General features: G+C 39.1%; 2 protein-coding genes across 4 annotated transcripts; one reads left to right on the forward strand and one right to left on the reverse strand.

The window, feature by feature from the left end:
- Positions 1-9749: 9749 nt before the first annotated feature.
- On the reverse strand, positions 9750-14699 carry TIMM21 (translocase of inner mitochondrial membrane 21). The gene is made up of 6 exons (XM_031589028.2): positions 14266-14699; positions 13236-13298; positions 13040-13137; positions 11725-11798; positions 10490-10595; positions 9750-10395 (listed from the first exon to the last, which is right to left on the reverse strand). The coding sequence occupies exons 1-6, from the start codon at positions 14525-14527 to the stop codon at positions 10303-10305; spliced, it is 696 nt and encodes a 231-aa protein (XP_031444888.1). The 5' UTR covers positions 14528-14699; the 3' UTR covers positions 9750-10302.
- A 459-nt stretch (positions 14700-15158) lies between these two features.
- Positions 15159-39414, forward strand: FBXO15 (F-box protein 15). 3 transcript variants are annotated; one of them, XM_090137314.1, is made up of 11 exons: positions 15159-17440; positions 19192-19305; positions 21209-21313; positions 23067-23207; positions 23871-24113; positions 24380-24589; positions 24742-24871; positions 28628-28710; positions 29880-30025; positions 35385-35509; positions 38301-39414. In XM_090137314.1, the coding sequence occupies exons 1-11, from the start codon at positions 17310-17312 to the stop codon at positions 38568-38570; spliced, it is 1698 nt and encodes a 565-aa protein (XP_089993440.1). In that variant the 5' UTR covers positions 15159-17309; the 3' UTR covers positions 38571-39414. The 3 variants fall into 3 exon arrangements, with proteins under 3 accessions (XP_089993440.1, XP_031444887.2, XP_089993441.1); XM_090137315.1 differs by having other exon boundaries at positions 17399-17582; XM_031589027.2 differs by lacking the exon at positions 23067-23207.
- Positions 39415-72089: the final 32675 nt, after the last annotated feature.

A 72089-nucleotide genomic window follows, 5' to 3' on the forward strand; every position in this document is an offset into this window, starting at 1 on the left:
TTCATGACTAAGTGACAGGTCCTGAGTCCATGACAGCACATATCCACACCTTTCAGTAGGGCTGTCGTACCTGAAGAGCTACAGGGAGTATTAATGGGACAGTGTCTAAAAATTGCTGAGGACAGGTAGCTCCATCTCCTTATTAAACATGGCTGGTACTTAGAGCAGGTCAGGATAAAACCACCTCTTTTGGGGAATCCTGCATATTTTTTGCCAAACGATATGGCAGTGCAAAGCTGTCATTCTTTGAAGCCCAGGAAGGTGGTGCTAAACTACAAATGATGGCAAAAGCTGAGGGAGTGTACACTCTATGGATAGAGAGAGTTACTGATGTTGATTACGGTTCCTTGAAATCTGGAGAGATTGTAGAGGGCATGTTGTGGTGGGCCAAAAGAAAAGTGAATGGGTTTAGAAATAGGAAATAAATATTATTTATCTTCTAATAGAGTACTCAGTTCAATATTAGGAGATCTCAATCCTTTCCACCACATCTGTTATTTTTCTTCCAAGAACAGGATCAACCTCACAATTCAGATCTGATCTCAACTTCGTGGCTTTTTTTTCATGAACTTTAAGACTATTATAAAATCCCTTTAAGAAGCTTAATGTGCATGGACGTGGAATCGTGTAAAACTTTCAAGTTGGGGCTAAAATATTCTTTGAAAACATAAGTGTTCATATTTCCTTACTCCAGCTTTTAAGCAAACATTAAATGAGAGCCAGGTGTGATGTAGCTGGACCTGCCATTTACAGTGAATAGATTGTCATTGGTTTTTGCCGTCCTTTTTGCTTGTGAACTACAGATGGGCAGATTGTTACTTTATTGTTCCCACATACTTGTTCACGCTTACACTGCTCTCTGCCCACATGCTTGAGTTTGAGGATAGCTCCCCTGCTGTTTGCTGCAAGGTGTCATTCAGTTCAGGTGCACAGACTGCAGGGAGCACCTGTGTAATCCTGGGGCCAAACAAGCTGTAGATAAAAGTCTTGAGATGCATGTTCAGGACACGCACCTGCAAATTTCTTTTTGCAAATGCTCCACAACATTCACTAAATTTAGACAAGGGAACAAAATTCCCCACAGTCTACCTATTAAAGCACTTGTGTTGAAGGCTAATATGCTCACGTACAAGTAGATCATGTTTGTAAGCTGAAGGTTTGTAAGGAGCTCCTGCTTACCAACTCCATGCTGTCCCTGAGTGGAGGTGAGAAGCTGGGATAGTAGAAGAAAACTTTCTGAACTGTTAGATTATAAAGGGACAAAAAGAAAACCCTGTGGTTCTGTGTGATGGTTAGACCTAACACGATTCAGTACCACATTTTGAAAATCACAGTTTTATCATTTGCAGCAGATGGCAATTCCACAACTTTCAATTGTAATTATTTTTGCCAGTCACTATATTCTGGAGTGATGTGTGTGCTCCTATTCACGGTTTGCAATTCTAGGCTTCTTCTTCTCATCAGCAGAAAGCTGCACCCACCCCAGAGAATGTGTCCCTATATGCATAAAGAAATCCCTACTTCCCTAGAGCAGTGGGTTTAGTTTTGTTATGCATAAAACTCTTTGGATTGTTCTGTATTTTAATCTGAGTGTAAAAGTTTCTGCTTCTTGCCACAGTCTTTTCCAGTTCCAAAGAGGATGTCATTAAAACTGGAGATTAACGGTAGTGCAGGAGCATGGTGTATCCAGCAAAAAACAAGACTGGGCCACTGAACACTTCAGCCCTTCATCATCAGAACTAACACTATCTGTTTTCTGTGAAATTTCCCATATAATCATGCATTTAGTGATGTATGATAAAAGAAAATAGTTTGATACCATGATTATTTTTTTTACCATGTCAGGACACATATTACTTAATTATTCTATTACTTATCACTTTAATTGCCAGAAGCAATGAGATTTTCTTTCTGGAAAAATGCTCTTGAGTATCTGACTTGAAATGTGTCTAATAAGGATGCTGAAAAGTTTCTGAAAACAGCCCTCCAGGCTTCTGAGGAGGCTGTTTTGCATACCTGTTCAGGCTTCATAGAGCCTGAATTCAATAACTCAATGACTCTTGCTGAACTCATTTGGGGCAGGTGATTATTGTAGCAAAGAAAAAGACAAAATTACTCATTTCAGGCCCACAGAATTGATGACTTACAGAATTTAGCTTAGAATCAGTGTTTCCTGAGTCCCAGCCCTGTGCTCATTACTGATTTTTGGGACGCAGAAAATATCTGTGTCATTACTGACAAGTCCTTATTTCTATTGAGTAAGTTATTTTAGTGTGAAGTGCAGTTCTCATGTAAGTCTGTATACCGCAACACTGATTTATAGACAGTTCCTAAAATATGTGTGCTATTTCTTGTCTTTAAAATCCCAGTGAGAGCTGCAAAGAGTCACACAGTGCTTGGCTGCAAAAAGTGTGACCTAAGGAACCTGAACAGTGCACAGAGATCTGAAGGAGCAGCCTGGAGCCAGCCTCCAGCAAACTAACTCTTATTCCCAGAAAAGAAATGAATGACCCTTGAGTTAGAGACAGGAAAGCTTCACCAGGGCTCCAAATCTGAATAAAGCATGGGTTTCAGAAGCCATCTGTATGGGAACTTTGAATCACAGCCTGAACCACTGATTTATCACCTGAGGTAAGAACTGAGTCAGCCCTGGGAGCACAGGTTAAGGCAATTCAGCTGTGTAACCAGAAGGGGTGGAGACTGGCTGCACCTTGCCTAGACCCCATTTAGGGGCTGATTGCAACTAGGAAAGGTTCTTTTTCTAGAGATTCCTCCTTTTGTAGTTTTCTACTGTGAGCCTAGGATGTGGGTGAGTGTTTTGTTTTTGATTGTGTCTTTCCACTGTGATAATCCTTCTAACTATAAACCTGTAAAATACCATCCTAACTATACTACTCTTCTAATTGTACCTTTGTTAATTGTATACCATGTGATGTCTGCCATTTTGAAGGTGGTGACTGTCATGGGTGTTATGCCAATAGGCATAGCAGCAAAGCCATTTATAATTCATCACAATGATCTCAGCGTGAATATATGTGCTGGTTTCTCCTGAAATCTACCCACAGTGTAGCGATGAAACTGTAAGACTGGGCATACAGTAGAGGTATTTAATGCTGACACAGGAAGATTGCTCACTGGTGATAGCACTGCCAGACAGCATTCAAAGATGTACTCTGCAGAGTGCATATTTGTTTTATTGACATTGTGGCAGCTTCATTTTCAAGAGTTTAGATTTTTCTTTTGAAACTGGGAACTTAGTAAACACAAGGCCATTCCTTTATGAAAATTTGCAATGTCATATTACTCACATGGGTGACAAGGCGTGATGGCTAGCCTGTACATAAACTAGGCTGACTCTTTGTGACCTGGTTTAGAACTAGTACTTTCCAGATGGAAAAAAAAAAAAAAAAACCCGCAAAACACAAATTTGAATTCTTCATGTTGGTATTTCATCCTGAAGGCTGGCAAATGCAGCAGTATTCTTCCAGTCTTTATCATTATGATTCAGGATGGAGTGAGGGATTATCAGTAAGAAACTGCAGTCATAATTTACTTAATGCAGGAGAAAATATTAGCATTGACTGGCTCTGATCTTATGAATCAAATAATGGTGGTGTTTATTTGACTTTTTTAATTCTTCTTCAAGCATTTGTCACTGAGGCTCATCTAGAATTTTTCTAGATGTCATTGGTTTGAGATTTGGATGGGGTACTGCACATAAGACTTCAGAGCACCTTTTCCATCATGTTGATTCATTTAAGAGTTGGAGAAAGCCACAAGAGAAAAGTTGCCAGCTTTGTAAAGCTTGGAAATGGAAATTCTATTTCTTCTTCAGCTTTCATTTTGCAAAGTAAAATATAGGTAGAGGAAAGAAACATAGACATGGAAGTTAGGCATAATATTGCAAAGAAAAAGAGGATTATATGGAATATATGTAAAAACTGGCAGGACTTTTCAAGAAGTGTTTAAATAGAACTTCTGTAAGAAGAACTTGGAAGAATACAAAAAATTACTGACGTAGAACATTCTTCATGAATGTTTTCAGGGAAAAATAGTTGTGGCTTATTGGCATTTATGCTCAAGGTGGTTGATAGAGGGCTACTTTCTGGTTCAAGTCCTGAGATGCCTCAGGTATTTTTCTCTGCCACTTTCATCATTTTCAGTGTAACGCAGCTAAATATAGTAACTTTGTAGATGCACAACTTGCTAAATATCAGGCCAAAGGGTGACAAGTCACATTCTGACAGTCTGTGCTTCTTCAGTGGGGGTTTGGGTTGGTATTATTAGGTGTAGTGAAATGGACAGCCTCAGACAACATACAAAAGAGCAATTCTCTTCCAGATCCAATATGCCTGTTGTAACACTAATGAAGCAAATCAGATCTCAAGGAATATAGCCTTGTATTGAGTATGTGTGTAAAACAGCCATAATAAGACATTGTTGTGACATTGTTTTTTTATTACTATGTTTTTAGAGTAAAAATGAACTAGGATTGAAATTGCAAAACAATCCTGTTACTATATAAAGTGAAATTGCACTTGGATAAATGAAGGTTAATAGAGTTAATTACGGTGAGTAATACAAGAAGGCAATTCATGCTAGAGAACCTAATTATGATTCAGATAAAGAAGAATTGTAATTAAATGGAGGCTGGATGAACATGATAACTCTGCAAAGGTTTCCCTGCGCAGTACCAGGAGTTTTTAAGATGTGGTGGCAGAGGCATGTGTGCTTTGGAGCAGGAGGAGGCATCAAACTGGTCAGATGTTACTGAACTACTGCTGGGAAGGGATAGATAATGATCTGCACTGCCACATGCATGGCTGGCCTGCAGCAACACCATCTTCAGCAGAGCAACAGCCAGGTCTCCAAGGTGTTTGGGTTTTAAATCCTGTTAAATTTCAGCCAAATATTTGTGTGTGTAGCTGGAAAGTAATTTGGGTTATGTCTCGAGCTTACAAAAGTGAAAACAAGCCCTCATTTGGTAGGGCAGGGTTGCTGTGCAAGGTACACTAGTACATTATTTTCAGCACTGATGCACAGCATTTTTCTATCCCAACTAAAATTCTGGTTTCCTTTCTATGAACTTATTTTTACTGAAGCCTAATTTAACAGTGGCCAGGTAGTCATTTTTTTCTTAAAGTTTTAACAAAATTAATTTCCTGAAAGTATATTTCTTTTTGTCACAATTCAGCATGTACACAAATGTGAAGCCTAGACTCAGAGGCCATGCAGATAATAGCGTAACTTTACTCTTACCATGAAGGATGTTGGTTGCCCACATTATATACAGAAAGATGAGAGATGAAATGTTAAGACCAAGTTGTACACCTGCCTCAAATAAGTTTTGCATAATATGACATACAATTTCTGGAAAAAAACACCATATAACTTGTGAGTGACATTTCCATTTTCTAAAGTAAAACAAGGTTTTGAGCATATCTATTTTTACTTACTCTGCAACAATCAAAACTTAGTGACATTTTCCGGAAATTAAATATTATTGTTTTGGCTCTGACTTCCTGGCAGTGACTTTTTTTTTCCACAATAACATGACAGTTTTGCATCAGAAAATGACTGGCATACGTTATAATTTTGTGCTTCCCTAGAGAAGAAGAGGAAGGAGCTTTAAAAAAGAAACACTGAAATATTTATTACTTGTGTAGGTGCAACTCATCATGTCTGGAACAAAAAAGTAAGACTGAACCTCCCAGTCAATGCACTCCATTTAGCCAAGCCAAGAAATAACTAGTTCCTAGAAGACTTCTATTTTAACGAGAACCTAACTAATTTTTGCAGCTAAACTAAATTATAAATTTTTAATTACCTTAATACCCTTGAAATCTCACGGAGCTTAAATAATCTCCCAGTGGTGACATGTAGCTAGCTGGAAGGAAAATATCTTAAGCTATAAAGTTCCTTTTCCTTCCCTGAAGAGATTTTACTGTAGAAAGGGTTCTCAAAAGCATTTCTTCAATGAGATTGGAAACTTTTATCTACATGTTTGTCCTTTGTCTGACTTAAAAATGATAATCTATCTACAGACTATGTAAAGATGGATTTCTTCTGTTATTTCTTTTATATTGCTTTAATTTTCTCAGACCTTACACAAAGCAGAAGCGATTTTCTTTAGATGTGCCTTGCCACTACAGAAATATAAGTGTATCTGCATCTCTGCACCATTATCTGCATTGTTAACATGTGATAGTGCAGAGTGAAGTATGTTTTGCAAACTCAGGTGGTACCACCTGCTACACAGTTCATTCTGGGACACAACCAACTTCACTGACTACAAATAAGCAAATGCCAGAGGCTGATTACAGGTAAGGTCTTTATCTTCTCAGCTAGAGAGATGATTCTGAGGATGGCATCCAGGAGGAAATCTGTCAAGTATAGGTTCACAAGTGCTATTATAGGTCTGTGAATAACTATCAGACTTAAGCATGGTAGGGTGTGAAATGCAACCTCAACTTCAGTTGCATGTGACTGAAGGTACCTTGAGGGGGCTGTCTTTGAAGAAAAACATTGCCCTGCTTCTCTAGTGTTCTGCTATTTACAAAGCAGAATAATAAACAAAGATGCTTTATATATTCCTCCTCTGCAGTTTCTGTCCTATGAGAGGTGTTTTGCTAGTTACTAAATATATGGAGGGTGCCAGCATGGCTGTGTATCCTGCAGCTTTGAATAAATGTGCTCAGCCACCTGCTTTCCTGTAACTCCCCAGGAGAAGGATGAGTTGTGGAAAATGACAACAGTTCCATCTAAATACAGGAGAGAAAACATTTTCTTAAGTGGTACTGGGGCCATCCTAAACAAACATTGGCTTGAAAATAATGACCTGACTTGATTGTTCAATTTCTTGAAATGCAGTGCATGAAGTAGGGTTTTGCATGCTGCATTTAAATGAAGGTCAGCTGCATAGTAAATCTCTCTACCTCCACCTGTGTCTTTTAAACACTATTTGTGTCTCATCTTTTGTCATTCTTTTTAATGTTCTGTCTCCATTTTTCTCATATGGATTTGGAATGGTTGCCAAAGTGCCAAACAGCAGCATTATTTGACTTTGCAAAGATTTCTTCTGAAATCTGTAACTGCAGCATTTATTCCCAGCCAGGAAGTATAATATTGGTATTTGACACAAATGCTGAAGTATGACAAGTGTATGCAGTCCTTTACAAACAACCTTCTTAACTTCTATTCTGATGCCTCACAGTGACCAGACAAACAGGGATCTCATTCTCAGACAGTTCTTTCACACAACCCTTGAAATACACTGTTTTTTTTTTGTGTATGTTAGGAATTCCTTGCTATTGGGGGAAAAAAAAAAACAACAAACCTACAGAAATCTGTCTGCAAATAAGTTTGGAGTGTGTTTTCACTGGCTGCAGTGAAATGTGGACATTAGCCCCAATGGCTAATTTTTGCTGCTTTACCTAAGCCTGATATTTCACGTATCTCCACTGCTGGAAAAACATTGCTATGTCAAGTCAGCATCTTTTCTTTCCCAGAAAGCTTCTAGTCCTGACAGTTTGTTTATTCAGTGCAAACAAGGCTCTAAAACAAGACAAAAGTAAACCTAACAGCTGGCCTATCCTCAGTGTTTTTAATTTTAGTACCTTTCTTTTGAGGCAGGCCTGATTTGATTTTTTTTTTTTTCCTCATGGACTGGATTTAACACATTGTTTTTACCATAGTATTTACTCTAAAAAGTTTTTTATATTTCCTCAGAAATGTAAAAAGAAACTGTTGTTAAGAAAACAAGCTATAGTCAGATTAATAAGAGAGCAAAACTGGAACTCGGATACAAGAAAATCTAGCTTGTCAATTCCGTTGTTGATAAGGAATTTTACAGTGGCTTTCAGACAGCTTGAGAAGGAAGAAACTCATATAGGAGTGGCAAAAATATCATCAAGTTTTCTAGTCCAATCTGTATATTTTTTTGACTGTCTTGTTTCATAAAAAGTGAAGAATTATTACATTTTTATTGAGGTATAATACAGGCTTAAGGTTACTGAGCTTAGTATTGGATTATAAAATTACACAGCTTTCAGTGTTTCAGGTATGTTCTAACTTGCTGTCTGGCACCATTGACAAAGCTCTTGCACAGGTAGTTTTCAGTACCTGTATACAAATGCCGTATATCACATACACAGGCTTATAGCAACTGGATGTAAACATGGCAGTCAGTACTGCAACAGCTTGCAATGCAGCAGTGAGAGCCTCTGATTTTCTTCTTTTTCTGTATTGGGTTAGAAATCAGGTTGGTGTGAAAAGTTTTGGTAGAGTGCAATGCTGAGAATTGGGAAGAATGAGAAACACCAGGTGGTTTTATTAACTATTGCTTTCATGAAAATGAGAGTTGCTTTCATTATTTAGATACCTTTCCAAATTGACATTAATGTTACCTGTAAGTGTAGGTGAGAATAAAGTTTGTTAGAGCTACTTAAAAAGTATCACAATGATTTCTCATTCTTAGAGTTGGGAGCCATGCTGACTTCAATAGCTTTTGACTGTGAGTAAAGTTGTGAACTTGTTAGTCTTGTTAAATATCCATTAACAGATAAAAGAAATCAGAGAAGTTTATTACTCTGCTGAAACTGACAGGTATGGAGTCATTTTGGCCAGTCTCAACTAATGCTTTAAGTTTTGTAAAAATGCCTTTGGCCTGAATGATAGAAGTCAGTTATATTCTATACAATGTAGCAATTCCAAAATACCTTGCACTTTACTGCAGACTGACATTGGTAGCTGCTTTGCTATATGTGCTGTTCTGCTTTACTCATCTCAGTTTTGCTTAATAAAGAACAGAACTATCCAGATATAAAGTGTTATGTGTTTGGACTGTGCAGACAAGTTTATTGGGACGAACAGGAGGGCATCTGACGAACAGGAGGGCAGTAAAGCATTACATACATTTGTGGTATTGCATAAGTAAACACTGTATGAAGTTTAGAACACTCCAAACCTACCATTAAAAGAACCAGTTATAAGGGCTGATAACTGAACATCAACATATTTACTGACAAATAACTAGTGAACTGAAAAGCTCAGGGCATATTATAAAAATGCATTAGTTGGTGTTCAAAAGTGATTAATTGTAGGAAGGTAAGGCTTGGATGTTTTTGGATGGCTTTTGGATGGTGCTACTTGACAGACACAACTGGGTCTGATCATTACGAAGACAGGCTGAAGGAGCTGGGCTTATTCAGCCTGGAGAAGGTTGCCGTGTGAAGTCATTACAGTCTTCCAGTACTGAAGGGAGCCTACAAACAGGAGGGGAGACAACTCTTTACAAGGGTAAATAATGGCAGGATGCGGGGAAATGGTTTTAAATTGAGGGAGGTTGGATATCGGGGGAAAGTTCTTTACTGTGAGAGTGGTGAGGTGCTGGAAGAGGCTGTGGATGCCCTGTCCCTGGAGGTGTTCAAGGCCAGGTTGGATGGGGCCATTGGCAACCTGGTCTACTATTAGATATGGAGGTTGGGGTAGGGGAGTTGGAGCTTGATGATTCTTGAGGTCCATTCCAACCCAAGCCATTCTATGATTAATACAGAAGATTATGCTTGGTAACTGCCATGTGGCACTAATGAAGAAACACAAGTGATAAATTCAGTCATGATCTGTGTTTTTCATTTGGGATAAAACTACATGAATCAAACGTAGATTACTGATGTTAACGGAAAAGCTGTTGGCAGTGCTGAACAGCTACATCACTGCCATTATTACATAGTGGAGCAGAGTGGCAGATCTTGAAAGGATAGTGTTTATTTAGAAGATACCAACACTGAAGTCTTTGTTCAGTCATTTGCCATGGATGTAGGTTTCCACAATTCATATTCTTAGATGCATTTGAGCTAGATCTCCTTTGCATCACTAACACGCATTCTTATTTAACTAGTTACCTATAAAGGCATCCAGAATGAAAACAGTGAGTTTCTCTACACTTAAAATATCACTTTCTTTATTGTAGAGCTAGTAGAAAATCCAAGCGAAGGAAGACAAGAAACTCCCCACTTAGCCCTCAGTTATTGGGTGTATTAAACAGCATTATACAGTTTACTAAGAGACATTTCCCTAAGAAATGGCTGTACTGTTTTTCATTGGTTTCTCCTCAAATGCTGGATCTGTTGTTATGAACTTTAATGGAGGCCCTGAGAGGTTACTTCCCGTAACAAAACCCCAAGCTGCATAGATAGAAAGCCCCAAAGATATAATTGAGAACACAAAACAATTCATGTGTAGACTGGCTACACCAGTATCATTAAATACTCAGTAAGATGAGGCAGCAACTTTGATCATTGGCTATCTGTTGTCTTCTATGACAATGGTTCTTCTAGGATAGGAATCAACATCCACCAGTATGTAACGGACATCAAATCTTCCTTTCTCGGGATTCTGTAATGAGGAAAAAATTTCAAGCAGTTTTTCTCTTTTTGATAGTTTAAATCTAAGATTAGCCTTGTCAGCTGTATCAAGCAATTGTGCATACCTCTTTGACTTCCACATGGACTGTTCCCTGCTTTCCTGGTTCAGAGCCTTCAATATAGAACTTCAAACGCATATGTTTCAGTCCATCCTTTACATATTCAATGTGACTAAAAATAGCAAAACAAATAAAAAAAACACAACCCACCCAGCAAGGATAGGTATTTAGACTTGAAATTTAATCTTCCTATTTAGAGGAGCTGCTTCATTACTTTGTGAGAAAGTGCATTCCAATGCAGCCCTTATGCTATCATGGGTTCTTTCTTGATTTGTCTTCCCAAGCTTTACTGTGGGCAATAAAGAATAGTGGAAAGTCAGAAAAGAAAACTACTTAGCAGTTGATAGTTAACAGATGAGGTTCTTAAATGTTTTCACTGCAGTCCTCCCCTCAAAATTCTACAGCAATAAAACAGCTGAAGATTCTCTAATTTCTTTGTATTTGTTTTAAAGAACCCTCAGATTCAGAATCTGACATGTAGGAAACAAACACTCAGATCACCAAGACTATCACGGTTGGGTTTTTTTAAGATACTTTCAGTTTTCCAAGCCAAAGCATGTCATGAATGCCTTGTCAACTTCAGGTTAGTTTAAACCACACCAAGATAGCTTCCTATGTGCTTCACATTTTTTTGCCAAAAAATGTTCTATATAAGTTGTTAAATACACAGCAAAGATGTGGCCTCAAGTATCAGAAAGTGATATAAATAGTGGTCACTTAGTGATGCGTGTCAGTTCAGGACAATGGTTTCCACAGTGACTACAGCCTCTGCACAGCAAGATGCAGCCTAGCTTCAAACTGCGTAAGTTAGATTCCTAAAATTCTCTCTTGTGCAGAAATGTTATCTCATAAGAATGAAAACTCCACTTTTTCAAAGAACAACCTCACTCTATTTGAGAACTTCAGCCTGTAGGCTTCGGTCTCACCTCTGCTCCCCAGATGCGTGCCTGTGCCTCTACACTACACTCTTCAGCTCATCCTGCTTTTTTTGCAGGGAGCTACTCCATGTTTACCACACTGACCACTGCTTATTCTGAGGAACAAGAATTGGTATTTCATATTCTACGTGCACTGCATTTAGGGGTGTGTCCAACACAAGACATACAGCAAAAAAACTCAAAGCAAAAACAAGGAATGTGTCACACAGTTCAGTAGCCTAGCTGTAGCTTTCTATGATGTGATCCAGAATGTCTTTTCTGTGCAAAAACTATGATCTGTATGGAGCAAACATCAAATGGTACCTGACAAACTGTCGTCTTCCTCTTCGTGTTGCCTCTCCATAACCTTTAATGGGTTCACCAAAAACACCAATTACCTACAAGAGAGAAGAGGTCTGAGTTGTCAGAAGCTATCACATTCAAATGCATACTCTAGCATCAGCTCACATCTCTTCTGTGAATACATCTTTCAACAAAATGCCCCTTGTGAGCCTGATGAATGCAAGGGTTTATGAAAGAAAACAGTGCATGGATAAATTACTCTATTTCAATGATTTCTTTACAATTGCTTATAAAATGTCTACAGTAAATCCTAGCAATACGTCCTATTTGTATCATCTATTGACATTTAGACATTTCATTCTCTTTTTTTACTGTGTATTTTATACTTTTCTGACATTTTGTGTGAAAAGGAGAAAAAAGCATGAAATATTTGCTCATGTCTCTTCCAAGAGAATTTTTTACTGTTTTAATCTTAAAATGCAAATGAACTCCCCTTCATCTTATTTAAAAATCACTACTGCTTAAGAAATGCAAGCTTTTTTTTTTTTTTTTTTTTTTCCCAGATCTATAAAACCAGGCCAAATTATCCTAGCTTTAAACATAATGTTGATTAGAAAGGAAGGGTGGTTTTATAAGCACTGGAGAGAAGTTTAATTCTGCAAACTTGTTCTACAGTAGTCTTTTATTTTTCCTAGTAACAGCTTGTAACTTTAACTTTAGGTTAATCCCAATTGCATATGTGGCAACTTCTTTGAAAGCTATTCTGACTTGTTTGAGGCATATTTTGGAATCTAGTTTTGGACTGTTGTTTATTTTTTTTTATATTTACCCATCTTATGTAATTGATCAGATGCATATTCCCGTTCTCCTTTCCTCTTAACCACAGCAACATTAGCCTTGTTTCAAATGAAGAGTTTAAATTTGTGGTTATTAATGCAGTGCTTCATACAACAACAGAATCCTACTGAAGCGTCACAGTAGAATAATCATGTTGAGGGAAAAAGTCATCAATCCAAACCTATAAATTGTAAGTGGAACCAGGTGCCTCCCTGATCAGCAAATCCGCAAATACCTCTGTAAGTACATGCTCTGACATGGCAGACACTGCAATTGCCTCTGTTGTTGTGCTGCTGTACACTCCCTTGACTTTTGGCAGGTTTAATTCATTCAGGCTTGGTGCATGTATTAACTTCATTTAGGGCAGGTCTACATTTGGAGCTGACCCAACTCTTGTTGGCGTTTACTAAGCACCAAGGCGATGTTCCTGCAGGTTTGCTTGTGAGATTCCTGGTGCACGTTTGTGATTTGGAGAGAGGCAGTGAGTTCTAAAACCCACCTCAGGATGAGATCTGCATTTCTCTAAGGCATCTCCATAGATCTTACTTGGACTGGAAGAAGAGAATAGCTCTTTAAAAATCACATAGAACAAACCACCTGTAACAGAATCAAATACAAATGGAGTAAGAACTAATCTAACTAGATGGAATTTATGAAAAGCATTTTCTGATAAGGAATAAAATTTTTAAAATAACCTGTAACACCAATTCCAACAAGCACCACAATCAAGTAGGTAAAGTCTCTTCCAGCTTCTTTCACTGAAACAGACAAAAAACAACATGGGAGTTAGCAGGATGGAAAGTAGAAGTGCGAATACTTTTATTACATAAAGACCCTTCTGTTAGTCTACAGTTCAAATAACACATTGGCAGAAATAAACATTCCAACCATGACTTCCATCATGCCTCAGCACTAAAAGGTCATGGAATGGCCCTGTTCTCCAGGGCATATTTGTATCTCTAGATTCAACTTTCTTTTTCTTTTTTTTCCTGAATAATAAAAAGGAGGGTATTAGACCGAAGTGTATATTTCATTTATTGAGATCATGACCTGCAACTTATGATGTAATTTGATCTAATATACAAGAGTTAGTATATACTGAAAAAAAAAGTCAAGAGAGTGAGGAGGAGACTGCTGATGTGACAAAGTATGCCTTTTAGCAAAGTGCAAATTACTGAGGGAACATGAGAAAACATTTTTCTTGCAATGTTCCTATCAGTTGAGGATATTTTCCACAATTATTTTTCTAATTTAGAATTTCAGAGGCTGCATAGTAACAACTTCCTGCTGAAATGAATGCAAAGAACCAAAATGATAGCCGCCTAGAAAGACATAAGGGTCAGACAGAGCATGCTGCCAATTTACTGAAAGTAAACTCGGTTTAACAGGACCAAAACGGGCTTCATGTGATGGGTTTTCTGCTTAAAAAGGGACATGAGAGGTTACTAAAGTGATGCCTCGTGTAGATGTGACCTAAGCAGTAAAATCGGCCAGCTGTTTGGAAGAAGCCACAACGTTCCTGTTGTGCTTGTGCAATGCATGCACTGAGAAGTATGACAGTGTGAAAGAAAGACCTGCTGGTGTTCTTAAAGTTGCGGTTTAACCAGTTTCCAAGTGTTGGGTGCATAGCGGGGCTCTAGAACTTCAACCGCGGCAGGGATGTCCTCCGTGTCAGGCTCTTTAAACACACTGGCGCGGCACTCCGCCAGCGATCACAGGCCTTACCTCTCTCAACAGTGGACAGAAGCGTTTCTTCTTTCTGATCTGTCCGCACCGACACATGCTTGCCGTCCCCGCCGGGTTTCCCGGCGCTCAGCCCCCCCGCCCGCGTGGAGATGGCGGCTCCCGGCCGGAACCCAGCGGGACTCACAGCCCGCTCGCCGCCGCGGGGCTGCGGCCGCCACCTGACGGACGGCCCCGCCAGCAGCCACCGCCCCAGCGGGGCCCGCAGCCGCCCGCAGCCCCGCACGAGGGAGGCAGGGAGCATGCTGAGCGGGGGTGCTCCGCGGCTGCTGCCTCCGCACCCCTTCTCCCGGGGCTCTGCTCCCCGTTGGGACGCACGCAGAGGCGGAGGAGGGAAGCGCTCCCGCCTCTCAGGAGCTCCCGCTGCCCTTCGTTCGCCGATAGTTGCACCCCGCCATCATTGTTGCGGAAATCTCTCGCCGCGTGAGGGGAGAGTCTTCACGGCCCCTGGGAGCTGTAGTTCAACCAACCTCCCTCCTACGCCCGCCACAGGAGACGGCTGCCGGAAAGGAACTACAGCGCCCGCCATGCCCAGCGCCCTGCCCACCCCGGGGCGGAGCCCGCCGCTCCGCTGCCGTAGTCTGCAGCCTGTTGGCAGCATGCTGCTTGTGTGCCCGGCTTGCTGCGCTCTCTCTTCCCTATTAGCGCCAGCGAGACAGAGAGCAGAGGGTCTTGCGTGTGTGGGAGTGATGTATTTGGTATTTCAGCCAGTAAACAGAATTACAGAATGGTTTGAGTCGGAAGGGCTCTCAAAGCCCACCCAGCCCCACCCCTCCAATGTGCAGGGCTGCTCCGCACCACTCAGCTGCCCAGGGCCCCATCCAGCCTGGCTTGAGTGCCTCCAGAGATGGAGCACCACAGCTTCTCTGGGCAGCTGTGCCAGCTCCTCACCACACTGAGTAGAGTTTCTTCCTCACATCTAAGTCTCCACTCTCTTACTGTAAAGCTATTCCCCCTAATCCTGTTACTATTAACCCTTGTAAAAAGTCAGTACTCTTTCTGCCTTTAATCTCCTTTCAAGTATTGGAAAGCCACAACGAGGTCTCCCCAGAGCCTCCTCTTCTCCAAGCTAAACAAGCTGAACTCCCTCAGCCTTTCTTCATAGGAGATGCTCCAGCACTCTGATTGCAGCCCTCCTCTGGACCTGCTCCAACAGCTCTGCACCCTTCCTGTGCTGGAAGCTCCACGCCTGGACTCAGTACTCCAGATGGGGCCTCATGATGGCAGAGCAGAGGGGGATGATTCCCACCCCCTTCCTGCTGCCAACCCTCTTTTGATGCAGCCCAGGATATAGTTGGTGTTCCAGGCTGCAAGCGCACACTGCTGGCACACACATGTCCAGCTTTCAGTCCACAAGGACCCCCAAGTCTCCACAGGACTGCTCTTATTGAGTTCTTCTCCCCATCTGTACACATATCTGGGATCGCCAAATTCCAGAGTATCTAGAAAAATCTCTTCTCCTGCTTCCTAGGGAATGTATTGTTGATATGGGGCATGAGAATAATTTCTTGTGCAAATAGAAGTTACTCAAGCTGTTCTATAAGATTGAGTTGAAACAGTGAAAGGAAGGGATGACATTCAGAGGGACCTCAACAGACTTGAAAGGTGGGCTTGGGTGAACCTTATGAGGTTCAAGACAGCAAAGGGCAAGGTTTTGCACTTGGGCTGGAGGAATCCCAGACATTTATACAGACTGGAAGAAGCAGTCCTTTAGAGCAGCCCTGCAGAGAAGGACCTGGGGGTCCTGATGGATGAAAAACTTAACATGAGCCAGCAGTGTGCTCTTGCATCTCAGAAAGGAAATGTTATCCTGGGCTCCATCAAAAGAGGGGTGGCCAGCAGAGACAGGGAGGTGATTGTCCCTCTCTACTCTGCCCTTGTGAGGCCCCATCTGGAATACTGCATCCAAGTGTGGAGCCCCCAGTACAAGAAAGACAGCGAGCTGTTGGAGAGGGTCCAGAGGAGGGCCACAAAGATGATCAGGGAGCTGGAGCACCTCCCCTACGAAGACAGGCTGAGGGAGCTGGGCTTGTTCAGCCTGGAGAAAAGAAGGCTGCGGGGTGACCTCACTCAGCTTTCCAGTACCTAAAGGGAGCCTACAAACAGAAGGGGAGTCTATTCTTTGAAGGGGTAGATAACAGCAGGACGAGGGGAAATGGTTTTAAGTTGAGGGAGGGAAGATTTAGGTTGGATGCCAGGGGAAGTTCTTTACTGTGAGAGTGGTGAGGTACTGGAACAGGCTGCCCAGAGAGGCTGTGGATGCCCCGTCCCTGGAAGTGTTCAAGGCCAGATTGGATGGGGCCCTGGGCAGCCTGGTCTAGTATTAAATAGGGAGGTTGGTGGCCCTGCCTGTAGCAGGGGGTTGGAGATTCATGGTCCTTGAGGTCCCTTCCAAACCATTCTGTGGCTCTGTGAGTTCAAATATCTGTTCTTTCTGGAGGAGAGGAGGCTCAGAGGAGGCCTTATTGCTCTCTGCGACTCTGGGAAAGGAGGCTGTAGTAAGGTGCAGGTTGGCTTCACACATAATAGTGATAAGAGGACATGACTTCAAGTTGTGCCAGGGGAGGTTCAGGTTGCATGTTAGGAAGAAATCCTCATAAGGAATGGTGCTGCAGTGGCAAAGGCTGCCCAGGGGGGTGGTGGATGCCCCATTTCTGGAGGTGTTCAGAACCACGTGGATGTGGCACTGAAGGACGTGGTCAGTTGGGATGGGCTGACGCTTGGACTAGATGGTCTTAGAGTATTTTCCTATCTTAATGATTCCGTGATTCTGTGACTTCAGATCCCATTTTCCCTGTTCGGTGAAGCATCTGTAAGAGGCACTGCAACACTGAGAGCCCGGCGTTCCTTCAGACCTCGGTTTGGGCGCTCAGATCGCCGAGGCCGACACGGCGCGGTGCCCCGAGCCTACGAGCTCTCGTTGCCATTCAAAACCAAGTCTGTACGAGGTGCAGCCGCTAGCGGCTCCGCCCTACCCCGCCTCGGGGCGCGGCGCTCCCCACCCCGCACCGCGCCGACCCGCTGCCATGGCGGCAGCTCGCGGCTCGGCCCCGCTGCAGTACGGCCGCGAAGCGGCTCCTGCTCCAGCCGGGCTTGGGCGGCTGTGTTCCTTTACCCCGGTTGCTGCCTCTCGGTCCGGCCGGGCCGCCGGGCTCAGGTAATGGCCTCCCTGCTCGGTCTGAGGAGTGTCCGCCGAGGGTTCTGTTCCCCCAGAGCTGCCCCTGGCACTTCTCGAAGCGTCTACGGCGGCGTGGGCCGTTGTCCTTTCCGTTGTTCTCCTTGGAAACGCGGTCTGTGAGGTGCTTAGGGGACCTCGTGGCAAATGTGTGTGTTGGAGCTGGTGTAGTAGATGGGAGGATTTCTCTGTGGAGTTTGTGCTGTAGCCTACAGCACCAAGTTCAGAAGCGGGGTTGAGAAGGCACATGTGGCAGGAGGGCTGGAGATTCATTATCCTTGAGGTCCCTTCCAATCCTGGCCATTCTGTGATTTCTACTAACGCTGTTGTGTAGTCTGGAGTTTAATAGCTGGTTTATTCCTCCCCTTTTTAACCTATGGGAATGGGATAATGCCCGCCCTTCAAGAAACCTTTGGGGTCGATAGCTGAAGAGCAAAGCAGAAGTCAGAGTATTGCTGACATTGGTATTTATCTACACCTATACTGCTACATTTGGAGAAGTAGACAGGTGTTGTCACTACTCTCAGCTTCCTCTATGTTTTCTGAAGTAGGTTTGTTCCCTGGCCAGCTGCAAAACAATAAAGGGCAGTGTTCCCATTGCAAGTACTACAGGGTACACAAGTGAAAATACTGATATAAAACTGAGTTCTACAAATTGAAACCTAACGGAACAGCAGTTGAGGTTGTTGTGCCTCTAGGGTAGAGCATCTCCATTGGTAGAGAGGGAATTCAGCTGCTGTTGAACAGAATTTGGCTCTAAATCCTTTTAATGGCTCTTGAATAGTGCAGTTTGTTACAAACTGATTCACAGTGGTACTTAATCTCATTTTCTAAATGTACTTGATAATAATAATGCACATCCGTGAAACATTTACTTGACCTTCAGGGTGTATCTGACATCTGGTTACTTTTTTTGTTGCTATTAATGTTGCTAATCTATTAGAGTTTGTCATCCAAACTGAAATATGTATGTTTTTGTGTAATATTTCTAACAGTTCCATCCAAAAATATGCAACTAACTTGAAGATATTTTGATTGTGACTTATGAAGTTCAGTCTTCCAGAAAACTAGGAAAAATGTGTTGCCAATTTGTTTGTAAGGTTTTGTGTTAGATGTATGCAAAATTGCTTTTTTTCTTCTTTCCAAATTATTTTGTATTACTGAACAATAAAAACACTGATACCTTCTATTGAACTATCGCCTGCACTGTTGCTTGTATTTTAGCAGGGGAAAACCTGAAATGAGAGTGTAGCTTTGTCTCAAATATGATTCTGTTTTACAGTCAAGGGAACTCTTTTTAAGCCTTGACAACTTTTGGGAAAATCTCTAAGTATTGTTCTATTCGATATTTTTTAATAATTTAGTAAAGCTGTATGGTTCAAAAATATCTGTAGAATTATGCTGCAAACCAGAAGATTAACACAGCGAGTTTGACTTAGTGTAGGGGTCTGTCTGGAGCTTGATTCTGGTGCCAACAGTGATGTGGCTGTCTAATAGATCTCTACTGAATCAAATTGCATTTGATGGCATGTTCCTATCCGACTACTGTGAGAGATTAATCAGAGGAGAGAGACCTGTGAGTTTAAATCTGCCATCTTCCTGATGTCAGGCATTTTAACTTGGTGATAATTGTTCAGATTATTTGATAATAATGAGTTACCATATGATGTATTCCATCTTGCCTCCGCTGAGATGTTTGCATAATGATGTGACTAAGAGCTTTTACTTTATAGGAATATGTCACAGAGCTTTGCTGCTGGATCTAAGAAATATTCTGAAACTGTAAATGCTGACAGCCTGTGTTGGGCACCTTCCATAAATTCAAAACCTAGTGTGTGCATTGAGAAGTAAGTATATCTTCAGTTTAAGAGAGGAAGAGTGCTTGCAGGCTATAAACCAACTTAAATTTATTAAGTTCATGTATTGGACATGTCAGATGTTCAGAATTGAAAAGATTTGCTTTCCTGACCTTCATTGTGATCCTGTGCTAACATTCTGATATTTTCAGGCATAGTTCTACTTCACATCCCTTTCTAAGTTCCCATGAAGTATGTAGGTCTTCCAAATGATATCAAGCCACGTTCTCCAAGTCATGCAAAGCCTTCAGTAAATCCTTTGTAAATCAGGGGATGTGATGATCCTTAAAAATAAAACAGTGTTACTGTGTTACATAAAGAAAAGCCACCTGGAATAAAACTTCTGATGTTGTTTTTGATACTTACTAGTTTTTGTAGGGAGCCAAAATGGTGGAGTGAGGGGAAGGAAAATAGCTGCTGCAGTTGTGCTCAAAGTAAATATTTCTCTCCTTACTCGACATTGAAAGAGCACTTGTAAATTATTTTGTTTTTGAAAGTCTTTTAAGTTTCTCCAGAAACACCTAACAATATTTTTCATAAAGGATTGTTTCTTTGTTCCTTTGTTTCATATATTTTGCAGCCTTCTGTATTAGTCTTTTCTTCTGTTTTTCATTGTAAAACCAGTTCAATCCCTTGAATGCCTTGTGTTATTAGTTTGATATGAAAGGTGAGGAAAAAAGCTTCCTTCAAAGGAAAAATAATGTGGGTGTAGAAACTACTATTCAGAATTCTAGGTCAGACATATTATGTTAAATAATTTGTAACTTTTCAAGAGATCATTTTTAAGTTTTCTCTGGAATTAGCTGTTTTGAGTTGACACAGTTTGAATCCCTTCACTTAAATAACCATGCAAGTTTTGGCATGCTTGCTTCTCTTTTAGTACAACTAAATTTTTTAGTTTTAATACATGCTGTGGAGTACTGGCATTATTATACTTATATGCTTGAAATCTGCATATGTATGGAATCAAGCGTTATAAATCAGCAGGTTTTAAATGATACAACTGGGAAAAAAAAAAAAGAGACATGGCTGTGGTGTTTATTTCACAGGACTTTTTTTTTTTTTTTTTTTTTTTTTTTTTTTTGTGATTTTGATATTATCATACTGCCATGCTCTAAAAAGTTAGAGTATAAAATACTTTTTAAAATTTATTTAATAAACTCTGTGCTGTTACCAGGTACTACTGTAAGAGTTCAGGGTTTCTGTCTGTTAAAATGAAAAATCATAGTATCTTATCTCCAGGCTGTGTTCACTTGTACTTAGGCTGCAAAAAAACCAGTGCATGTGGAATTTTGCAGCTGGCACCTGCAGGTCAGCAAGCTGCCTGATGGACAATCAATGTTTTTATGGTTTTGCACAACTCTTATTTTGAAGTTCACATCTTTCTGTTGGCATAAATTAGAGTTGTGTGAGGCTTCAGAGCACACATGATTTGAATATTTTGATGAGATATAGCATGATTGTTCACCGTTGGACTGGGACATTTCTGTGCAGGTACATCCTAGCAGCACAGTTGGGGTGGGTGGGTATACACAGTTCTGGTGAATGTTCATGGGTTAAATTGTAAAATCATGATACTAGAAGTGAGAGACTGAATGAGGTAGTTTTGTGTCAAGCTGGGTTTAACTTAAATGAAAATGCAAACCCAAAACTTCATGTAATGTCTTACACCACTTTATTAGGTTGTTAGAAACTGTTGTAAGCAAATATGATAGATCAAAGATAAATTAGAACCCAAACTCTGCAAATTAATTCTTGAATTGAGGCTTGGTCTTGGGACTCAAGCTGGAGTTTTGTTCCCCTTTTACTCCAGTTTAGTATTAAAGTTCTTTGCTATTTTCATTTCTGGTACTTGCAGACAAATCTAACTGGGTTTGTTTCTTCTGTTTTCCAGCATGCCATCAGAAATGCTGATAAAGGTATTTTCCTATTTGGATGCTGTATCCCTGCTGCATGTGGCTTGTGTGAACAAGCGCTTCTATCAGCTGGCCAGTGATAAGTAAGGAAAGTGTGCTAGTCTTACTTGTACATCAGCTGAGTTTACCTGAGTTACTAGTCTTTCTAATCTAGTTTCACTGATGCCAAAGCACTGGTGAATATTACCTACTGGCAATTACTGTGCTGAAAGTGTATTGCATAGCTCACAGTACAATGTATTGCATGGAATTTTAGCTGTGCATGCCCTATTAACTTTAGTGGGAATTATCAGGCAAAACGTAAATATGATGCTTTGAAATGTTGTTGTTAGCATTTTTTTTTTTGTAAAATTTGCATTTATTTCTGTTTGTATTCATAAGCACCTGCACTGGGTCATTAGCTCAGGCAGTCTTTAGTGGTGTGTAGACAGTAGCTTTGTGGAATCAAGCTTTTATAACTTCTTTAGCTCTTTTTTTGGTCTGTTTGCAGAGAATTTGACTTAGTCAAGTGATTGACTGGTGGCTTTTATCTGTTACTGTCTATCCAATTCTGGTGACTTTTAAATGGAAGGCCAGACATAAATATTGGCAACTGTCTTGTTATTGTTCATACTGAGCTAATTTCAACATGACTTTATGAAAGGATCAAGAGCTTTCATTTGTACAGGTAACTAGCATACCTAGGAATCATTTTTTCCCCAGGATTCTGCTGCATTGGTATTATTTAAATGAGAAAATCACTTCCTGTACAGTAAGTTGCTGCAACTAGTAGTCATCTGTATTTCACTTATTTGCCAAAATTTGATCAGTTCACCTTTAGAACTTAAGAATTTCAAGGGAAGGTCATAATCCAGATTTACTTTTTTTGAGGCTGTCAGCACATGCATACATGTAAAAATTGTATAGTTAACACAAGTTATGTATCTTAATGTGCTTTTTCAACTTCAGAGTAGTAAAACATGATTAAACTGGTGTTTGTCTGCTTCCATCTCAGCATTTCCATTTTCTAATCTCAGCAGTGATTGCTATGGACAAAAATATGATTTGAGGATAAGTTGCTTTTCTTTATTGAGGAGACCATCTGGTTCAGTAAGACTGGGTCACTTCTTTCTGTTGGATTTCTATGGGCCTTCCTGAGTCTCTGAATCTTTTGGTGCATTAAGAGAAATTTCAACTGTGACAAAACTAGTCTTTTCTCAGGCAGAGTATCTTCTTGAGAACTGCTTTGCTGTCCTTATTGTTAAGCAGGTTCAATGGCTCTTGATGCAGCTGAGCTATCAGTCTTTCAGTATGGTGCATCTGTGATGCCCAGTGCTGTGTTTTGTCTTTGGGCTCTTCACATAATGTCTTTGGTATTGAAGTCTTCAGTATAACTGTTGAAGGCAGGGTAATGTTTCTGTCCCCTCATTCTGCCCTACCCCCAAGTCCAGCATGTAGTAGTTGTCCTTCCTTTCTGTCATGCGATATTTCTTCACTGGTAGAAGGTAACTGTATAGCATGATCTAAGATGATAGAACACCAGAAGATCTTTTAGATTTGCTTAGACCATTTTGGCGGTGTGGTCAAATGATGAATGTCAGTTCATGTCTGATTCTGGCACTCAAGTTAGCATGAATAGATTGAGTTGGTTTATTGTGATAGTGTCTGATAAGAGATCTTGAGGTAAATAATATACTTAACACCATGAGGCAAAAGCCACATGTAATCTGCTGTCAGAGGCAAATTCATGCTTCCTTGTTGGATGTCTTTATGATTTGTGAGGCTGATGGGTGGGTAGTTCCTGGGGTCATCCTTTTTGCCCTTCTTAAGAATGGTTATAATGTTGCCTTTTTTCAGTTGCAAGAGACTTCATCTAACTGCCATGGCTTTTTCAAGTATCCTTGAGAGTGTCTTGCTTACTACATCAGCGGATTCCCTCTGGTCTCTGGGATTCGTGTCCTTGGGAGCCATAGACATGTGGATGTTAAAGTTCCTCAGGTGATCACGAACCTGATCTTTGTTCACAGCAGGAGAGATGTTGCTTCCCAATCTCCTCCTTCTAAATCTTTCATTTGAGGACTGTGTGATAAGCAGTTATCAGAGAAGATCAAGGCAAAAAAATTGATTACCTCAGCCTTTTCCTTGTCTTGTTTTTGGTTTCAGAACTGAAATCTTTGTGGTTGTTTCTTGTGTTTCTTGTGTTTCAGCAGGAAGTTCTAAGTAGATCTCACTTAGTATGTATACATGTATACTCTAGAAGGAAAAATATATCCAAAGAGTCTGTATCCTCTGAGATGGTCTCATAAGCTCATGAGGCATGGTGACTGACATCTACCATCTTTTAGCATTCAGCTTTACTCTTGATATGAGCTATTCAGAGATCATAATATGGAAAACTGTAAAAACTGTGCCTTTGCAATGATTGGTATATGGGAGGCTACACATTCTGGTCCTCTTTAAACTTAGATTTAGATTAAGCCTGATTTGTTGATGCTCTGAGACTTCATATTTTCTGCCAACATTATGCTCAGCGATAACTGAGATCTGCCTGTGTAAGATGGACTTTCTATTGTATTGCTGAGGTGGTTTGATGGTTATGCTTATAATTAAGTAACTTGAAATTTGTGTGATTTTCCTCTGTGTTCTATTCTTTTTTTCCAGTGGAATCTGGCTGAAAATGTATTTCAGTTGTTTTCCAGCAAAACGGAGAATTTGGAAAAATGAGTTTTTACAGATGGAAACTGTTCCTTCGAGCTGTGCTGTTGTAGAGGATAGAAAGCCTGGATACTGGAAGAAAGAATACATCTTGAAACAAATAGCTGCTGTCAAAACTAGAGTAATGCAACTTGTTAAACCTGTAGATCCATGTACAGGTCTTCCATGTAAAAACCAAAAAGCTATAAAGTAAGCAATGCCTTGTCACAAAAGACGTTTACTCAGGAAAAATGTACAGAATGTTAATGGCTTTGGAAAGCTGAGGAAATGTAAAAACAGATCTATAAAATGCATACTGTGTTGTGAAGGTACAGTTATAGCCTATGAATGATCTAAATGAATAGCAATTAATTCAAATTTAGAAATATTGTAAGCATAGTTATTTTGAGAACCTTTGTGATTGGTTTGTTTGTTTTTCTAAACACTCCCATTCTCTCTCAATCCCCAAATAACAGAGCCTCTGGCTTGAGTTGGATAATTGTTCTAAAGGACAAAAATGGAAAGGAACATGTAATGGAGAAGGCACACCTATCATTTAAGCACACGTCTGTTAGTATATTTTGGCATGGTACAGGTTGGCCATGCTTAGACGTTCTGTCAACCCTAAAATTATTTGGAGTTATACCACTGCTTCCTGACCAAAGCACAGCTCCCAGCAAGAATGGGTGAGTTTTAACATATGATTTTTGACATTTTTATTGTTATTACTTGTTGATAACGATGCTGTAGAAGCTATCTGAATTTGTTTCTTTCCTAGAAAGCCTATCTGTATTACGTCTATAATCTTGTTACTATATTCTGTGTGTTCTTCTCACAGTCCTCGTCGACGTTCCCTAATTGCTGAGTATTCTCTTTCTCACTTGACTGAAAGCAGTGTAGCAGTTGGGTCTGATAACCTTGTCCAACTCTTCAGTTTGAATCCAGGACTTGTTGTAGGACTGTGGAAAGTAAGGAAACATTTTGTCTTTTAGTTTTATTGCATCTTTTCTGTTTGTTTGTTTATTTATTTACTTTGGATTTTAAAACTCTTGTCTAAACTAAAAGCGGGAAAATACAGGTAGAAATAGTTATTTGATAATTTACTGTATTCTATAGAGCTGTCACAAGTGTATCTGTACTTTCTAAAGAAAAATGCCTCTAAGTTAAGAACTGTTTTATATCAATGTATTAGATACTGTAAAAACATTATTTCTGTGTTCAGTTGTATTTATTTTGCAGTCATTGTATGTCAAATTTTGATTACTCAAAGACATTTTAAATAGCAGAGTTTGAGGGTGACAGTGCTTCTCAGCTCCTACACTCCCTGCTTGACCCGTTCCTTTCATTTAAAGCAATACATTCCTACAAAGCACTTTGGAAGCCAATTGCTTCCTTTGGTCTACATCACCAAGTAATTGTATCCTATTCTTAGCAGTAGGAAGGCTGTAAGTAGGGCCCTTGTGGGGATGCTCTGTGATATTCAGTGTCTAACTGAAATATCTACATTAAGGGGTTAGTCTTTGTGAGCTGTACATAGAGATGAACATCTTTTAGAGAGCAGGTTAAAACTTCTAAAGCAGATATCTGCTTAGAAGGAATATGCATCTTTGCACTGGATAGATATGCTGGGACCCAGGTGTCTTCCTGAAGTGGTTTAAAGCAAGATTCTGTGGAAGTCTGGCTCAAACATTCTGCTCTTGAGTTGAGTTCAGGGGTGGCAACCATTCCTTGTTCCCCCTGCCATAGTGTATGGGAACTGCTGAGTCACGGCCTGAACCTCTGATTGATCACCTGAGGTGAGCAATGAGTCAGCCCTGGGAGCACAGGTGAAAGCAATTCACCTGTGCTGCAGGAAGGGGTGGAGCCTGGCTCCACCTCTCCTAGACCCATTTAAGAGCTGACTACCAGTGAGGAAGGATCTTTCTCTCTCTTTGGAAGATCCACTCCACTGGAGTTTCCTGAGCGAGCCCACGACACAGGTAAGCATCCTATTTATTCTCTTTGTCTCGCTGTGCCTAACTCTCTTGCTTATTTCATTATTATAAAATCTTAATATTATTTGATTATATAATATTCCTTTTGTATAATTTTCATTGGTTACACACATGGCAATAAGGTAGATTTAATTATATTATTTAGCATTGGCAAGGAGCTTTGCTCAGGGAGGCTATGAACAGTAATTCAGAACTATTTTTATTTTCAGCTGGGAACTCTTGCTATCTCAAATACATGCAATTACCAGAGGAACTGTTTAAAACCACATAAAGAATACTTGCTTCACCATTACTTAAAGGAGTCAGTTTCCTAGAAATCTTGGGACTGGCTGACCTCTGCAAGCCTGATTCTGACTTTCTCAATCTTTGAAAAGCTCAGATAACTAAACAACAATTTCCTTTGATATTCAGATGTTATTTAGTAGATTGGTGTCCATGTGTTGTTGTCCCTATGGTTTTGTTGATATGTTACCTCTTCCTGTGCTTGAAAGAACTTCAGCACCTGGAAATGATTTAATATAAGTTCCACAAATTTGTTAACAATTGATTGTCGCATTCTAGTACATTTTTCCTGCTTAATCTTCTGAACAGCTGCTCTTGCTTGCTATATGGGCAGAGTAACCATAGATAGATAGTTGTAGATGAATGTAATAGTCATAGATGACTGACATCTTGGTTTTTCAACATATTTTCAACATAGCTTGGCAACAGAACAGAAGTGGTTGATGTTAGCTGTCTTGACTACCATAAACAGGTTCTGTGGGCTTTATGGTATTTGGAAAGAGGAAGATGGGGAGATGCCATGACTAATGAATGTATCTCATTATATCACAGAATGGCCAGGGTTGGAAGGGACTTCAAGGATCATGAATCTCCAACCCCCCTGTCACATGCAGGGCCACCAACCTCCTCATTTATGCTAGACCAGGCTGCCCAGGGCCCCCTCCAATCTGGCCTTGAACACCTCCAGGGACGGAGCATCCACAACCTCTCTGGGCAGCCTGTTCCAGTACCTCACCACTCTCTCTGTAAATAATTTTCCCCTGATGTCCAACCTAAATCTTCCCACCCTCCACCTAAAACCGTTTCCCCTCGTCCTGCTGTTATCTACCCCTTCAAAGAATAGACTCCCCTTCTGTTTGTAGGCTCCCTTTAGGTACTGGAAAGCTGAGTGAGGTCACCCCGCAGCCTTCTTTTCTCCAGGCTGAACAAGCCCAGCTCCCTCAGCCTGTCTTTGTAGGGGAGGTGCTCCAGCGCCCTGATCATCTTTGTGGCCCTCCTCTGGACCCTCTCCAACAGCTCTCTGTCTTTTTTGTACTGGGGGCTCCACACTTGGATGCAGTACTCCAGATGGGGCCTCACAAGGGCAGAGTAGAGAGGGACAATTACCTCCCTGTCCCTGCTGGCCACCCCTCTTTTGATGGGGCCCAGGATACCATTTGCCTTCTGAGCTGCAAGGGCACACTGCTGGCTCATATTAAGTTTTTCCATCTATCAAGACCCCCAGGTCCTTCTCCACAGGGCTGCTCTAAAGGACTGCTCCTTCCAGTCTGTAGGGATGCCTGGGATTCCTCTGGCCAACTGCAAAGCTCTGCACTTTGCTGTGTTGAACCTCATTAGGTTCACCTGGGCCCACCTTTCTAGCCTCTCAAGGTCCCTTTGAATGGCATCCCTTCCTTCAACTGTGTTGACTGCACCACTCAGCTTGGTGTCATCAGCAAACTTGCTGAGGGTGCACTCAATTCCATCATCAATGTCATTGGTAAAGATGTTAAATAGCACTGGTCCCAAGGCAGACCCTTGGGGGGCGCCGCTCGTTCCCAGCCTCCTCCTGGACATAGAGCCATTGATCACCACCCTCTGTCTGTGGCCTTTCAACCACTTTCTTACCCATCGAATTATATCTTTTATTGTTTTAATTTTACTCTACGAAAGTATGAGTGTAACTAAAAATTTTTTTGATTGGGGGTGTAATTTTCTATTTGGTGGCCCAGAGACATGAAAACAATGGTTGACTGCTTTTTGGGAGTATAATAGAATACTGACAGTTTTTTACCACTGATGTGTATGCAAATATAGGACTTAAAAATGCATTTTTCTTAACAAAGCAAGAGGTAGGATCTTTTGTATTCTCTAGTTCTGCAAATAAAATATATACCTTTGCCTCTGTTTAGTTCTCAACACAAACTTTAATTTTTCTTTGAGCTATTCAGGCCTATAGAATGTATGTCTTACCATTTTTCTAATCTGATTAAGACATCTAGGGTTTTACTTTGAAATTCAGTTTTTCTGTTGAATAGCTCTGTATTCCTCACTGATGTTTACCCTCTTTGCAAATAGTTCCTTATGGATGTAAAGCTTGATGCTTAGGTATTCAGTAGCTGAGAGTAAGGTCTGTTTAATTCTTCTTAGGAATCCTGTTGAAGTGGTAAGTAGGTGCTAGAAAGGTAAGATTCACAAATTGTGGGTGCTAAGTTTTGCCTTGGCATAGCCAGTTTCCTTGCTTTTCCCCATTAAACAGGAGTGCAGTGATCTTTTACATACATTCCATACTCTTATGAAAAGAGTAGCAGTAATAGGAGTGTTTGTCCATGTTAAATGGTGCCATTATTACAATAACAGGCAGGGTAATAAGCAGCAGCATTTATCAGTGAATTTCAATGCTCTGGAAGACCTTATAAAAAAGAGTATTTCCAGATGAAAATGCACCTACTTTAATTATCTTTGCAGGGAAGTAATGAAATTGCTTTTGTTACGGTGAGTCTTCATTATCATCAACTTCTTGAGAGAAGTGCTTTGGGTTCTGCAACAGTGTAAGTTTTGTTTTTTTTTTTTTTTCCCCTTCTTTGTGGGCAATAAAGATAACCTTATGAGTAAAACTTAGTTTTCCAATTAGAATTGGTTGCTGATAAGAGTTTGTATTTAAGCAGTAATTGACCATTCTTGTTCACTAGAAACAAGTTAGGGTAACTATATACAAAGATGCAGAAGTATTTTTATACTGAAATGTTGCCATTGTTATGCTGTTAAGGAGATAATTCAATCATATAAGCAGTTGCTATTTTGAGAAAGTTAGAAATATTCTCTTCCTCCAAATACTTTCTTTTCACGTGCAGGCCTTTCATTTCCTTCTCTCAGAAGGAAACCTAAAAAGACGACATTTTAGGGCGTGGGAAAATAATTTTAAGTTGTGTAAGAGGAGAGGGAAAAAAATCCTAGTGTATTGGTAAGGTGCCTTTCAGTCTGGTTGCAAAGCTGACTGAATTTCCCATCAAGTGTTTTCTTCCTGTGTATAAAGTGCATAATATCTATAAACATTTTGAAAAGGTGGGAACATTTTTAGCTGTAGGAGATTATTTTAGAAATTTGTTTTTCCCCTTCTCCCACCTGCTCACCTTGTTATTCAGACACAGTTGTATATGCTAGTGGTAGTCTTGCATGCCTGCTATAACTTGGTATGACTTTTTTTTCATTTAAGGTAAGACTTAATATGATCTCACTGAACAGCAAACAGACATTATGTAGGATTTGCTCTGGAATTTGGGCTCTACTTATAACTTGTGTGCAATAGTTTAGTAGTTACAGACAATAACTGATATTCTAGAGAAGTCTATCTCACTGGCTTTTAGATTTGTAATTAAAATGATGCAGTTTTCATCTTACGTGAACAAGTCTGTACTTAGGAGTGTTACAGATGTATCTTTTCAGGTTGACTCTTGTATTTTCTGCCTTTGGCTGGACTGGACAGTTTACTAATAAACTGTTAGAGAAACATGATGAACTAGAGATGTTTGACTTTCAAAAGTATCAGCAAAAAAAAAGTGAATATGTATCTTCAGAATTTTTTTTTCTCATAAATTCTCCAAAATTATCCTCTCAGTGTAGGCTATATATTGTATCTCTTTGTATTAAGTTCTTCCCTGTTGCTTAACTCATTTGCTTTTCTTTTTTTTTCTTTTCTTTTTTTTTTTTTTAACTTAAGTCAGTACGTTCTTCCACCTGATAAACCTGTGCTGGATGATATTGACCCGGAATATGGACTGCATGACTACGACTTACATCTTGATATGCACAGTGAAAAGCATACTTACATGTGTGGAACATTCAGGAGTCTCTTCTGCAGAAAAGGTTGAGTTCACAGAACAATAATGTCTGTTTATAAAATTATCTCTACTGTTATGCTTTCCCTCTTATATTCAGTTTACCTTTGGTGAGGGAAGAAACTGATATTAGTTTTCAGAGCAAACTATAATTTTTTGTTGCATTATTTCTTTATATTTGCATGGTGTTTCCTAAGATTTTGTAAGCTTGCTCTGTGTGAAGTCTGTCTGCTATTACATTAACATAATGTTGGGCCTGAGCTGTACATTCTGTAGATGATCAGGATGCTTTCATTTGGTTTAGTGCAATGGCACAGCTTTTTGCTCAGATTGCCTATTCTTATAATATAAGGGACAGCGAGGTTCTTCTCAGACAATCTGGAGTCATTCTTCTGTAGAATTCTTCTCAAGCAGACTGTAAGTACATGGAAGGATGCATATGTAAATGTTTTTATAAGATATACTTCCGACTTAAAGATTTACAGCTTTTATATAGGTCAGCTTAAGGTTGCCCATTCTGCCATTCTTTCTTTTTGTGTGTGTATGTGTATATTAAAAAATTTCCTTGATTATTTTTAATTATCTTGTGTTTTTCAATTTTTTTTTTCTTTTAATAGAGTTGTTTATGTACAACCCAACTTAATAATTCACTAAGGTTTTGCAAAACCACGTGGATAATCTTTCTTTTGGCTTGGCTTTAACACTGCCCTGCCTACAGCTACACAACTGTTTGACAGCAGCAGGAGTCTCTGGGAACAAGTGGCTCTCTTAAGAATCCTCCTGCAGTGACTATTGCATTCCTGTGTAAGCTTTACCAGCAAAGATCTCTTCTGCTGGCATCTTTCATTCACAGTATAAGTTAATATGGTGACAGAGCCTCTTTCTGTTTATTTTTTCATCCTGCATATTATTCAATTACAACAATGCCAACAGATTCTGTGAAGCTGGCCAGAGATGTGTTTTTCTTGGAGACAGTTACTACTAAGTATTTATATATATGCATGTTTGTAGGTAAATACTGTAACTTGTTAAAGCTAAGCTTTAACAATATAATATGCCCACTGAACTCTCCAATGACAAATGCATGAACAGTGAAACTACAGAAAATATAAGTACTATCTCGTTTATTGCATAAAATTCTGTTTTTCTGCCATCTTTTTTTTTAATGGAAGATCCTGTCTAATGTCATCCTTTCTCTAGCCCACAAAGCAAATGTATTGGTCTAAAATGCAGAAGATAATTACTTAGTCAAAGTTGAAATCGTTTTTCATAAATCTCAGATCTTAAAGAATAAAACACCATGAATTAATTATTACTTCTTACTGTTTTTCTAATAAGAGTACCAACAAGCCTTCTGTTGATTTCTGAAAATTCTGTGTTTAAAGAAGACAGCAGAGGGCACTGTTATCAGGCTTGATACGGTGTTGGAAAAACTCACATTTAGACTGCAGGCTTTTGTGTAGCATGCAATGTTGAAGTCCTTTGAATTTGAAGCATTTGAAACGTACGCATTCTCAGATTTCCTAAAAGGTCCAAGCTTGAAATAAAGAAACATGAGGAAGGTTAAACTTCAGTGAATTTCTATCCATGTAGCAATAGAAATCTCTACTGTTATTACTGATGCTGTTATTACAGGAGCCCACTTTATACCTTTACAAGAAAATAATTTGGTGGGTTTTTTGTGTTTTTTTTAATGAATTGGCTGGAGAATGTGGGTGGTGGTTTTTCTAAATTTTTGTTTGCTTGTTTCTGAAGTAAATACCATTTTTTATTGTCTAAAATGAAAATTTGAGGCTCCTTGCTGTCCAGCTGCAAAAGATAAAGCAATATGTGGCACATCTACTTAATTGGTATCGCTGTTTTGCTGCTTAGAAGTTATAAGAAGCTATAAAGAAAGGAGCTGACGTTCTGATGCCATCTAACTTTGATAGTTAGAGGATGTTTTATGATCACCAGTATTTTCTTGTCTGTTTTGACTTTGTGTCCTTTAAATGCATGAAGAAGTCACTCCATTCTGCTCTCAGAGGATATCAGCCAGCTGAAGCTGTGGTTCTGCAGGCAAATAAGCTCATCTGTTATCTTCCATGTAGTTGTACAGTAATTCCTTTTGGAAAATGCTTGGTTTCCTCCTTAGTTTCTGTTTGAAAATAATGTAGTGAGGCAGTTTATGGCGCTCTGCTGTAACATAGACAACAGTGATTTGTTGTCTGTCTTTTTGCTCTTCCTGGTTAAGGTGGTGCTTCAGAAAGTGTAGGTTAGGCCAAGTCTGTATTTCATGCTTTGAACTTTGTTTTTAGGTTCTGTTTAACAACAGTCATTTCTATTTCCATGGAGTGATTCTGAAGCATGGAGGATTCCAACATAGTAAGAAGTCTTGTGTCTTAAAATTCTCTACCCATCCAGACTTATCTTAAAATTATGAATATGATGTGCTAAAGGCAGTTTTCACAACCTGAAGCACAGAACATTTTTCAGATGTTATACTGCAGTTTTACTTAGTTACTTTTTTTACATTGTGAAGCTGTAGACACTGCTGGATTACCAGAGTATGTCCATTTGTTATTCCACAGAATAACTGTTTTATTTGTTCTAATTGCTTTATTTATCTGCTTTTCATTAGTATCCAATAATGCTGTGTTCATTCTTGCTTCTGTGTTCAATTCTTTCTGTAAAATTCATAGCATTAAATTAAAAAAGTTATATCACACTTCATTGAACCATGTGGATGGACTAAGTGTGACTTCAGTTGTTTTTTTTTAAATTCATACTTGTGCTGCAGTAGCTAGCTTTTTCAGCACCCTGTTTTGGCTGTTGTTTAGCATTTTATTTTGTTTCTTTATGTTTAAACAGAATCGCTAATACGTTACTGTTGACAGATACTGTAGGAGGAATATGCTAAAAGATTTCAAATTGAATGTATTAGAAAACTTTCCTTGTTTTCAGAAACCTGTGACAAACTTTTACATCTGACTCATCCAAAAATCATGAATAGTGCATCTAGCTTTTAAATAAATAGTCTTAAAATGTATTTACCTAGCTCTTCAACTCTTCAAGGATAACTTTGTAGCCATGTGGTAGCCTAAGCTTCAGGTCTGTAGTTTATTAATGCTCGTTGTCACTTGATGTGTTGTGCCTAGAAAATGTAATGAGGTGATTTTTTTGTGTGTTTAGAGTGCTTGTAAGATATGTTTGTAAGATATTGCATTGTGTGTTTGGAATTTTTTCACTTGACCTTGAGGATTGATTTGCGAATTTAAGTTATTTCAGCACTGTAAGGCATGTTGTGGCCACCAGAATTGGTGAAGCACAGCTTTGTCTATGAAAACAACAATTAAGTCATCACTTATAATTAAGACCTGGTTAACAAATTCACTTGGCCACGTAGGCACTCATAACTCCTTGAGTTATTTCTTTCTTTCCCTGAGGTTTGACTACATGATATATGTTCTCTATATTGGCATTCCCTTTATTTGGAAATACTTATGCCTTTTAACTTGTACTGACTAAAAGACTGCTCAGCTGCTATACCTGTCTTGCATAAGCTGAACTATGATTATTATGAGGGGGGACAATGAAACAAATGATAGATGAGTTTTAAGCGAGCCCTGTCTAACTTGTCTTCTCCATGTTCCCCTGGATATGTTTAATATTCCTTGCTCTGCCTTTTGTTTCCTTTCTTATCTGACTGGGTTGAGGAAGGCTTGGCTACTTGATAACTTCTACTAGTACATTTTCTTTCTTATGGCTATGAGCATTGGGATGGAACGTTTATACCTTAAAAAAAAAAAAAAAAGTTATATAATTGAATGAAATGACCCATCTGTGTCAGTCTTTAGATTCCTGTTCTGTGCTGCCTCTTTCCATCTTGGTTTGTAGTTGAGAGTTACTGAGTTACACCCTACCCAATAGGCCTATCTAGCAATGCAGTATTTCTGTTATTAATGTTGTGCAATAGTGATATCCTGGGCTTCATTAATTTATTAGTGGTGTATTTTTTTCAGTCTGCCTTTATTCCATTAAAGTTTTCATTTGTTTTGAATAAATGAGAATGACTGCTTCTGTTCAAATCTGAATTGTGGATAACTGAATAGCCTTTGAAAAAATGCTTGTTGACTGATGTTATTTTACATTTCCTTTATAAAAGCTCATCTTTAAGTGCAGGCTCTTAATGTTCACTCTGTAGAGCCTGAATATTTATCTTAAATGAAATCTTGTCATTGGACTTGATTTACTGAAGTTGGGAACTGAATCACCTGGGTGGGTACAAGGTATACTTAGCGCATTTTTTTGTGTGTGTGTGTTGAACTGGAACCTGGAAGGGAATTCTGCTTGTTTTTCCTCTTTGAGTTCTCTAATGGGACTTCACTACAAGGATAATGGAGTGATGCATTTTGCCTGGAGACATGCCCTAGCTAAATGGTCAGGCCCACAGGATGGTAGTCCATGGCACAAAGTCTAGCTGGGAGTCAGTAGTGGAGCAACACAGTGATCAGTATGGATTCCAGTCTTATTTAATATCTTTTAAAATGATCTAGCAGTGGATCAGAGTGTTTACTTAGAAGCTTGCTAATGACAGAAAACTAGGGTAGAGTGACAGATCTTTCTCTGGTCGATGTGCTGCCATCCAGAAGAACCTCAGCAGGCTGGAGAAGTGGGCTGACGGAAACTTCATGAAGTTCAAGAAATGTGAAGCTCTGCACGTGATTCCAGCATCAGTACTTACTGGATGCCACCAAGCAGCTTTACAGAAAATAACCTGAGGGTCCTCGTGGGCACCAAGCTGAACATAAGGCAGCAATATGCCCTTGTTGCTAAGAAGGCTAATGGTATCCTAGGTTGTATTAATCAAAGCATTGCCAGCAGGTGGAGGGAGGTGACCCTTTCCCTCTTCTCTGCTCTAATGAGGCCACACATGGAGTGCTGTGTTTGGTAGCCATGTTTTCCTGCTTTTCTTTTTCAGAGAAATAATAATAGTAAATAAAAATGAAGGGAAGATATTTAATCATTTATTCATGTATTACGTGTTGACCCTGACTTCTGGGGGCAGGCAATGATGGAGGCACTTGCTGCATGTGACTGAAATATTAAACATGAAGTGTATTCCTTGCATCTTACATAACTCCTTTAGGTAGCCATGAGATTTGTATACTCAATATTTTTTTAGCTGCTGTTTCTACTTTGGATCATGGCATCAAAGCTCTGAATTGTGACTTCAATTCTCTGTGATGTGCTGGGTAGTTAGCTGGTGGTGTATGTCTGAGTTGCTTTATAGGTGAGCAGGTGGCAACTAAAGACACAGACGAAAGTAGAGAAGAAAAAATATTTACAGTGTATTTGATTTTGTTCTATTTGTGGATGTATAATGTTATGTATGTTAATATTTTCAGGTGACATTGAAAATGGATATTTGAAGCTCACAGTTGTAAGCTTAAAGGATAACACAAAGCACATACCTCTTATTGGGACAGTTGGCTTATCCTGGGAAACAGCTGCCTTTAAAGGCATTGTAAAGGTCAGTCAGAAATACTTTTCATTTCTGGAAATGTTCATCTCTAAATAGAATTATGTATATACGTTCTAAATACTATATTATTAAAATATTTCTGGTTTAGAGAATAGAATGCATGATAGACCCATTATGCATGTTTGCTGACAACTGCAATGCTTTTGACAATGAAGATGCTGTGTCTGACTAGCACTGCTTGGAAGCATTGGACCAACAAGGCACTGCAGATGTGCAAGTGCCTTTCTTTTTCCTTGTAAGCAATAGATCTTGAACCTCGGGGAAATACTGGGCAGTTATGTTGTAGCATGTATGTGCAATGAAAGTTAGAAACTTCTTGAAGAATACTGGTGCCAGTGGACACCATCAGAAAATATAGCCTGCATTCAGTCAGGATTTTAGCTCTTGAGTCATGCAAATGGGATCAGCTGGATTAAAAAACTGTATTATAGAGGACTTCTCATTTGTTTTCTCATAGAAAATTCCTAAAAGAATGGTTTTGGAGAAAGATCAAGAGTAGTTCTGTAGACTTTGCAGTAGTGCAGGCACACATTTCTAAATGTACTGCTTTCAAATTTCAGAAATTCCTGCAAGTCCTACTATAAAATAATTTTGTTCAACATTTCATTTCAGTTTTGACATTTGCTTTGAAAGGAGTAAAACAATAAAACTGCTTTTCTCCTAATCCTGCATAAAGGTGGAATGAAGCACTGTTTGATAGCATAGTGGTTCGTTCATAGCATTAGCATAAACCACTATTTATGTCAAGCAGTTTTTCTGTGCAATGAAGAATATAAACTTCATTTTAAAACATAGTAACCAATGTGTATTTGTTGAGAAGATTAACTAGAATTGAGTTTGAATTAGAGTTTCCATCCAATCTTTTCTTTCTATTTATTTGTAGCAGTTTTTTTCCTTGTTTACATGGTGACTGTGATTTTCAGTTGCATATTTTTCCCTCAGTTTGTACCAAACTGTTTTGAATTAGGTGTTTTCAAAAGAACAACAAATCCATCTCCTCTTGATGTTGATAAGAGTATTGTATGTTATAGTAGAAGGAATTTTAGCTGAGGAAATATTTCTAAAGACAATTCTGTCCTTTGTATTTACGGCATAAGTTATTCTGAATATTTGCTTTTAGGAAAAAATAAATATCAGTCTTTTTTAAATGTCTCATTTTATGCTAGAGCTGGCTCATGTTGACACATAGCTATGGGTAGAATTCAATTAAGCTTTTAACATAAATCTCTAAAATTCTTAAAACAAGTGAAGGCCAAATAAAACCAGCGACCAGAGCAGAGTATGATACTAGTTTGAATTTATTTGAAGTTCATCTGATATTCTAAGAAAGAAAGCTTTCTTTGACACTCTGAATATTTGTTTTGAAAACAAGTTATTGAATTACTTCAGAATGCATGGAGAAAGAAGAGCTACCAGTGCTCAGGGTCACCCTGCTTTACTTTTCACATTTGGCCTTTGAAATGTAAAGCGTCAGATTAGAAAATAGTAATTCTTAGAATTGCAGAACCATTCAGCTGCGAAAGACCTTTGAGATTATCAAGTCCAAGGACCAACCTGACCTACCATTCCTGTCTCTAAGCCATGTCCTCAGAGGGTACTGTATCTTCTGAGCCTCCTCTTTAGCTCAGTAGCAATTGTAAACACGGAGCCACTGTAAAATATCCACCAGATTTTAGGCAGGTAAGAGCAAAAACTTGGACCTCTAACATTGACTTGAATGCTGCTGATACCATTTCATTAGGAAAGTGGGACTTTTACAGTACGTATTTTTCCCTAGGATTCTCTTAAGACTACTGTGTGTCAAGTATATTTATACCTAATTAAGTTATTAAATGATCATCAAATTTAGTTTGAATTGTATATTTCTCATCATAGTCTATATTAACAAGCTTATGGAAGCTTTGTATGTCATTTAAGGTTTTGCCATCTGCTCTGTGTTGTTTGTTTGAAGTACAATAACACTGAAGAAATTGTTAAAGCAACAGAAACACAGTTATATAGTACTGAGAAATAAAGCATTCCAAATTGTTTCTTGACATGGAATGTGCGATGCTATGTTGGTTATGCTTTTGGAACAAATGATGCTTCTGGAAGTAATGCATATATACAACGTAATTAAGACAGGCTGATTCACTTAATGATTCAGAGCTGCTGAGAATAGGTAACAACTGATATGCACATACATAAAACCTTCACTTTGCAAGTGCCCCAGATTTGGCATCCTGATTTTAGCCTTAGAAAGTGATATAATTGTGTAGTGTTCTAAGGAAATACTTTCAAGAAATTTTTAACAGGAAGAATTATTTCCTTTATAGCTGGCAAATAGAATAATTGTGTGTGTTAGCTGCCTGAAGGGTTGTTTCATTGTGTGTTTTTGCAAGGATTGCTGCATTCATGGAAGTTGAACACTTTAGTTTAAACTTAGGTTTATTTCTCACATAGAAAGGACTATCTTTTTTTTTGAACCTCAGATTTTAAAGGCTTAAAAGTCTTCAAGAAATAACATCTGATTTAGGGTGGCAGTGCTATCTCTTGTTTTGCAAGAGTTTTTTTTTTTTGATGCTTGTATGATGCAAACTTGATTTCTGTAAGAAATCTCTAAGAACGTACCTTGGTTTGTAGTAGTCAATGAAAGATTATCAGTTATATTTTGAATTTTTTTCCTTCATTCCAAAACTTGCTGTCTCTTGAAACCTTAGTATTCCTCCCTAAAATCAGGGATAGAACTGTTTACTGTGCCTTGGTGTAGGAAAGTAATCTCTTCTGTTTTTGTTTGTAGGACTGTTACATGATGGATGTTACTGTCTTGGATGAAACTCAAAAACCCTTCTGGTGTTTCAGTGCCCCAGTTTGCATGGAACTCTCTTCCAAAGTGTCCAACCTCTATGATTATATGGGTCATATCTATATCACAGACTATGCAGATTCAGAAGGTAAAGTCTGTGTTGAGTTGGTGTGGTTGGAAGAAACTAAAGAGTATTTCATAGTCAGTCTCGTTCTTTACATAAGCACGGAAAAGGTTAATAATTGGTATGGAACAAAGTACTGATATAATTATATTGTTGCTTTCATTGCTTTAAAATAATAATGAAATACATAGGGTTCACTTTATTATGTTTAAAATTTAATGTGAATGGAAAATATTATTTGCAAGTTTTGCACTTTTGGCTTTCCACTAACAAGTAAAATTGCATACATTTGTTAACTGACATTGGATAAATTGAAGAGGGATATTGATAAAAATTGTGGTTTTTTTTTTTCCTGTTAAACATCACATTGTTAGCCTGTTGCTGGTACTGTACACCTTGAAAATATTTTTAGGAATCATTTTTTTTATAGACACCTTTGAGTATAGTTAATAAATTACTTCTTGTGAGAGCCATACTGTGAAGAAGCTCTACCTTATTTAAGATGCACTGGATTTGAGAGCATTCACCGTTATGCCTCTGTGGTAGTTTCACACTGATAGGTAGTTAAGCTCCACTGTACCACTCTCTCACTCCCTCTTTTCTCCCCTGTTCTGTTGAAGAACCTCATGGGTTAAGGACAGAGAGATCACTCACCACTTACTATAATGGGCAGAAAGGACACTGAATAGGGAGATGAGTGTAATTTATTGTCCACTGCTAGCAGCCTAAAGCAGCAAGAGCTAAAAGCAAACTGAAAACACCTTCCCCCTCCACACCAGCTCCTTCTACCTCCACCCCTCATGCTACACAGGACAGTAGAGAAGAGGGGCTGTGGTTGGTCTGTAGTGCTTTCTCTGCCACTTATCTGTGGTCACCCTCTACATCTGCTCCAAGTGTGGTCCATCCCACAGGATGCTATCCTTCCTGAACTGATCCTGCATGAGCTTCCCCCAGGCTGCAGCTCTCCAAGCACTGCTTCACATGGGTCTCTGTTGGCATGGCAGCAGTTTCACAGCCCTCCTGTCCCATCGTGGGCGCTCTTCTCCATGGGCTGCAGTTCTGGCCTGGTGCTGTTTCAATAGAGGGTTCTCCATGGGCCTTACTTCCTTCAGGCCTCGTCCACTGCTACACTGTGGGCTCCTCCATGGGCTACCTGTGGAGATCTACTTTGTGTAGTAGTGCCCATGGGCTGCAAGAGGACAGCCTGTTCTACTGTGGGTTTCTCCTGGGCTGCAGGGAGCTTCAGCTATGCACCTGGAACCACAGAATCATGGAACGTCTTGAGTTGGAAGGGACTCACAAAAGGATTGAGTCCAATTCCTAGCTCCACACAGCACCACCCAGAGTTCAAACCCTGTGCCTGAGAGCAATGTTCAAACTCTCCTTGAACACCAGCATGCTTGATGCTGTGTCCACTGCTCTGGGCAGCCCATTCCGTGCCCACCATACTCTGGTGCAGACCTTTTCCCTCACCCCCAGCTGCCCTCCCCTGGCACAGCTCCATGCTGTTCCCTCGGGCCCTGTCACTGTCACACAGAGCAGAGCTCAGCGCTGCCCCTCTGCTCCCTATGAGGAGCTGCAGCTGCCATCAGGCCTGCCCTCAGCTCTTCTGCTCTGCGCTGAACCAACATGGGGACATCAGCTTCTCCTCATACATCTTGTCCTCCAGACCCTTCTCCATCTTCATAATCCTTCTCTGAATGCTCTCTGTGACTCCATGATTTTTGGTATTAGTGGAGGGTTTCAATCAACATTTATATTATAACCCAAAATGAAGAATCCTGTTCTTTTTTGTTTAATTGTTTAATTTTGGGTCTGCTCTTGTAACCTTCTACTCTCTGAACTGAGATTAGTACAAAATACTAAACTTTGAACTGGATGTCCCAGAGGTGGTCTAAGCCAAAAGGGATTAACCCCCTGTTTTACTACGAAAAAGGAATACTTGCAGTTTTACCTCTGATAGTACATAAAGAATGAATTCTGGTAAATCATTAATGCTCTGTTTTTCACGTGCTCTATTCTGATGATGAACTAGAATTGCTTTCAACAAAGGTAAAAAGAAAGATGGTGAGTAAAACTTATGCAAGAACACATAAAATTGCAAAAGCAAAAAAGAGCTTTGTTGCACAGCACCTTCTCCACTCCTTCTGCACTGACCTTGGTGGTTGCAGGGATGTCTCTCTTGCATTTTCTCTCACTCCCTCTCTCCTCCTGGCTGGTCTTATCAGCAGTTTTCCCTTCTTTTCATCTGTTCTCCCAGAGCACACCCAGCATTAACCAGGTCAGTTCTGGCAGAGATGGGGCCCTGTTAGAGCAGGCTGGGGCTGCCTTTGATCTGACATAGGGCCACAGCTGGCTTCTGCTCACCGAGACAGCCTTGCTACCAAAACCTTGATACCTATGCCTAATACAGCCTACTAGTAAAATAGCATGTGTGCTGTTTCCTTCCCATTCATTAGAACGTTACTGGTAAATAACAAGTTTTGGCAGATTTTGTTAAATGCAAAAATGTTTTTCAGAAAATAGTTTATATAAATGTAACAAAAGATGGCAGAAAGATTGAATGCCCCACTCAAGTGCAACGTTTTTATCCTATAGAAGAATTATTCGAACAGGAGAAGTGGTGAGCATCAGTTGAAATTGGGTCATCCAAATATACAGCTGCTGGTCACACTGAATGAAATGTGACACTTTTGTCTAATGCTTCAGGATTTGTTGCAGCTACTTTTAATGATTTTGTTGATGATTTATACTGAGGACAGGATTTAGCTGTTTTAGTGTCATTTATCCAAATTTGAAGACCATTTCCGTGAAAGTATAAGTACTCATAAGTGAGAGTAAAAAAGTTAGAAGATTTGTGTGTGTTTCAGAGAACAACCCCTTCACATTTAAAAAAAAAAAAAAAAGAAAAAAAGGCAACCACTATCAACTCCTTAATGTGTGTGTTTAACTACTCCGCAACAGACAAAACTATAATATCTTTAAGAGGGTGATTTACCTGGTAGGGAAGCATAAAAATAGTGCTTGTGTTTATTTTATTGCACATGTAATAGTGCTCGTTTAAGTTAATGAGCTTAAATTGCATTGGAAGGGAATCAGTATGAAAGAGTGATTTAATGAAAGGGTTTTTATGAGATTACTTCAAGAGTGGAGGAGTTTTCTCCCTAATAGAACTACATCACAATGTTATTCCTACTGTTTGTCATTGCTTTTGTCGGATATCTGCTGTGTTCTGAAATGCTTCTCTGGTCTTGATTTTTTTTTATTTTTATTTTTGAAAGAGTTACTTGTAATGGAAAATGTTTTTAGTGAACAATTCATTAATACTCCTGGGCACTTTATATGATTTTCCACTAATATAAGCTGCAACTATGTTGGTTTATATCATCTGAAGAATTGCCCTTAATTATAACACTGCCATTCTGGAACTGTTGCTCTTTACTGTGGTCATTTTCCTCTAGCGGGGAACTAATAGCAGCTATATGTTTCCAAAGTATTTATGGAGAGGGGGAGTTATTACAGTATTTTTCTTCAAACTGGCCTTACAGTTGTTTTGCTTTTTCTTTCCATCTTCTTGCTATTAGAAAAAACAGCTCTGCTTTCATAGTGCATGCCTGTTCCTCATTTGGTTTTGTATGCATGGTTTAGCACATAAAACAACTGTATGGTGGATAGTCTCTAGATATGTATTTTTTCCTGCCTGGCCTGTCTTCCTCTGTTTAGCAGAAAGGTTTTGATTTGCATTCATATAATCACAGAATGGTTTGGGCAGGAAGGGACACCAAAGCCCACCCAGCCCCACCCCATGCCATGGGCAGGGCTGCCCCCCATCAGCTTGGTTGCCCAGGGCCCCATCCAACCTGGGCTTGAGCGCGTCCAGAGATGGGGCACCACAGCTTCTCTGGGAAGCTGTGCCAGCGCCTCTCTGCCCTCATAATGAAGAATTTCATCCTTATATCTAATCTAAATCTATTCTTTTTTAGTTTAAAACCATTGTGCTTTATCCTGTCACTATATTCTTTGATGGAATGTTCCTCTCCAGCTTTTCTGTAGACTCCTTTTTAGTACTGGAAGGCTGCAATGACGTCTCCTCCAGAATCTTCCCTTTTCCAGATTGAACAACCCCAACTCTCAGCCTGTCTTCATAGGAGAGGTGCTCCAGCCCTCTGATCACCACTCTGGCCTTCCTGTGGACCCACTCCAACTGGTACACATCCTCCTTTGGAGGCCATAGAGCTGAACACCGTGCTCCAGATGGAGTCTCATGAGAATTCATCCATTAGCTATTTATGGTATGGTCTTGATTTCATTGAAACTCTTTCTTTTGTCTTCATATGGTTGCTTTTTGAGACAGTGGCTGTTTCTTTGCATTCCATTACATGCCTATCTGATGCTAGTGATTGAATACTTAACACATACACAAAAATAATAATAAAGAGAGGAGGAAAAGTAGAGTAGAGTTCAGCATGAGCTGAACTGGATGAATATTGGCTCAGATTAGGGATTTAGACAAGTAATGAAGTTACCATATCTTAGTGAGTTACAATCAAGCAAGTTATTCAGTAATTCGCCTTGTATGAGCGTAGCAGGTAGTCCAGCACATACAAACAATTGGAGTGAGATTTAGGCAAAAAATATTTAATCTTCTGCCTGTCTGACATGTTAGTACTGCTCAGAGATGTGGAATGACTGAATCTGAGCTCAAATATGCCTGTATTAGAAACTGCACAGGTAAATGTTTCTACAAATTACAATGAGAACAGCATGTTTTAATCTCTTCCTGTATGTGATGGATTGGAAAGACATTACTATGAAAAGTTAAATTCCATGGTCTCCTGCCTTTTTCATCCACCGTGAATCAAAATGGGGTGTGATCGCAGCAAGGATAACTAGTGAGTTGTATGTGGAGAGGATAGTTTTATGATACTGTCAGTGCATCACTTGCTCTGTTCTTACTGTCAAACTTTATTTAAATGCAGGGGAGTCTTTTGCATGCTGTGTCTCTTTTGAATGTCTGTGAAAAAGGAGCACCATCACTCTGTATTAATGCTACTTAAGTGTAGAAGTGTTATAATCTAGAAAACTGGAAGGCTTTTAGACACTCTGGAGAAAACCAAAATGGGAAAGTTATTCTTTTTGTCTATTGCTTAAAAGTATGTTCTCTGTATCAGTCATCTGGAGCTTTTGAAGGTCTTATGAATCAGATATTGATCATACGTATTAGTGGGTGAGATTACTTTTTTCTACATACAGGTCACTTATAATACAAGTTAATAATTTTTCCTATCCTGTGTTAGTCATGCACAAAGATAGATTCAGCTGTCTTGGTGAGATCTTACAAACAAACAAAGAACAAACAAACAAACAAAAAAACAAGATGGAGAAGAATGTTCTGTAGGTGTGTAGTGTTCTGTTTAGTCACTGAAATACCATAAGTTAGTTAAGTCCTCAGAAATTACGGAGTATTAACTATTGAACAGAAACCCCATTACCACCTAACCCTTGAAGCTCTGAAGCAAACACCTTATCAGAGGTGTCGGTATCATCAATATTTCTTCCTAACTAAGATAAAACAAATAATAAATAAAGCTCTTCAGAAAAATCTAGGAACAATGACTGAATTTGCTGTGCTGTCTCATGATTATTCATGGTGTTTTTTTTGTTGTTTATGATCTCTTTATAACATCTTGAATTATTGCTTCCCTTATTTTAGTTTCTTTTAAAATAAGATGTTTGTATATACCTAGTGAAAATATTTAATGAAACCTTAAAGGAAAGATGGTAACATACTCTAAAACTAAGTTATTCTTTTCAAAGTTTGCTATTGGTATGATGCAGTAAGTGAAAGGATGCTATAATGAAGAAGAATAACGATGGCAGTTATGCCACATATCCACCATGTTTCATTCTAGTTTTCTTCAAGTATATAAGGATCCTAAAATTTCAGGTTTAGTACCATTGTACTGTAGTTTTGTAAGAGTGGTGTGCTCACGTGTGAGGCAAAGTGGAACTTCATATTCTGTAACACTGATTTTGTGCATTCCTGAAAAGAGATTTTCATGAATAAGAAGAGCAATAATACCATTACTTAAAATTTTTTTATTTCAAACTTTTAATCTGTTTTCACATGCTGTTGGACATGTAGTGAACACTGAATTGAAAATACATTATCTTTAGTAAGGTGTAGAAGTGAATGACATACCTTTTTTAATCTCAGTGTATCGGTTTGAAGTCATGTATACATTAAAAAAAAAAAAAAAAGGTGGAACCGATGTGCTTACACGGACATATTGTTAAGATGCTGGATATGATCAATGTTTTCTTTTTGGACCAGCACATTTACTTATGAATTTTACCTCCTGTGGATCTTAAACAGGTGATATTCCAGTGTTAACAATCCATTTTCTCTTTCATCTCTCTCCACGTTATCTAGAATAAACCAATTATACACATTATACACACAGTCCTAAGCCCAGTAAACGATTTGAAATGCTTTGCAGTATAAAGATTCATCTGATGTGAAATGGTTGGTTCAGTCAGTTGGAAATAATGCATGTTACTAGTGTGACACTGCTGAGGATGACGCTTGAGATTAAGATTGTATAAGAAAATGTAACAAGATAAGGGAAAGGATAGGGAATGATGTAGCAGTAGTTAGTTTCCCACAAATAAATTAATGTAAGCTGAAGGTAGCTGTTTTGGACTTCATTTTTCACTAACTTTTGTATCTCTAGGAATTTGTCACTGCAGGGACTTTGGCCCAGTTTACTTGGTATTCCTAAAGGACCAAAGCTTAAGAAGTTGGACTCCGGTTTTATGCAGTTGGAACTTCTGCATAGGAATTGGAGAGTTGGTTAACTTTTCTTCATAAATGCTATGTGAAAAAGTTTGCACTGTTCTATACAGCCCACTCCAATAAAAGTCAGCCTGCAAACATTGGATTCCTTCTCAAAATCACAAATGCAAAAATGTATTGATTCTTGCTGAGTACAGTTGTACCTTACCTAACTCTTATTAGCCAGCAAACAAAATGTGGAGACAAGGAAACTCAGCAGTGCCACAAAGTTGTTTGTTCTCGAGACACGGATGTTTGTTTTCTGGCATCACCCCACAGTGATTAGGTAAGTATTATGTACTTATATAATGTGATCTCTCATTTACCAGGTTCAATGTGCTACATTGAAATTATTAGTATGGACAAAATTGTATATGAATTTTAATTTACTGCCACAGAGCACTCTAAAACTTCTGTGCCTTGTACCTGCAGTAATTTTGGAGTAAAAGTAATATTTTGGTGAAAAGAGGAAATCACCTACAATTATAAAGTCAAAAGAGACCTATTTGCAAGTCACACCAAAGATTAGGTTACATAGTACATTAATGCAAGTATTTACTAATATTGGAGTTGGTGCGATAGCTCAGCTCTTCATGCTTTCCTATTAATTCAGTAGTAAGAGTTTCTGGTGTAGATGTCTTTTATAATCTTGTATCTTTGCTGAAATGAGTTATCTTGCAGTGAAACTGCCCAGGATTATATTCAATAAGAGAAAGAAAAAATTGTTTCCTGATTTGTGTTGATAGCTTTTTTTCCTTGACTATTAAAAATCTGGTTTAAGCAAATAACCTCAGTTTACAACTGATAACTTGGGTATTGGCATAGAAGCAGTCTTGATTCTTGCTCTTTTTAATTTTCCATGTATATTCTCAGGCATTAGCAGGCTGTACCAAATTTGTCTACTTAATCTGCCTGAAAATAGTGCATACCATTTGGCATTTGTAGCAGCAACTTGTTCTCTGAAATTCAGTAATTTCTCCTCTTTCATAGACAGGAATAATGGTTATCAATTTACTCCTTTTGTCCTTCATTAATGATTTTTGCAGGGTTTTAATTACCTTTATGAGAATGTAATATGGGCATACTTACCCAGGTAGAGAATATGTGTCTGTCTGGGTGCGTGCACTTATTTATAGCTCCGTCTAATCATAATACATTTTCTAGCTGTGAATAACCTGCTGCCTCCATTAAGTCTTGCAACGTATGTCTTATTCCAAGGACTCAGGTTTCAGAATAAGATTTAAAGGCAGTGAGTGTTGGTTTGGTTTTTTTTTTCCTTCTTTTTTTCCTAGTCCCATGGAAGCACATAGCACCTTTTACTACCCTTGTGCATTTGGCATTCCAGACAGCTCGTATGTAGAGCTATCTCATTTCAATGTTATATATATTGATATATACATATATACAAAATATCGCACACAACCTTTTGCACAAAATCTTGTTTGTAGTGAATGGCCCATGAAGAACAGGTCCCTCTGTTCTTCACATGGGCAGGAACTGGAGTCTCTGCAAGGTCACCTGCAGTGAAGCATTTGTTTTGTCTGCTGTTAGGTTGCTTTTTCTCGAGGCACCAATATAACTGGTAGTCTGATTGTCCTTGTAATCAGTTTTCATGGAATCGATCTGTCTTGCTTCTGCTTATCTGTTCTCTCCTTTCCCTGTTCTATGTATTTCTCATAAAAGTGTTTGTATGAGCCGTGGGAAAAACTGAAGGTTGGTTGTAGCCAATGACTGATTATCTCTGCAGCTACTCCTTGGAAGTGCAGCAAGAGTTTTCAAGAAAATGGCCTCTATACATAACGACATGAGCAAGGGGAGCAACTGAAGGGGTGGAAAAATGTACTGTATCTCAGGCTTCTACCTCTGTCTTTTTTTTTTCCCTCCCCATTGCTTTTTATTCTTTACCTGTTTCTTTCCACAGCTCTTACATCAGAGGCTGCCTCTGACTTCTCGCACCCCAAACGGCATCAACTGAGGGGATTGGGGGATGTGTTCTGCTCATTTATCAGCTGAATATTTGGCAGGTTTGCTACTGGGACCTGCACAAACCTTTCAGAGCTTCCTTAGTGTCAGGTGAATGATCTGGCTGCATAGCGCTTGCAATAAATCTTGTCTGATCTCTTTCCTCAAGCATAGAATTGAATAACTTGTAGCAGTGTGAGGCAGTTCCTGATGTCCTTGATGGAAACAACAGTAGCTGTCTTGTACTCACTCCAGTGTCTAAAACAACGGAGAGAGAAGAATCCAGCTGTAATGTAAACTTGTCAAAGAGTGATGTTTATGCAGAATATGTCTCTCAGGAAGCATTTGCTTTCTACTGGCAGAATGGGACAGGATATAGAGTAAGTTTTAGCTATTTGCAAGGAAAATGTGAACTGAAGCTTGAATTTAACACACATTTTAGTTGCTAACATGGACTTGGTGAACTTTCCAGCTGTCTTCTCTATAGAGGATGTAAATCACAAGCCAGCATTTTTCCCTGTCCCTTCCACTAATGCTTGTTTTCACATCATGCTCTTGTAGCTTTGTGATATGCAGTAAGAAGAAGCCATGCAGAAATTTGAGATTTGTCTTGGTCAGTACAATTTTCTGGCTGAAAAATAGAGTAGAGGGAAAAAGGAAAATGCTTTTGTGGAAATATTCTGCTTAACTTTTCTTGCAGCTTACAGATTTAACTGAAGAAAATGCGTATTAATCATTTAGCATGGAGAGTGTTAGCATGTAAGGGATTTTAATGAGTTAGTTAAAACCAAAAAGAATTTTGTAATTTGCACTGAAAATGTTTAATCTTGCTCATTTAGATTTAAGAAACCTCCTGTTGATATTATAGGCAATGCTTTTCCTAGTTTGCATTTTGAGTTAATTTAAGTCCATGGAAAGTGCTTCCTTTAGGGATAAATGTTTTAAGCAGATCAAGAATGGTGCAGCATGGATGGCATTAAGAATTTGTCAGCAGCTTCCTTCTGGGAAAATAGCCTCAAGACATACACAAGTAGTTCAGTAGTCATGTCCTTTCAGCTTTGCTGCCTTCAGAGACACTAAGGATGATGCAGCAATTTGGCATCATCATTGTTCAGAAACTCCTGCAGTAGCATAAGCCTGCAGCTTAGTTGCAATCTTCAGTTAACTGTGGGGAGAAATGGGCTTTGGCATGCAAACAGTTTGTATTACCTGCTTCTCAGTTATGTGGCTGATAATGAGTACCCTGCCACCTTGAAACATATATAAGTTAACATATACTCCTTATTAATGAAAGAAGGCTGTGTTTAATTTCTTTGACTGGATTTTAACTGGTGGCTTGAATGGTACCTTCTGCTACAAAATCCTATTTGAAGTGTCTATGTGTACATCTGGTTTGTGTTTTTTGGGAATCAAATCACTGCCTGTTTCTGTCATAGCCCCAGTTTATTTGTGGTGAGAGTATTGATAAAAACATACCTGTGGGAAAAGGATTGATCCCAACAAATCTTACGTGGGTGACAGTGATTAAACATGGGAGTACATAGTTGTAAGTTCTGAACTGACAAAAACTTAAGACTTCTCATTTTATATTCACATTTTTCTCACTGCCTTTATGAGAAGATTTATTCCTGTCTAGTGTACTCACTGGAGAATCTTTGTCTTTTCTGCATTATTGTTCTTGCATTGAACCACCTGCAGTCATGTAATGTGGTAAAATGCATGTCCGCAATGATGTTACTGTGAAAATGATGATTTTGTGATTGTCTATCAAAGCATACAAACAAAAAGCACTGAGAAGGCTGACAAACCACTAAGGGTGTTGAAAATAATTTTAAAAGTAGTTGTACCACTGGGCTTTCTGAGCAGAATTAAGTTCATGTCCTATCCCTTTTTCCCCCTTCCAGCCAACGTATCTTGAAACTGTGACAGTAAGTCTAAGGACGGTCACGCAAATATCCCTTCCTACTAACTGCTCCTGACATGTGGTTATGCAGATTAACAATCTTCAGTTGGTAGGTTGAAATTTATTTGATTACATGTAATTTTTTTTATTACTGCCCTAGAGTCATGCATTGAAGGGCTTGCTGCTGTGTGTGCGGTTCCAGCTCATGCTCATTGGTGACCCTGGGGCTTCTGCACATTGTATTTTAAATAATACTTTTTCAGTAGCATTCTAGATGCCATCTACCAGTTCCAGTCTCTGGTGAATTCTGCTCCAGGCTCCATGTTTCATTATGCCTGAGTCCCCCCCTGCATTTCTGTATTTTACAGCATTCATTTCTATAATGTATAGAAAGTTACTTTCATTGGATAGAAAAGCCACTGAGGTTCTGCTGTGAAACGTCAAGTGGGGTCAGAGTTGGACTTTGCTGCTAAGGTATGCATTAAAAATGGATTATGGTTCATCTTCTCTTAGTTAATCTATGTGCTTGAAACGTAGTAATGCATGTAAATTGAAGCAACAGATTACTTCTAAGTGTTTCTTATTCCAGCAGGTCTTTGATCAAAGAACTGAAACTCAACAGCTTGAACAGATTGGACTTTGACATCATAACAATTTACAATCATTCTGTTTTTGTCTGTTGCTCCCATAGAACTGCTCATAATTGTTAGTACAGCACAAAGTTGGATAGATTCAGAAAATGTTCTATTTTACCAAAAAACTCACCAAAACAAAAAATCTCTCAAGACCCAAAGTTCTTAGGAAGCAATCCTACCCATCTTTCATTCTAGGGCTTGGAAGATCAGACAATTTGTATTAGTCTTTGGTAGGGTAATACCTGGCTGTGTTGTCGTCTGGTGCCTTGCAGCATCTGAAGTTGCTGTTCATGTGTTCGCTTCTGCTCTTCCGCCCTTATTCCTACCACTTCCCCAGGTGCCTGACTGTGTGGTGATGGAAGCAGGCTAAAGAGCAGGACATGAATGAGTCTTGAAGACTTTCAAGTCAAGGAGATTTAAAAAGTGTCTGAAATACATTATTTAAGATCTGTTATATTGAGCTAGAGTTTCATGCTGAATTACTCATTTCTGGGTGGTAAATATGTGTTTGAAACTAGTTGTCATGTCCTCTGCTGAAATGTGGCCTTGAAGTCACATGAAATAGGTTCCTAGCTAGCATCCCCTCAATGAGCAAAAACTCCATCCACATACAGCATATACTAAGATCTCATGTGGAAAGAAGTGACTGTGTTTATTAGAGGAGACTTTAGACTGTTTCCTAGTTGCTAAGCGTGAAGAATTGCTGCTTCAAAACTGGCAGCTGCCTTTTCAATCTCAAGAGAATGGGTTTGTCACAGTCATAACAGGAATATTTGGTGGAGGTAAACAAGCTTAAGTACAAAGGCAGAATGTGTGTAAGCAGGTTAGATATGTGCTGTGCTTTGCCTTATGCAGGGCAGTATTCAATATGGATTTTGCTTTATTGTATCTATAAACAAAAAATTGTAACAGCAAAACTAAGCCATAAATCTTACTAACATTGGTGCTGTTAAAAGCGATCCCAGGTAAAAGCGGCTATTACATTTTTGTTCTGAGTTCATTTTCAAACCCAGTTGTACTTTCCTGAAACACTTCAATATGTAAAACTGGAAAAAACACTGGAGTCTATGGTATATACACTGAGCTGTAATTTTCCATTTCCTTTTCTGCTGGTGGCATTTGAAGGCTTTGAATTGATCACAGTAGTAGATATTTCTTCATGGGGAAGTAGAACAACATCCTTGTAGACCCAGTTGGATATCTTTAGTGCACAGAACTGTTTTGGGTATATATATATGTATAATCAGTTGTTAATCACAATGACTGTTACTAGTGCAGTCTTTGTGTTTCTTTAGTATGTGAATGCAGTGTATCTTCCTCTGTATCCTTTATAATCTTTTCCTCTCCCTGTGTAAATACTGTGTTTTCGCTTCTTGGATGGTTTTAGCTCTGAAGAAGCTGCATTTAACAATAGTTACCTCCAAGAGAATAGCGGATATATTGTTGTCTTTTGCACTGAATGTTGATAATACCTCATTTTACTCCTCCTTTGCAATATATCTGTGTTCTGGGATATAAAGATGCAAAGCATGCCCACAATGCCTATGTTGCTGGCTTCTGAGTATTCTCAAAAGTAGTTATAATCTGTCATTTTGTTGCCTTGTTGGTGGCTTATGACATCCTGATGTAGAGAATTGATTATTCAGCATTTTAAAGAAGGAATGATTTTTAAAAAATCCTTTGTGGTCCCATATCGCTCTGAATCCTACAGAAGCTTTGATGTGTTTTGGTTCTTTTTTGTTAAACATCTTGCTCTGTATCAGCAGTGAAGGTTTACTTGAAGATTACTTTTCCCCGTTTAATAAGGCAAAAAACATTCTCAACTCAAACTCTTTCAGTGCAAAGCAGAATTCTAGTCTCAAACTGCTGTTCTAATTGTAGGAATTATGATTTCTGAGCAGATTTATTGTTTGTGACAAGATTTTTTCTGTCTATAATTCTTAACTATGATAATTAACAAAAAAGAAAAAGTTGCATATAAAATGAGTAAGGTGGCACTGATACATCGTTAGTTGGGATAATGTAGATTATACTGATCAGTGCAAAAATGATTTGTTTCAGTTTATCGGGGAAAATGAAGAATTGCATAAATGTATACTAATGTTATCTATACTAAATTATCCCTCAGATTTTAACTACAGCTATGATTTATTCCATTCATAGAATAAGCACTTTATACAACTGCCTGTATATGTTCTATTTGTTCTCTTGTACATGTTCTCTTTCCAAATGCTTCTGGAAGAATTTGGAGGCATGTAGCTGGACTGAAAGTTCTCTGAACTCCAAGTAGGTGAAAAATGGCACCATGTATTTATTATGAGCCTACAGAAGAAAGAAAAATGCTGTTACAATGCCTGTAGTGTGCTCTTCTGCTCCTTGCCCTCTTTCCTCAGCCTTCTATGCATTTCTCTTCTAGTAGCACTGAGACTCCCATACTCCCACCTCTCTCAGGTAGAACAGCATCTCTCAGTTTTTTTCTTGGTTGCTTTCCTGTTTTATTGGATTGCAATTTCAGTTAAAAATATGAGAGCTAAAGGAATACTGCCTCATTCCTTGTGGTTTGCTAACTAGTTTTCCATCTTTTGTTTGGTGGTTCTCCTGTGCTTCTTCTATGCTATCTCAGTAAGGCACTTTGACACAGTGCTCCACAACATCCTTCTCTCCAAATTGGAAAAGTATGGATTTGATGGGTGGAATATTCAATGGATGAGGAACTGGCTGCAGGATTGAACTCAGAGAGTGGTGGTCAGTGACTCAATGTCTGGATGGAAATCAGCAATGAGTGGTTTCCCACAGAGGTCAGTTCTGGGACCGATACTCTTTAATATCTTTATCAGTGACATTGAGAATGGGCTTGAGTACACTGTCAGCAAGTTTGCTGATGACACTAAGCTGTGGGATACAGTTAACGCATCTGAGGTATGGGATGCCATCCAGAGAGACATAGAAGGCTTGTGTAGTGGGCCCAGGTGAACCTCATGAGGTCCAACAAAGCCAAATGTAAGACCTTGCACCTGGGTGGAAGCAAGCCCCACTACTGGTATAAGCTGGGAGATGAAAGAATTGAGCTCAGTCCTACTGAAAAAGACCTGGAGGCGATCGTGGATGGGAAGCTGGATATGAGCCAGCAGTATGCTATCACAGCCCAGCCAACCGTATCCTGGGCTGCATCAAAAGAAGCATGGCCAGCAGGTGGAGGGAGGTGATGTGGAGCTATTGGAGCACATTCAGAGGGGAGCCACAAACAATCCAAGGGATGGAACATCTTTTCTACAAGGACAGGCTGAGAGAGCTGGGGCAGTTCAGCCTGGAGAAGAGAAAGCTCTGACCTGAGAGCAACTTTTCAATATCACAAGGGGAGCTACAGCAAAGAAGAGAACATACTCTTTAACAGGGTCTGTGGTGATAGAACAAGGGAAAATGGTTTCAAGCTCAAAGAGAGTGGATTTAGGTTAGATATAAGAAAAGTCTTTTACAGCGATGTTGGTGGAGGCACTGGAAAAAGTTGCTCGGAGATGTGTTTGATGCACTGTTCCTAGAGACATTCAAAGCGAGGCTGAATTGGACCATGGGGATCATGGGCAATCTGAATAGCTGTGCATGTCCCTGTTCATTGTAAGGGAATTGGACTAGATGACTTTTAAAGGTCCTTTCCAACTTTAAGGATTTAATGATTCTTCCCCAGTTTTTTTTTTTTTGTTGTTGTTGTTGTTGCCTTACAGATGACTCTTATGTTTCAGATCTTTCTTTCACAGTCACTTTTCACTGAAATTTGAGTAATTTTTTTTCCTCCACCATTTCCTCTTATTTAAAAAAAATAAAAAATAGACTCTTACTTTGAATTTAAATGTGTATAAATAACTGGACAGGTTTTGACAGAACTGGAACATTATTCCAGTTGTGTGGTTTCCGTAGGGTTAAGAAATCAATTATTTTGCTGCTACTTTTTTTGTTGTTTTTCATTTATTTAGAGGCCTGTCTGTTTCTGAATTTCCAGATTGTAACAGAAATGCTAAGTCAGGGCCAGAACCAGTGATTGAGCACCTGGGGCCAACCCGGGGAGCTCAGGTGCATGCAATGCAGTTGAGTGACTGGAAGGGGTGGAGCCAGGATCTGCCCCTGGCATGAGGAATACTCATTTAAGGGTTGGCAGTGGAGGTGAGGGTATTTTGCTTGAGATCCCTGTATACTTGAGTCCTTCCAAGGGTGAGTTGATTTTTTTTTTTTTTTTTTCCCCCCTTTGTTTCTGTGTCTACTGCTTCTGTGTGTGGACTTGTTCTCGCTTGCTGTAGGCTAGGACTTTATTACCCTGTTATTATTGCTCACTTTCTATTGCATTATACTGTTATCCAGATTAAGGTGGATATTTAAGATTTTATGTAAATACCTCTGCTTGTGAGTAGAATGATGTTGCAGGTAACACCAAAGTTTTATGTTTCTTTCTGTCTATTTACAATAGATGCTTCAATGAGACTTCTGTGTGAGGTAAATGCACGTTCATGCTTTTTCCTAGAAATCTAAGCTCTAGTAATTTATCTTAGGTATATCTTGAGATGCAGCTGGATGTCTACATACTTAGTAGTACAAAATATGTCAATTTTTTTCCTTCCTCTATGAGTCTGCTCTCTTTTTGCCCATGAACTTTAAGTATCTAGGAGCAAGAAGCTTCACAGCTAAATTGTACAATATGTGGACTCTTCTATTTTTATTTTTGCATCTATCATCTGCTAGTTCCACTTATTGCCTTTATTTGTTGTGCTGGAGAGACTGCATCCATTCTACTTGCAATTTTTTAGACAACTCTAAGACATCCCTCAAAAGACAGCATTTGACTATTTATTTTGTGTCAGAAATAGGTTCAAAATCATAACAAAACTTTTTATGTGCAGTGTTTTCAGTTGCTCACTTGATTCAGAATTCATAATGATGTATTGAAAATATTTCTCCCTTTACATTAAGTACACCAAGTCAGCAATGTGTCTTCGTGACGGAGCAGGCTGAATCACGTAATGGATTGAACTGGCAATCCACTTCTCGCTTTGAGTTCTCTTTAGAACTTCTTCCTATTGATGTTTCTGTTTACACTCTCAATTCAAGATAACATGGCTAGCAAACTTTTTTTACAGTTATTTATACTTTATTTGAAATTGCTTGTAAATATATGGGGACTGCAAGGTATTTCTATTCCACTGTATGAAAGAACAAATGGCTAATTTTGTTTCTTAACATTTAATGATTCTGTAATTGTTTACTATCAGCTTTATTTGGTCTCTGAGGGCTGCTTGTTTGGCACTACTTGACTTATAGCTGTTTATGTTCTTCACAAATTCTTCTGAGGAGGCTTACTGAGAACCTCTTGAAAGACTGGATCAACTGGATCTTCTTTGCTCACCTGCTTCCTGATCTTGTTATTGAATTTGCAAACTGATGAGGTGTGATTTCCCTTGACCAAAGCTGATTCCTCTTTGATGAGTCATGCTGACTAATGTGCCTATGATACTGTTCTGGAGAAATGTGTGTGTCAGGTTCTGTTGTCTGTAGTTCCCGAATCTCGCCTGGAAGATTTTTAAAATGCCATGGCATGTTTTCAATCTTCTTTACTTCTGGTAGAGTGGCAGTTTGACGTGGATAGAGAGTTTGAGGACTGGATACTGCAATTATTGCTTCTTATGTCCTTGGGTAGCAAAGGGATGAAGGTACACTGTGAGTGGAATTAGTGGAACAGGGAATTAGTGCTTGTGTACTCCTGCTTGCCTGGGGTAAGAAAACTTTCTCTTCTCATGAACAAATAGAAAATTACTTTTTAACATCTCATTAGGTTAATTCATGATTGTTCAGTGACAATGCAAGATAAAAATACGTCCTGAAGTTTACATAAGACTTCTGAGTATGTGCTCACTTCTGGTGTTTCTCAGCTACAGACTGAATTAAGTCAGGTTACTCAAGCTGTCCCTCTTTCCTAATGTCCCTTATACTGTTTTGCCTGAATAAGGGCAGTTTGCCTTTCCTGATTTTTGTGTTTGGGGAAAAAAATCAAACACTGCGCTCTGTCAAGAAAACATCAAGGTTTATTCAGGAAACTGGGAAGAAATTTTCTTTTTTAAAAGGGGGAAGTATTAGACTGAGGCCTTCATACAGAATTCCTAGTTTCAATAAATGATTGTTCAGATAACATACTGTAATTGCTTTTCAAGTGCTAATTTGCTTGCAATCTTGCACTGTATGGCAAAATGATTTTTCCTTGGTATTTGGGAAGATCCATGTTTATGTATTAAGAAATGGCAAAATTTTCTAGATCTGTTTAAGAAACAGGTGATTGCCTTTCCACCAGGTGCTCAGGGTCAACCCAGGGGAGCTCAGGTGCATGCAATGCAGCTGAGTGACTGGAAGGGGTAGATCCAGGATCCAGATCTTATGTAAGGGTTGGCAGTGGGGTTAATGGTATCTTGCTGGAGATCCATGCTTAACTTAGACCTTCCAAAGGAAAGTGGATTTTCTTTATTCGTTTGTGTCCACAGCTGCTGTATTTGGGCTTGTCCTCGTTTGCTGCAGCCAGAGTCTTTGCCACCTTGCTATTATCGCTGTACTTTCTATTGCATTATAGCATTACAGGAGGCAACTAGTATTACACTCCTTTACAAGTTAAGAAGGACTTACACAAATCTGACCTACTAAACTGTGCCCTTACTAAACTGCAAATAGGAAGTTGGATTTTAGACCTGTAAGTGGAACAGCATTTTCTTTTTTTGCAGCACAAAATATTTGTATGGTAAATCCATTTTAATCTTAAGAAACAGGAGAGAAGGTGATGAGCTGGAAGGCACCTACAGAGAAGCTGGTAAAAGCTGCTGGTAATTTAAAACACGAATGGAAGGAGTACGTAGGATAGCTTGTATGCTGTGGCAGTACTGGTGAAATTACACTTCCTGTCAAATCATCCCAGCTGGAAATAGCCTGCAGAAAATTGCTGCTTCTTTCAATGGCTATATTCTTTCTTTTAAAAGAAGATTATTAAAATAAAAAAAAAAAGGTTTGGCTGTTTTGAAAGTGAATGCTTCTGTATTTTCAAAAGTGTTCACTTAGGAAGTAACTGCTGTGGCTCAGCAGGCAACTAGGATTGTCTAGTGGAGCTAAATGCAAAACAATCAATTAATGGACTTGTGTACACTCGATCATTACCTCCCACAGCCCTCGTAAAATACTCATAGTTATGGCAATGATTATTTTAAACTCATTTCAGATAGGCTTAGAGTCCTTGATCATTGTTCAAGTGCAAAAGAACTGTGTGAGTGAGGATATATATGCAGATTGACAGATACAGCTCTGAGGTTGTCTTTGACTTCAGAGGTAGGAGATCACAGAAACACCACTTACAGTGCTGTAGTTGAGGTTTTATCACAGCTCTCGCTAATAAAGCTCACCTTTAAAAAGGCAGAACTGGGCTTGAGAGCCTTGTTTTGAGCTGAACTGTGCCCCACATACCTGATCATAGAGCTCTTAAGTACATATTTTATGGTGGCGTGGATGGTATCACTGCATTGCCATAGCAAACTCTCTGAGCAACTTTGTCCTCTCTGTTATAATAAACATGCCACAGTGGTTAAAGCACAACTCTAATGTCTTAAGAAATGGCAGCAAATGGCGCAGCATTTATTCCAGAGAAAATAACACTTTCTGGTAATAAGAAAGTGATGATAATTAGATGTGGATTTAAATGCAGAAAGGCTTTGAGAAACATTTATTTTTTTTCCCCTCCACTCAACAGCAGTTAAAAGAAAGAGTTTTGGGGGGAGCAGAAGGCAAGCTTGTGATGATTATTTTACAGAATATTCTCCCAGCTGCTAACCACTGTGGCTTTAGGACTTCTGAAGCTGAATTTGCTTTATTCATTTAGTAGAACATCTTATCAGAAAGAAGTCTGCAGATGATCTACTGTCATTGTGCCTTCTCCTGCTGCAGTGCAGTCTGAGAGTAGTTGCTCCAGCAGTGCTTCCGACCACCTCTGTTTTCAGCGCTCCTAGCGCTGAGTAGATTCTATCAGATATTAAAGCCTCTCTTGTAAGCTTTCTGGTGTCACTGCACATAAAATGAAAGGAGATAAATGTGTTGGAAAGCATCTTTCTAGTGAAGCAAAAACATGTGGTATGTGCAGCATTTTATAGTATTGTGCTTATAGTCTGTAATTCTTGATTGGAAGGGTGATGTTGTGCATTTGCAAAGGGGGCAAAGCTAAAATGTTAAGCGTACCTTAAGCATGCATTTTCAGGGAGAATAAATTCTGTTTATTTACTGGACTTAACTCTGTTTTTAGAAGAAAAGAATTATAAAAACATAGGAAGATGAACAGGTACATGAACTTCTATAATTGGTATTCAGGTCTACTATTTTCTAAGTAATAAGTGGCATTAGTATGTTGAGTAGTATAGTTTTTTGCTCTTTGCCTTATGGAGATGTATAAACTGAAAATAATGGTGATAAACATTCTGATCTTAGGACACTTGCATGCCCATGTTTAAACACTCAGCCTGTTGACATTAATGATGCTGCTCATTTTCTGAGGAATGTGTGCACTTGGTACTGGTGAAAGTCTTTTTTCTGAGTGTAACCAGAGGAGGGGTTCCTATGGGACAACGGATGCAGACTGTTGTTAGGGTTAAACAGTGAAATGGAAGTTCTTCTTGCAAAAGATACAAGTAGAAGAACTTGAAAAGTGGTTAGCATTGTCTGAAAGCAGCTGTAGGTCACCTCGCTTACAAGTTAGCAGTAAATTTCAATTTTCTCTCCTGTCTTCTGAGCATATGATTTTCTAAGTCATAAAAACAAGCTGTGAGAAAGGGAAGAAGGAAGCCTGAAAAAATATAGGTATGTTGTTTTAAAATCAGATATGATTCAACTTAATTAAACTCAGAATCTCATGTTACTCTTCTGCTAGAAACTGTATTAGAACTAGTATAAGTTACAGCTGAATGGAATTTCCCTTAAACTGTTTTCTGTGAGGTGAAGCCAACCATGCATTTGCTACTCAAGGATTGAACAAATCCTCATTTGCTTGGGTTCTTAACCCAACTGGCAGTTGACCAAATAATGAAGAAAGTACAAGGCATTGGTGTGCTTTCTAAGGGACCAAAGAAGAGCTCTGAGTAATTCAGTTTTTCAGATTTTATTAATTTTATTAGTTATGAATTATACATGCAAATTTTCCTTGAATTTGTTTTAATTCAAATAGTTCAGAACCATTCATCAAAGTGAATTCTGGTCAATCTTTGTTTAGGTCCATTTATGTTCGAAAGTACTTTAACAGGAGTTAATGTGCTGTTGTTTTTTTTTTTTTAACGAATAGAAGCCCTATATAGCTGCCTGTATGCTTAATGATTTGCAGAAACAATAGTAACAGAAGAGATAGTAAAGTATTTCTTGAGACAGTTGTTATTTATGAAAATATTTGCTAATTGTTTTAATCTTCAGTACATGGTTCAAATATTTCAAAGAACCATTTTAGTTTGGACAGGGCTGATATCTATCATTTTTCCCTGATCATCTCTAACAGGACCAGAGGGACCTGCTTTTTTTGCTAATTAAGTTTAAATATGAATTTAGATGAGTTGTGTACTTATTTTGTTCCCTGAAATGCACTTCAGTGAAGATTAAATGTCTAAATTGTGCCTTCTGTTTTTCTTGCCTTGTAAGGAAAAAAATTAATAGTCCTAGAAACTGAAAACAATTAACAGGTATTGGGAAGAGTGACAGTTGTGGAATTGCTTGGGTTGGAAAAGATCTTAGAGATCATGGAGTCTAACCACAACCTAACTATACTACCAAAACTTTAACAACTCTCTGCTATATCATGTCACTGAGCACCACATCCAGATGGTTTTTAAACACATCCAGGAATGGTGACTCAACCACCTCCCTGGAGTGCCTATTCCAGTGCTTAACAACCCTTTTAGTAATGTTGTTTTGCCTGATATCCAAACTAAACCTCCCTGGTGCAACTTGAGGTCATTTCCCCTCATCCTGTCACCAGTGAGAAGAGATCAACCCTGTTCTTGCTGCAATCACCTTTCAGATATTGGAAGAGAGCAGTAAGGTCTTCCTTCAGCCTCCTTTTTCCCAGACTGAACAGCCCCAGTTTCTTTGGTCTCTCCTCATAGGGCATATTCTCCAAACCCTTCACCAGCCAGGTTGCCCTTCTATGGACCTGCTCCAGTACCTCAGTGTCCTTTCTGTACTGAGGCACCCAAAACTGAATAGATTACTCAAGGTGAGGCCTCACCAGTGTCGAGTGCAGAGGCAGGATGACTTCCTTAGTCCTGCTCACCACAACATTCCTGATTACAAGCCAGGATGCCATTGGCCTTCTTGGCCACCTGGGCACACGACTGTCATGTATTTCTTCAAGGACTTGCATCTGTCTTTAGCCAGTCCATTTTCTCCGCACTATCTGAGCAGAGAAGGTAGTTGTCTCCAACCTTTCATTCCTGACTTAAGCAAGTTTTTCCAGCTGATTTGCTGTTTGTTTCCAAGTTTGTTTTTTTTTTTTCTTTTATGTGGCAGTTGTGCTCAGGGCTTTAATTGATGTGAGTTTGACAATCTTGATTGATAGCTGTTGTTTAGTATCCTACTACATTATACGGATGTTTGGGAACTCTACAACATGATCTCAGTTAAACTCTGTTTATATATTCCTCCAGGGGTAGAAAGAAGACAATAAGGAATTCTCTTGAAGGAATCAAACTGTGACTACATTACCATTTCTGGAATAGCTAGATGTTCCAGAACATCTTTCTAGTGAGCACAGTGTTGGCTGAAGCACAGGTTAGGAAGCTGAACTTGCAATTTGCAATCAATGCAAAGAGATGAGATAGTAAGCTTCAGAGAACACTAAGATGATTATGCATCAATTGTGCAGAAAATTTGAGGGAACTTAAAACAGCTTTTAGTATGTTGTCTGTTTGTACAGAGTTCAATGTAGTGGATAAACTGTTGACTATTCCTGCAGATTGGATTAAGGATTGTGTACATCCAAGTCATCTTTGCCTTACTACAAGAATCAGCACAAATGTTTTCCATCTTCTGTGGCATTAATCTTAAGTCTAACTGTGTATGCTTAATGAAGGGACTTCATTACTCAGAAGTGTATGCCTCATGAAGGGACATACACGTGGAAGAACTTCTTTATGGTAAGGCTGATGGAGCACTGGAACAGACTGCGCAGAGAGCTTATGGAGTATCCTTCTATGGGGATATTTCAGACCTGTCTGCATGCCTGCCTGTGACCTATTTTAGAGAATCTGCTTTGACGGGGAGTTGGACTCTATGATCTCTCGAGGTCCCTTCCAATCTCTGCAATTCTAAGATTCTGTGAAGTAGAGCCGTACAAAATAGGGCAAGCCTAAACTAGTAGCTCCGGTATGCTGCAACTGGATGTATTGGAGCAGCACTGTGAACATTTATTCTCTGAGCTCTTCTGGTGGATTCTGGTTCTCTGAGAGACTGAAGGAGGGTAAATGCTTTTAGGATTGATTTTTTTTTTGTTGGTTTTGTTTTTGGGACAGTAGTAACCTGATCTGGCATTAGAAATACCTGATTTATTGTAGTAAAGCTTGTTTCATACCTTATGATATAATTAGTGTGCGATTGTAAACTTATTGAAAAAGGAGTGTTTTTCCTCATAAAATGTATGAGAAACCAGAACTCTTTCCTGAAGTCTTATGGAGGATTAATTTCCTAAGTAGCATAGTCTTGTTGATCCCCTTTGACACAGGTCCTCTATTATCAAGAACAATATCAGGTTTCTTGCGAGGGTATGTATCATTTTAAAGGCTGGAAATATGTTTTGATATGTGATGTTTGTGGGGTGGTTTTGCTTCAGTAAGTATAGTTCTTTGGTCAAAATGTTAACATTCTGAAATACAAAACACAGTTGTAAATTTACAAATGTAATAAAAAACAACAAACAAAAAACAACAACAACAAAAACTGAAAAAGGACAGATAAAATGTCCATCAAACACTGCAGTTTTAGTCAAACATCAAACATTAAGTAGTTTTCTCATAAGAAACAACAATGTTTTTTATTACCTTTTTAATGTAAACCTAGTCTAGAATTTTGGCTTTTTCTGCTTGACTGGACTGTAAATGTCTACAGTTGCATCATCAATTGCAGCATATAGCTTCCTTTTGGTGATTGCAGGAGTGATGGTTGAGGAAGTTTGTTTCTGAAGAATAATTTAGTCCTGCTGTGGAGATCGTTCCTTATGATACACCAAGGATTCATGTGTTCACCTGCTGTTTTTCTGGCAGTGCTCAGAACCAGATAATTTTTGCTTTAATTTTCAAGTTCCTGCTACGTGCTGGAGCACAGCCTTTGTGATGTGAAGTAACAAGGATGACCATAAAGAATAATGTGTATTAATTGTTGGAAGCCATTAATCAGTACTGCAGGATATAAATGGATTTCCTCTGTCAAGGATTTTTTCCTTGACAAATTCTGGCTGCTGTCTAGTTTCCATTGAATAGCAGTTGTCGCTGTTCATTTGAGGCAATTGCGTCTTGCAATGCTTTGCTGTCTTGTTTTTGTCTGACCAATTTCTAAGTGCATCTAAAGAACACTTTTGTCTAGTTAACAATAGATGGTAATATATACGCATACATATTTTGTCCATATGTAATTTGCTCCAAAACTAATGTTTCCTGTTTATTTCCATGGAAACTACGACAGATACAAAGAGCACAATAATGCTATTTAATTGAGCAAGTTCTCAGTGTAATCACCACCATTAGCTACTCATTTTCACCAGTAATAAACAAGAGCCTGCATGCTTAATAATCTGCCTAGCTATCCAGAACATGGCTTGTCTTTCACATCACAGTTACCACTACCGAAATGTACCACTCACTGTGCTCCTGTCCACTATTTGGACTTCATAAGAGTTCAGCAAGTGTTGATTAATGTCAATGGATGCAGTTTTATCTGTGTGGAGGAATTTTATGATATGTTAGTGCATCATATGCACTTCCATGACAGACACCATTTTGTTAGACTACCCCTCTGCTGCCATCTGTCACATGGCAACATGATGGTTCAACCTCTACTGCTGTACTACCAACATCTGCCTCTGGTGTTTTGGGCCAGCATATTAAAATAAGAGGCATTGCTTTTGGAGCAGCCCTCATATATATGTATACAAAGTAATTGATATTTTTCATTGGACTTAAAAATTGTCTGTGCCTGGATTATGTTTTGAGATTTTCTTCTTCATGGAAGTTCAGATAGTGCAGCAGGACTGTTTTTCATGTGAAGAAATATCCCATTACAGTCACTTTATAATAAGACATAAAACTTGACTCTTCACTACCTTGCAACGTATGGTATTTGGTACTTTAGTAGAATGGATATCAAATGGTGTCAGTGCAAAATTGTATAAGAAATACTAGAAAAACTGACAACTGCAATGTTAAAGACAGGCATGGCCCTAATTTTGTTTCTGACAATGTCATGCTCATAAATAAAAGTAATGCATCTATATATTCTGCTAAACAAAATAGAAGGAATAAATTGTTTCTGGAATGCAGACGTGATAGATCATGCCTCAAGGTTACTGGCAATCACAAGTTTGTTGCACTTGAAGTTTGTCATTTGTGAGTTCTGAGTAGATGTGGGAGTTGTTAGTCTTACAAAGCACTGTGGTTGTAAAACAGTACCTGTACACAATCTTGCCGCAGCTATCTAGCTGACATTCACAGTTGGCACAGATGAGCTGAAACTGAGGATTAAGAATGATTAAATAATGCTTTTAATTTATACTAGGCTTCCTTCTTCTAACTACCTTTTAAGAGTTTTCAAAATGTTACTGGCATGACAAATAGATTTTTTTCTCCCACAGACTCTGAAGAGATTTTCTGTGGCTGCTACTAACTCATATTACTACACAGCATAGGAGAGATCTTCTTCAACAAATGTTGTAACTGTAAAAGCTCAGTTTTTTTTCTTAAGTGTGAAGGTAGGGTAAGGATGTTGAGTTTACACAGATCAGCAAATATAGGAAAGATTAGTATTACTTATATTGTTTTAAGTGGTGTCAACAAATCAGTAAAACCAGGTTGCATACCCTGTGCCTGCTCTTGCTCTGTATACAGTACAGAGTATGGTCTGTTTTATTATTTTGCTTGTTTGCTTGGCCTGGTTTAGGTTTTAGTGTAAAAATCATGCTATTTCAGAATCACAGAATGGCTTAGGTTGGAAAGGATCTCTGGAAGGCACTTTATTCTCCTGCTTCAGCAGGGCCACCTACAGCAGGCTGTCTGAATCCACGTCTTGATGGCTTTTGAATTATCTCTGTGGCCTCTCTGGGTGTGACTGTGTGCTCTCCACACAGTGTTTCTTTCTTCCAGTTTCTTCCTTGAGCCTGGCCTTGCAATACAAGGAAGCCAGTGCGTAACTGTAGTGATAACACTCACTAAAACAGATTACTGACCACAAATCTATCTCAAACTGGGAGAGGGGAGGGGCTGAAAGAACTGATAGCTGACACCTAGATTGACAGCTGAGAGCCAGTTGAGTATGTACCTAAGAATAAAGTATGACCATGAGTAAATCACCTATATAAAGAATGAGCAGCCCAAGAGCATCTCCAATTCTCTGGCACAGAAGATGATGCATGACAAGATCTCCCCTTGAGTAGGGGTGTTTCTTGAGGTTACATCTGTGCAGAGATCTCTTACACCTTGCTGATATAGATCCTCAGTACATGGCAATGGTTTGTTTTAAGTCTTGTGAGCTTTGCTAAAGTTACGTCTAAATCACAAATAATTATGAAGAATTGAGTTTTCACTTTGAGGACTTCTGAGTTCTGTTTTCATATGAAACCTGTACAAACTCAGTTTTGCCTTGGTGTTTGCAGTCAAGAAAGTTCAAGATGTTGTTCAAGCATGGTGATTTGCTATGATTGCCCTTACTGGGCTCCAGCCCTGCTGTTCTGCTCCCAGGGAACAGAGAGAGCACCTCAGAGCCATGTGAGAGCTGCTACTTTTAATCGTGGAGAGATGTTGTGACAAGATTTATTGATCAAATAACTTACCAGGAGAATAATCTGCAGCTTTACTCCATAGGAGCTTAAGCTCGTTTGCATTCAGAACTCCAAAATGCCGACAGTTTTTCCTCTCTGCTCCATGAGTTCTGTGCAGTTAATGGTGCCTGTTGTTTGAATGGTCTCTGGTAGTGTTTGTGAAAGCTGAAGGAGTGAGGATAATCAAAATGCTTACAAATGAGCTGAGCAAAGTCAGGGATCAGAGGACATCACATTTGTTACGGTAGAAATTGAATTCAGAGTTGCCTTTAGAGTCTCAGTAGAGCATTTCTGTGGAGAAGAGCTTATTCAAGTTCAATATGAAATATTTTTCCAGTAAGCTTGTTCTAAAAAAGCTTTAGATAGAAAACACTTATGTTATCATTGATATGTAACAATGTGTGCCTAAAATATGTACATGAGATGGTGAACGTTGAATTACAGAATGTCCTGAGTTGGAAGAGACCTCAAGGATTATGAATCTCCCACCCCCCTTCCACAGGCAGGGTCTATTCAATATAAGAAATAAGACTTGGGATAGAATAAGACGTCAGCATTTTGCAATGATCAAAATTGTATTAATATGTAATTTACAGACTTTGGGGGCTTTTAGAACTCTTGCAGTAGCACTCAGTCACCAGTGGGAGTGAAAAATTTCAACTCTAAGATTTTTTTTTTTCTGGATAATCTTGAATAATCTTATGTACTAGTTACTCTCAGTGACTGTGACACGAGCAACTGATATGCCTGTGCCCTATTTGTTTCTCTGCACGTGGTGCCATTCTGATCTTCCTGCAAGTTGCTTTGGCTTCCCTGTTTTATCATTCCTACTGTTAGAATGAAAAGCTAGAAAAGAGTAGTCTTGCTATGACAGGTGCAGAACACAAACTGGATAGGGACTGTTTCATTAAGGGTTATCTGTATGAAGGATGAGGACTTTCTTGTTTTACCAGTCTTCCTGTGAACTGGGATTGCCATGAGTAGAATCGGGGAAAATGGCAAATATGTTGATGCATCTTTGTAGAGACTCTGCAGAGATGAGATGCCATTCAAACAAGATGAAGAAAAGGCAGAGTCTGCACTTGGTTAACCACCAGATCCTAGAATAGAGAAGAGAAGCAGCTCACGATTTTTGACAGCAGGACAACTTGTTCTCCATCCACTGATGTGCAGGTGCCTTGGTGGAACACAAGCAGGTAGAAATCATGTCTGGAGAAGCATTGGAGCTGGCTGAGCATGAACCATGCAATAGAACCAAGAAAAAGAGGCAAGTGGCTCTCTACTGCAGGGGACAGGGACCCTGTTTGTCAGTTTGAGTTGCTAATGGGGAGGCTTATGGTTGCTGGGGGCTCAGATCTAGTATTATAGACAGTCTAGGTGGCTTGTCCAGTCCAGCTGCCTATTGCTCATCAGTATTGCATTAATGATACTGGCAGGAGGGACCTGGAGCGCATTCAGAGTGACTACACAGCTTTGAGATATATGAGACTTAAAGTTGTGGGAGCCTATGGCTAGAAAAGAAACAAATCCTGTAGATCAACAGCTGGCTCTTGGTGCTGGTGTTGTAGTTGGAAAGCTGGATTGCTGGCTGTGAAGACTGTCTTTGAAGGTCAAAGGTTGGACAAGCTTTTTTCCTGACAAAATGAAGTGAGATCATCTTTGGAAACAGACTGGAAAACCTGGTGGGGAGAGCTTAAGTAAGGAGAAACATGGGAGGTAAGGATACGTTACATGAGGATGCGGAGTGATAAAGGCCTCAAGAATGACAAAACAGGGGAAAGGATTCCTATACCAACTTTATGAATGCAAATATGTGTAGCCTGGGAAATGAGCAGGTGGAACAAGAACTCTGTGGTAACAAAGCTTCATTAAGGGCAGATCACAGAGACTGGCTGTCCTCCTTCAGTCATCGCTCCTTAGATCACACCTAAACTACTGCATGAACTTAGCAATTGGACTAGATGATCTTAAGCATCTTTTCCAATCTTAATAATTCTATGATTTCCCCATGTGCCACCTCAATACAAGAAAGATACTGACAGTCTGGACTGAATTGAATGAAGGATCTTGGGATGCTGGGGCTAGAGCACTTGCACTATGGAGAAAGGATGAGGGACCAGGGCTGGTTCGATCTGAAGCGGGGATGGCTTTGGAGACATCTAGCAGTAATCTTCAGTGCCTACAGGGAGGTTATCAAGAAAAGATAGGCTTTTACAGCCTATCACACATGACAGGAGGAGAAAGGCAATTTGCAAAGATCAAATAAGAGGTTCCTACTGCATGCAGTGAGCAATTTTTTTCCCCATGGGGACAGCCTGGCTGTGGGACAGGCTGCCCTCATTTTAGTACATTTTTCTCAGCAAAAATTGGAGTAGTCACAATTTATCACATTTCTGCCTTGGCAATCTAAAGAGAACTAGGTGTAACTAAAATGTACCTAGGTGATACTGTATTGCATTCATGTACGTGTCAAATGTTTAGTGTCATCTCCTCAGCTTTGAGAGATAATGTCTTATACTTTATGTATCCTGTTACTTATTCATTTACTGAATTGTCAGGGAATGTAACACTTGTTTTTTGAGGTCATGTTATTTCCATTCATAAGTCCAGCACATGTCCTGGCTTCAGTTACTACCTTAGAAGTATTCCTGTTTCCTTTATTAGAAGTACTGTGGATTTCCAGGTGCTGGAAGGCTGGCTCAATACAAGGGCTCTTTTGAATTAATCCGGTTGGTAAATCATTTTGAGTTTTCAGCCATAAATGAAGAACATAAGAAGTGACTTAAATAATAGCTGACTGCATTTGCAGAAGTCTTGTCTTTCAGAATGAAATGTTTTATTGTTTGCTTATTTTTACTGAGTGTTGCATATTGCTGGTCTGGAAGCAGTGCCCTGATTTCACAAACTTAGTGCATTGTAGAATATTTAAACTATTTTATATTCACATTGGAGTTGTGACAGTTCTAACTAAAGCAAAGTATCAGTGCAGATTATTTTTACATTTATTTTTTTCTTTGCTGGTGCCTAAAGCTCTCATGTAAAAGCTTATGGTGTTTCAGTATAAATTGTATAAACATACAGAGCATTAAAAATAAGCCTCAGGTCATAGACTGCTCTGACCACATCCAGCCTCTCCACAGTATCTTTGGCTCTTCTCAGGTGTAAATTCCTTTTTTTTTTTTCCCCCTCATCTATTCAGAAGAACAGAGACTACATAGACAGCTTCTACCTAGCATTACAGATGCTAATTAAAACTTGCTGATGATTTGCATGCACTGATGAGGTAGCCTGGGATGTTTTGGGTTACACCAGACAGTGATCCAAAGGGTGCAATAAAGGTTCATCTGCTTCCCAGAAGGAAAGTTAGTGCAACAGAACTCTGATTTGTCTCCAAAAGAGGATACTTCATTTCATTTGCAATTAATTTGTTACAGATTCTATTGGATCAGTGTAACATCTGTTTTTGCAGGCCCATGCCTTGAGGTCCACAGTAATTAGAATCAGTCATTGTAAGAGAATTTTTTTTGCACCTTTGTCTCAAAGCTTGCTGAGGAACACAGATGGACAAGTCCTGGTCAAAGTTGGAGAAATATTTTGTCTGAAGATTTGCAGGCCAGGGGAATGAGAGATAAGCAGCACTTAATGGCTGGGAGGCAGTCTTCTGTGTGGGCTCATCTCAAGGGAGAGTGCAATCTCAGGAGTCTTAACCTGCACCCAGCAATTTCACATTGGCAGAAAAAGGAGGATAAAAAGAGAGACCTACAACCAAGAAGGTAGGCGTCTGACATTAGATGCCTCACAGTGTGATACCTGCATGATGATGGACTACCCTGGGCCTGCTCTGTTGCTGTACCTTCTTGCTGCTTGAGGTTGGTCACTCTGCCCTCTGTGCTTTGACTCCTGTATCGGCCTTGGACCATCAGAACTGTGTGCATTGGGATGTTGCTGGATCTTTGTGGTGACTATCCCCACTTTATGTAATTTTTTGCTCCTTTTCTATCGCCTGCTTTCCCTTTCCTATCACTCTAATTCATAATAGTCACCAACCTCCCCTTCCTCATTTCCCTCATTGATTGGGATTTGTACTAAACTGGTTGGACCAACATCTGAACTGTTCTTTCTTAATTTCCCCCATCAAGTATACATACACTAAAAGAACCTTCTCATCGTTATTCATTTATTTCTTTTAACTGTTTGGGATTTAGAGTTGTACTACAGTTTTATTTTTTTATGTGAATGTTTTCCTATCTATGAAAAAATGAATGAGCAGGATATCAATTTATGTTCATACTGTACAGAGACACTTTTCTTCTCCTGTGCATAGCTCAAATAATTTTGCTTCTATTGTTTCTAGTCTTAACAGTCCAGAGGCAGTAGTCAGTGACAAGTGCAATCAGATGCTATGAAAACTGACTGCTGTGTCACAAATTAGTTATTTTTCTTTTGTTAATATGTATGCTATGCTCTAATGATTACCAAGGATTGTAGAAATTGTTGTGTTGGATTCAAGTCTACTGCAAGTAGCCAGGCAAGCACTTGGAGCTGCAGCTATTCTTCTAATTTCATATTTGCCAATCATTATTTGAGCCCTGCTATAGAAATAATTGTGGTCATCAGTTAAGTGGGATTACAGTCCGTGTGTGTTTTGTTGACAGGGAGAAATGATTCACTGGATCACGACAATTGCTTTAGTCATCAAAGTTTTGAAGACTTTGAAGCTTCTCTTGACATACATTTCTAGAGGATGTTTGGTCAGACATTAGCTTCAGAGCAGCTCCTTAATGCCGCAGAAACCCAGAACAGTTGCATGGCCCTGAATTGAGTGGCCCGTGAGGTCTGATGGCCTGGGTAGGAATGCAGGATCAATGCGTGATGTCAGGAAGAACTCAGGGAAGTAGAACATTTATTTAGGTCACATAGGAACCTACCTGGTAGCATTTTGTATGTTCACTTCTATAGCTATTTAAGTAAAACCTAGTGGAGAGTTGTGTTTTGAAGGTAAAGTCCAGGGGAAAGAGCTCTGATGAGGCAGGATTTGACATTCAGTTTTTAATATGCTGTACAGAGGTGTTACTAGGTATATTCCTTGAAACATATGAAATATCACACACAGTCAAGTCACTAATTTACTTGTGACATGGCCTTTTATGAAGCAGGTGCACAGGGCTAAGGAATTAAGAACTGGATCCCAGAGGAGGCTGAAGGATCGAAGTGCAAGTGAGCACAGTGGGCTAAATGCTGATCAGCTGCTTCATAACTTTTTCTCCCACCTCATACGGAATACTTCGGAGATGAAAGAGATTTGCCAGCTCTTCAATAATTCTGGCTTGAACATTTCAGGCTTTTATCTGGAAAATGTAATATAAAGACTTTGGAGTATAAAAAAGAGCTACAGTGAAAGGTAAACATAAACTGTCTCAAAATGCTTTAAAAAATACATCCTCATAAAAGAATATGCGATTATATAAGCATTTTTTGGTGCCAGGTGTTTAGCTGTGTGTACTATCTGTACGTGTGTGCAATCACCTTAGACTTCTGCGGATAAAAGGTTTTCTTTTCTTTGCTAAAACATGATGCAAATGTAGGTCAAATGCTAGAAGCGATATCTAAAATGAGTGTTTTGCAAGAGTTTGCCATCTCATTTTGCTTGTTCAGCTATTTTGATACTTTATTAATGGACCAAAGATGTTTTTGGTCCAAATGTAAGTTTGGGTTTGTACTTTGCTGAATTGATTGGGCATGTGAATACCTGGATTTCATTAGGTATGCTGAAATTTTAAGCTTGTGCTTGGATAGCTTCTGCAGTTGTAGCAAAATGTAGACCAACTTTTGGTCTTATTCAAGTATTACTTTTCCTACCCTCACAGTTGAACAGAGGAAAAATGATTAGAGTCACCTTCTAAGATGATACTAGTTCATCTCAATAAGAAAGTGAGGAAAATTAAATCTTCCTTACTGACAAAGATAAAAATGGTAAAAATGCATTATTTCTTATGTGCAAGTATACTGATGGCTTTGGAGTAAGTCATCTACACTTTGTTTTCTAGATTTGCAAGTGGAATTTTGAGAGCTTGAACATTGTGTTTTACCACCTGCTCCTAAGATCTGCCTTAATGTAAACCTGTTATCATATTTTAAATCATCTGGATGTTTACAGATGAGCAAGGACAAATCAATTTTTTGCATTAATTTGAGAATGATTTTTTCTAGCTATTTAATATTATTGTCAAGTGATGATCTTTGCTTTGCAAAATCATACAGCTAACGGTTAGTTAGCTGTGTATGTCACTACTGCATGATTCAGTTTTTCTTTCTGATGGGAACTAAATCCCCAGAGGCTGAATAATTCTTTTCATTTCTACCTCTAGGTTTCAATTAGCTCTGTTTTGATGCTTGCCATTGATCTGATTCTTGCCGTGCAGCTGTATGGCCGGAAGCAGTGTAACCAATGTCAAGAGTGTCACTTATTTGGGAAGTTGTGAAACTTCGTAACTTCTTTCTGAATGAAGAGATGCATTTCTGTCCAGCTGTACATTGCATGACTGTTCTGTCCATGTGGCCCTTGTCCAGCAAAGCCTGATGCTTTTGGATGTGGAAGAAGACTGAGTGCATGCATTGGGTCCACCAGCAGACTGCCTCTCTGTGGGCAGATGCTTCTGGGACACTCCCTCTGGACCTGTGGTGTTAAGGTGATGCAGCTTATTTTCTGACCTGTATGTTGAGTTTTCTTTTCATGAAAAACAAGAGATCTGTATTCTGCCTCAATAGAGAGCTGAAATAATATCAGTGTGTGCAGCCATGCCCAGGAGCTAGGAAGTACTCCACAAGCTGGCTATGTGCTCAGGAGTTATCTGTGCATGGGTTTTGCTGCACCACGATGTGATCATAAAGGTCTATCCTTACCTGCACAAGCATTAGTAAGTAATTTTGCTGTTGCTAATAGTTACTTCATTTCAGTGGAGCTAACTGTGCTGAGTGTAACTACTGCAAGGAAGTGGAAGTGTTCTCTCTTTCCTTTCTTTAATCTTTACTGATTGTAAGTATTTCATTACTGCTATTATAGGAGGGAAAGAAAAACCAGAGTATTTCACATATGCAGATTCATTGTATGAAATAGATGTTGCCCAAATCACTGTTGTCACTTTGCTCTCAGTGTTTGCCACGTGTTAAGAACCTGGTGCAGCACCCACAAGAGAAGTACCAATGGGGGCAGGGAACAAATACAGGTCAGCTTTGAACCCAGTTGTGTTTTCATTG

The sequence above is a fragment of the Phasianus colchicus genome, chromosome 3, assembly GCF_987193195.1.
Source record: "Phasianus colchicus chromosome 3, bPhaCol1.hap1.1, whole genome shotgun sequence".
In the NCBI taxonomy this organism is placed as follows: Eukaryota; Metazoa; Chordata; class Aves; order Galliformes; family Phasianidae; genus Phasianus; species Phasianus colchicus.

Bases quoted from the DNA above. Each gene is read 5' to 3' on its own strand.
- TIMM21 (XM_031589028.2), bottom strand. From the start codon at position 14,527: ATGCTCCCTGCCTCCCTCGTGCGGGGCTGCGGGCGGCTGCGGGCCCCG. The intron at 13,299-14,265 runs GTAAGGCCTGTG...TGTCTGTTTCAG, and splicing joins TCTGTCCACTGTTGAGAGAG to TGAAAGAAGCTGGAAGAGAC. The intron at 10,396-10,489 runs GTATGCACAATT...TCCTCATTACAG, and splicing joins TCCATGTGGAAGTCAAAGAG to AATCCCGAGAAAGGAAGATT.
- FBXO15 (XM_090137314.1), top strand. From the start codon at position 17,310: ATGGCGGCAGCTCGCGGCTCGGCCCCGCTGCAGTACGGCCGCGAAGCG. The intron at 21,314-23,066 runs GTAAGGAAAGTG...GCCTTTTTTCAG, and splicing joins TATCAGCTGGCCAGTGATAA to TTGCAAGAGACTTCATCTAA. The intron at 24,590-24,741 runs GTGAGTTTTAAC...TTCTTCTCACAG, and splicing joins ACAGCTCCCAGCAAGAATGG to TCCTCGTCGACGTTCCCTAA.